The following is a 72,089-nucleotide window of genomic DNA, read 5'->3' on the forward strand; positions in this document are numbered from 1 at the left end:
TAGCCAGAAGAAAGAATTCACACGGTAGGAAAACGGAGACAACCCAACAGAAAAATTGGCCAAAGTCTTGAGACACTTCTTGAAAGAGAATATCCACATGGCACTAAACGTAAGAAAAGGGCTCAGCCTCCTTAGTCCTCAGGAAAATGCAAATTAAAATTATAATGAGATACTACTCTAGTTCTATTCAAATGGCTAAGACAGAAAAGTCAGATGATGCCTAGGGTTGGTGAGGATTTGGGACTGAAACACTCATAAGATGCTAAAGGATGTGTATACGGGCACTGCCCACCAAAGCTGATCATACACCGCCCCTCGACCTGGGATAGGGGCTGCAACTGGTGACTCATGCAGATCACTTTATAGGCCAGGATACCCATCTCCCACCTTCTCCGTCTGTTGACTGATGAAGGCTCACACCTTTTCCAGAGAATGACTTTTTGATGGGAGCCATCTCATCTGCAAATGCCCACAGTGTGATGACCACCCCTTGGGGAAGGTCCACAACCAATGCCTGGCTGATCACAAGTTATAAAAGTCCTCTAGGGGTGACTTGGCGGCGCCATTCATCCTCCAGAGCTCCCCATGGAGTCAGACTGAGGTGGACTCCAATCAAATCTGCAGGTTGGCTTGGCTCCTTCCCCTGGCCCTGCTCCTCCCTCACTCCCTCACAGGCTCCTCCAGAACAATCTTTCCATAAATCACCTGCACAGCAACCCCCTCTCAGGCTCTGTTCCTGGGCACTGTGACCTAAAACAATCAGCAAGTGCACTCCTCAGTGGAATCCACTCGACAGAAGTGTGTGCACAGGTGCACCACAGACACATAAGCAAGTTCATGGCAGTGCTCATCAGAATAGGCATGCCGGCTGCCCATCAACACCACAATGGATACATCACAGTTTCTTCTCACAGTGCAGCACCCACGACAACCACACAGAACATGACCGCCTCCCAAAAACATAATGATGAGTAAAAGGAGTCGGGCACAAAAGAAAGCATCCTCCTTGATTACACTTACATAAAGCTCAAAACAATCCGAAAGAACCCTAATGATAGAACTTCTGAGAGTGGTTGCCATTTGAGGTAGTAATGGGGGGAGGGGGGCATGGGAGAGGCGTTTTCAAGTGCTTTGGGAAGGTTCACGAAACTCTACAAGTATCATTCATAGACATCTATGGATGCATGTTATATTGTAATAAAATGCATTTTTATTTTTTTTAAAGTAACTGTCTTTTCTTTTTTTTTTTAATGATTTTATTTATTTGACAGAGAGAGAGCAAGCACAAGCAGGGGGAGCAGCAGACGGAGAGGGAGAGGGAGAAGCAGGCTCCCCACTGAGCAGAGAGTCCAATGTGGGGCTTGATCTCAGGACCCTGGAATCATGACCTGAGCCGAAGGCAGATGCTTAATGCACTAAGCCACCCAGGCACCCCTAAAATTCATTTTTAAAAAGAGATCTTATTCTTCTACTTTCGGTAATAACTTATACAAAAGTACTACATGCAGCAAGTTTACTGATAATTCTTTATAGGATTTGTTTCCGGTATTTTGTCAGCCCTCTGGCCTCTTTCCACTGAAAAGGGTAATTGGGTCTCAGACATGTTTTCTCCACTGAAGTTGGCTACCAGCCATTCCAGAAGGACCTGTATCCAGGTTATTCCTAAAACCCCAGAATTCCTGATTGAGTCAGCCCTGGGGCTTTTCCCGTGGACTCATTCATCCAGCAGGTATTCACTAAACACCTGCTATGCACGAGGCAGTGTTGTGGGCTCTGGGGATGCGGCAGTGAATAAGACAGGCCTGGCTCCTGCTCTTGAGGAGCTTACAACCCAGACAGGGATCACAGCCTGGAAACTAGCATTCACCGGTCACCCGGGAGGCCTGCGGGGACACAGTGGGAAATGTTCACACAAAATCACTTGTGAAAGCACACTCCTTGGTGGTTACAGTTTGTGAAAGAACACACAACAGGAGCTGTTGGAAACCTGTGCCTTTCTGGTTTTGTTTTTGGACTAATATCAGTCCAAATTTGTATTTGGACTGATACCAATTTTCCCAAACTGATGTATGGGTTAGAGATTCTATCCAGTCTCATCAAAATCCCAGATTTTTTTTTTTTTGGAAACTGACAAGTTGGTTCAAAAATGTACGTGGAATGAGAGTATCAGCAAATGAGCCCACGGACCAAAGAGAAAGGGTTGCCTCTGATTTCACCTAAACCTCCACAAGTTTTGTGCCCCAAGAGTAAAGGGGTCCCAAACTGTGATCGGATTTCCCTCGAGCCCACCAGAACATTGCCTCAGACTCATTTAATTGTTTAAAGAAAATTTTAAAAGATGACATTTCTCGTGGGCCTGCGTTTGTGCACACAAGTCCCGTGTACAGCACAGCGGACAGCACCAGCGACAGTAAGCGCAGACACACACAGGGGTGCCACCACCCCGCCAGCTGACACACAGGAGACACAGCGAGGGACGCTGGCAACAACCATGGGCACATCACACTCCCACAGAGTATTAGTTTAATCTGATGAAAGTGCTGGTCCAACCCTGTGTCTGACGTACAAACCCACCTACAAATGATGGCTTCAGAGGGTTCTATCTGATATCACTCAGCACGTTCTCTTAGTGGTCAGCAGAGAGCTCAGCGGGATCTCCTTAGCCAACCACTTTTGCCACATCAATCCTTTGGAGACTTCCTGTTGGAAACACCTCAACTACCTGCACAAACACCTCTCCAGGGCCACTGGGATTGAGACGGGCCCAGTCTCCTCCCTGTATTCCCTACAGGCATATCTTGACACATGAGTGGAGTGACCTTCCCAATAGTCAAAGGCTGCCCAAAGATAATGAACTAAGTCGAGAGAAATGTCTCATTTCATTACAGACAAGGCTCTGATCGCATCTGAAAAGCCTCTAGGTGCAACTCCACCCAGAACACGAACAATCCCAATGCCCCTGCCATGATGTGCTTTTATGCCTGGCTTACCATGAGAAGGTGTTTTTATCCTGGAGTAGAAAATGCAACAATTTCTACCTCCCTCTTCATGATTATAAAATCGCGTTTGCCCGTCTGTGTACGCATGAAGAGATTAGCATGGGAATCAGTAGGCCGAGTAAAGAAGATGCCTTAGCCAGTGCAGGCAGGCATCATCCACTCTACTGAGAGGCAGAATAGAACAAAAAGGCAGAAGAAGGGTAAATTCAGTCTGTCTACTTGAAGTGAGACATCCATCTTCTCCTGCCTTTGGACATTGGTGCTCCTGGTTCTCAGGCCTTCAGACTTGGACCGAACTGCACCGCTTCCCTGGTTCTCCACCTTGCTGATGGCAGATTGTGGGACTTTTTAATCACATGAGTGAATTCCTACAGTGACTCTTTGTGCACACAGATATGTGACCATATGCATACATACATATATACATCTGTATCTCCTACGGGTTCTTTTTCTCTGGAGAAACAGAAGAGCCCTGTAATGGCCCTGACTAATATACTAGGCTATTAATTACGAAGATCTAAATAAATCCTCTGCCCTACTTCCCTCCTAGTAGAAAAGCCAAAATGTATATTCATTAGAATTAGGTTCTCAGAGTGTCCCCTGCTGTGTTGATGTCTAGGGGATTTATCTATACTTCCTGATGCGTGAATAAAATCATTCTAACCACGGGTTTTGCATATCGCTCTCAAGGAAGACCTTAATGCTCATGCAATTCAAATCGCCATTCAGCTGTCTGTAATTTCAGTGACAACTGTCCCCTTCACACATATGTACACCACTAATCAAAGAGCTAAAGGGTAGGAAGATGATCCTCCAGTGGCAAATTCAGGGATTCTCTACAGCAATAGACTTCAAACTGAATACAAGAGGATCTTGTTAGCTGAGTATACATTAACCCAGTCCCCAGTTACAAGGTTGTGTCGGGGAGAGTTAGCGTAACATAAAGACATTCGCCTACAAGCACCTGGGAGAATATTAGCCCCTTTCAAGGAACCCAGCCCACTTACTTTCAGCGCCTGCCCTTGTCCACCGCACCAAGTCTTTCTCAGCCAGTTGCTTCCTTAAGAGGCAGATGTTGGCAGCATCTAAAAGGATAAGACAAATTGGTTTTGAAGGAAACGTGAAAATCTTGCAAATGAAGCAGGATTTTATACAGAAGACAACTGTGATTTTGGAAAACACAGAATTTCATCTGGAAGCATTCACACACGAAAGACACGGTGGAGTCAAGAACTGAAAAGAATACGTACAAGAACAATGAAAACGCACACACCTTAAAAGAAAAATTATTTGAGGGGCGCCTGGGTGGCTCAGTCGGTTAAGCGTCTGCCTTCGGCTCAGGTCATGGTCCCGGGGTCCTGGGATCGAGCCCCGCATCGGGCTCCCTGCTCCACGGGAGGCCTGCTTCTCCCTCTCCCACTCCCCCTGCTTGTGTTCCTGCTCTCGCTGTCTCTGTCAAATAAATAAATAAAATCTTAAAAAAAAGAAATTAAATTAAAAAAAGAAAAATTCTTTGAATTAAGAACTGTTCTTGGCAGACTGGTCATAGCAACTTTATTTTTTTTTGTTGTTTTATTTTCTGTATTTATTAAACATTTAACTACCAAACAAAACACATGAATCCCAAGCACCCACGGGCCAGTACAGGCAAGAGATTAGGCCCTAGTCATGAAGTGGCAACCACTGCAGGCATCAGTGCCCTAGCGAGGTGCCTAGAACGGGACAGGCAGTTGGGTTTAGCCCCCTTTATCCTGCTGCGGCTTAGCAAAAAAGGGAGGCACAACGCGCTGCATGGTCCGAATCACCCGGGAAACCTGGTCAAGACAGGAGGTGATGGACATTTGGAGTTGGCCAGGGTCCTCAGCAGTCAATCGGACAGTCAGGACGGTGACGTTCACATCGAGCTCCTGCCGAACTGGCCCTCGGAGTTCAGCATGTGAAGTCAGGAACCAGTGGGCAATCTCCGCCCTCCACGGTGAGGGCGATCTAGAGCGGTTGGCCCCCAGGACCTCCAGCCGCCGGTGCCGCAGCTCCATCAGGCCCTGGCGCGCGGGGGGCCTGCTCCATCGGGGGCACGCCGGCAGAAGCGGCGCCCGCCTCTCCCTCAGTGCCGGGACTTCCGGGATTGCCCAGGCCTTTGGGGTCGCTGGGGTCACCAGGGTCACGGGGTTCACCAGGACCACCCGGCGCCCCCACCACAACGCCCACAGCACCTGTGCCTTCGTGTACCGCCCTCACGGCTCGCCCACCACCCGCCCCAGACCCCGTCTTGGATCCTCCCACCCTCCTCACGAGGCACAGAAGGACCTCATAGCAACTTTAATAATGGGCAGATAAAACAAACGTCTGAAAGAGGAGGATGGGTAACCAAAACAAAGCTCAAAAGTAAACCTGACGGTAGGCTACAAATGCTCGCTGGAGCCGCGGGGGACCCCAAGTTTCATCTGTGGCCTAGTCCCCCACCCGCAGTCCTGGGGGAGGTCACTGAGAGGCGTCGCCCACCGGCTGACCCCATGCTCGCTCAGGGAATCTGAGGCTCCTCCCCCCGCCCCTGTCCCTGGGAAGCGGCTCTACCCACCCTTCCCACCCTGGGAGCCTTTCCAAGGACTCAGACGTGACAGAGCGTGTGGCCTGGAGACCATGTGGGCCCTGTAGTGCCCGAGCTCAGTTGAACCTCTGTAAAGTCGAGGTTCCACAGGCAGGGTTAGTACCTCCTCATCTCCCGGCTGCCCACGCTGGGCCTCAGAAGGAAGTCCCTTTGCTTACTTACCCTGCCACCTACCCAGGCTACTGGCCTCCGTATCGGGGTCTCCCAGCCCTCCCGGTGCTCCCGTCTGCAACTTCCCGCGACAACTCCTGACGTCGCGTGCCCACAAGCTCCGCCCCAGATCCCCGGATGGAGCGCGGATGAGCCAATGAGCTCAGCCCATTTCTGGACACGTGACACAGCCTGCCCAAGTGACTCTCTGCACCTGCGCGACGGCACTGCCGTCCGCGCTGGCTGGCCGGCGGTCGGGGTGTGAGGCGCTGTGCCTTCAGAGTCCCTGATGCGAGAGCGGAAGGCTCTGGAAACCCCGAGCTGGCTGTGGCCTGGCAGGGTGCCTCAGGCCTCGCCCCCACTCCCGGCACCGCGGCCTGGCGCCCGCCCCCGAACCTCCCGGTGCAGTCCTGAGGCCCGCGGACCCAGAGCAGGTGCGCCGCGGCGGAGACACTCTCTGGATTCCCAAGACCAATCAACGGTAAGCTGTCTCCTTAAATTCTGTTTATACTGATGACATGTGGAAGTGGTAATATTTTGGACGTATGGGGTTAAAACATCGTGTCAGTACTTACGTTGGCCTTTTCGCTTTTAAGTTTTGACGGGGCTGCTAGACACGCGTGAGCTGCGCAGGTGGCCCCGCTCTCGGTGGACGGCGAGGACGCGGGGTGGCCGGGTGACGTGTCTGTCCAGCCAGGGCAGTCCGGACAGCTCGCGGGGCTCCCTGGCTTTCCAGGAGCAACACGCGTCAGCCAGAGGGTCCGCCGCCCTCCGGGAAAATGTAACCCAAGGAAAAGACTACTCTCGGAATCTCAGCTGCCGTTCGAGGGAGGCGTGCCTAGGAAAAAGGGGTGCCTGTTTGCCGGCTGGCTCCGGATGGGTCAGCTGCGGGGTCTCGGGGGGTGGGGGGAGCTGTGCAGAGAAGGCAGGTGTTCCAGGGCTGGGGAATTCCAGGACAAATCTGAGGACGGGGCAAGAAATACTGAGAGTGTCTGGGGAACCCCCCAGTGACCAGTGGCGTGGTCAGTGGGTATTCCAAGAGCAATGACCGTCTGTCTAGGCCCCTGGAAGTTATTTTTAATTATTCTATGATGCAGAGGGCTTCCGCATTCTCCCCACTCTCTAGTTTAAAAAAAAAAAATTTAAAAACAAAAGTAGTTTGCTGTATTCACATATGCTGTATGTGAATAGGATCAGTTTATGGAACTGGTAAAGAAGTTTTTTTCCGTCTGGATCAACATGGAGCAGAACAGCCCACATTCACTAAAACTGCTAGCTAGGCGGCAAAGGCACCGGATAAACACCCCCAACCCCCACCGCTGACCCACCCATTCACCACTCTCTCCAGCTGCTGGGCAACAGGAGGGTTTTTTTCCTTTTGCAGAGTATGCGATTGGGGCCAGCACTGACCTTGCCCACATCTCAGAGGACTAGGAGGTCCCAGCTAACATCAGGGATATAATAGTAAAAGCCTAGTAATAATGGCAAAATAATACTCTGAAAATTATTTAGTAGTTTCCAACTACAATAGCTCTTCCTTCAGAAATGCTTAAGATTGGCGTCTATTTTGCTCTAGAGAGAACATTCCTTATTAGGGCAAAGTGAAAAGGAAAGCAACAATAGCCAAAAAGAGGCAGAAAATGAAAAGCCACAAGCTTCTACCGGCGTAGGGAATGCAATTTCTCTTTGCTCGTTCAAGAACAACTAGAATATACCGAGTACTCCATAAACAGCCGCTGTGGACTCACATGCTTTATCCCCCTCATTACAACATCAGTGTGTGATGCTGAAAATGGCCAATTCTATAGCAAAGAATCATTCCCCAGGGCAGCATCTGGGCCTCTGCTGTAGAAAATGCTTTGGAAACAGCATTGGGTTTCCTTCCAGATTCCTTAGGCCTCTGCCCAAGATGTGACCTGAGCTGATTCTCCAGAATCCATATAAAGAACGTTTTTACTTAATCTAGTCCAAATTCATACTGCTTTATTCAAAAGTTGTGTCCCTGAGGAGTTAAATATGCTACGTTTCTTCCTATCAACTCACCTGGTAATCCACTGTTTAAAGCTAACTAGGCCATCAAGCTCGGTAACAACATCCAGGGAACCCATGTTGTATTTCAGGCTGTGCTGTGCAGCTTACAAGCAGCTTTTCATTTTATCTTGGTAACACCATGAGGTAGGTATTTTTTATTATCCTCATTTTACACATGAGGAATGAAGAAACAGAAGTTAGGTAACTACCTTTTCAAAACAGAAGAGCAGACAAGAAAAAAGCCAGGTCTACTAACTACATGCTCATGAGGCACACGAGCCCACTTGCTGATACTCATCCCTTATGTTAATCACCTATAAACCCATTAGGAATAGTCGTTTGTTAACCTAACCTGGATTAGGTGCTTCCAGCTTCCAAGGATAACAAAGATAAAGTCAGGCCCCTTATGTCAAAAAAAATTCACCATCTGGCGGAGAATTATTTTGAAATGCAGGGGCTCAAACCCTCATTTATTTGTCTTCTGAATTTGAAATACTTTCTGTTCTCGGTTTGCCCATGTTAGGTTTTTGGTTGTTTTTGTTTTCTCTGAGCTTGGAGGCAGAAAGACCTGCAATCACAGACTGTAACTTTTTCATTGTTTCATCTTCTATTATATTTTGGATTCAGGACCACCTTTTCTGCCGACTGTTCCATTTGCACGTGTCTGCTGCACACATGCAAGTCCCAGTCAATGGGAAAGTAAAAGTTTTGTCAAACGAGTTTCATGACATTGCTGTATTTTACTGATTTCTAACTTTTGTGTTAGCTAGTGTGTGTAGACCAGTCTAAAGAGGCAGTCCAGGCTAACATGAGCTTTATTTCGCTTGTACAGTGTTTTACCGTTAATTCAATGTTTTAAAATTAGAGTTTATATAAAAATCCATACTTCTGGTTTCTTCTGAAAACTTGGAAGTTCTAGTAACAAAACACTGAGCCCACATGCCCACATGGCAACAAGGCCAGAGCTGAAAAGTAACCATCCCTTTTAGTAGGGTATGCCTACTCCAATTCCCCAGTCCCCACCATTCCCTAGAGTGTTCCTGTCACTGAGACTGTGCATGCACTTGTCATTAAGCATCCCACCTACCCTGTTTTCTTATGGTATGAGAGTATTTCTGTATCTGTGTCTTTATCCAAAGATGAAAAAAAAACTCAAGCTTTGTGATTATTTTTGTATCCAGTCTGCCTTGCTCATTTGCTTTGCCTGATCCCTGCAAATAGGCTCTAACCTGTAAGGTGGATAAATAAATTGTATTCCAAATCAGACTAGCAGGAGCATGTGTAATCAAGTCCTCCCGTGGAGCAAAAAAAGCGTGTGACTGAAAACTCTGTATTTCCCATGTGGATCACTTATCTATTGCTGTGTAACAAAACCTTCCCAAAACTCAGTAGCTTAAAACATCCACCTGTTTGGCTCTTCATTCTTTGGGTCAGCAGTTTGGGTTGGACTCAGCTACATAGCTCTTATATTGGTTACACCTGCTGGACTCATTCATGCATCTGTGGTCAATTGGTGGTCAGTGGCCTAACTCACATGCCTGCAGATTTGCTGGCTACAGGTTTAGGCAATGAAAGTCACTAGCTTTTGTGTCTTTCTTTGTCCAGAAGACTAGCCCTGGCTTGTTCCCGTCATGACTGTTAGGGGGTTCCTGAATTAGTCCCCTCCGTTGGCTATAACAAAATACCACAAACTGTGTGACTTCAATAACAGAAACATTCTCTCATGTTCTGAAGGCTAGAAGTCCAAGATCAAGGTTCTGGCAAGGTTGCTTTCTGGTGAGACCACGAGTCCTGGCTTGCAGACAGCTGCCTTCTTACTGTGTCCTCCTGCACATAGAGAATGTACTCGCTCTGGCATCTCCTCTTCTTCTTAACACACCAGCCCTATTGGATCAGGACCCTACCCCTATAACCCCATTTAACCTTAAGTACCTTCTTAAAGGCCCCATCCCCAAATAGAGTCACACTGGGGCTCAGGGCTTCAGCCTATGAATTTGGGGAGGACAAAGTTTAGTCTGCCACATGTCCCAAGAGCAACCAGAAGCCAAGCCCCTTAGGTAGCATTCACTGTTTTCTCATTGATCGAAACGAGTCCTGTAGCCAAGCTCTGAGTTGGTGTGGGACGGGACTACCCACGTGCATGGATACAGGGAGGCATGAGCAACTGGGGAACCATGATGGGAACAACCCACCAGACGCCAGGCCAATTCTCTTGAACTACTATATATTCAAACCATTTTACTGTTTTTTTTTAAAGATTTTATTTATTCATTTATTTGAGAGAGAGCGCGCATACAGAGTGGGGGAGGGCAGAGGGAAAGAATCTCAAGCAGACACTGCACTGAGTGCAGAACCCAAAATGGGGCTCCATCTCACCACCCTGAAATCATGACCTGAGTGGAAATCAACAGCTGGCCACTTGACCGACTGAGACACCCAGGGGCTCCTAAATCGTTTTATTTTAAACCAATGCAGTGGTAGTACTGACACTTACTATCTAACATTCAGTTGTGGTCTGCTGATTGTTGTAAGCAGATCATGGACACACCTTCTGCTTCCAACGGCTGGTTGAGGGGTGGGCATGGACCCAGTGCAGGACAAAATGGGAATGTTTGCTGGGGGTATTTGTAGGAAATACAATAAATACAGTACAATAGGGTGGCGCAAGATGGCGGAGGAGTAGGAAACCTGGATTTCATCTGGTCTCAGTGATTCAGCTGGATAGTGATCAAACCATTCTGAACACCTACAGACTCAACAGGAGATCGAAGAAAAGAATGGCAACAACTCTGAACAGAAAAGCAACCACTTTCTGGAAGGTGGGACGTGCGGAGAAGTGAATCCAAGGCGATATTCGGGAGGATAGAGGGCGGGGGAGGGGGCCTCCGTCGGCCGCTTCTGCTGCAGAGCACAAAATCGAAACATTTAGAAGTCAGCTCCGCTGAGTGACGTCACTCCAGTGGCTAAGCGGGAGGTGGAACCCTCACGGGACAGAGTGGTCTCGGGATCCTCGGGTCACAGAAAGACCGGGCGTGCCCGAGTGTGGCAGAGCTCCCAGGTATTGGAGCGAGGAAGCCGGCTGCAAAGACGGAGCCAAGGCGTTGGCTCTCAGCTGGGGGTTCCCATAAACCGTGATCCGCTGCACAGTCGGGCCACTGCTCCTCCAGCAGGGACCCAACGAGCGGCAGATCTGGGGAGACTCTCCTTCCTCCCCGGGGAGGAGCGGCGCGGGAGTGCACCGCAGGGATCTGCTGGGTTTGGAAACTCCACACGGGGTCGGGTGCCAGAGATAGAAACGCTCCGTCACAGGCTGGGTGAGCACGGAGCGCGGCCGGAGACCAGGGAGACGGGAGTGACTGACTGCTTTTCTCTGGGGGCGCACTGAGGAGCGGCCCCGAGTTCTCAGCTCCTCCGGGGCAGAGATTGGGAGGCTGCCATTTTCACTCTCATCCAACAAAGCTGTACGGAAAGCATGCAAGAAACAAAAGCTCCCCAAGAGTAAACCCGAGCAGATTACTTAGCCCTGATCAGAAAAGGGTGGGGCGATTCCGCCTCAGACAAAGACATTTGGGAACCATGGCAACAGGTCCCTCCCCCAGAAGATCAGCAAAAACAGCCAGCCAAGACCAAGTTTACCGATCAATGAGAATGGCAGAACTCCAGCACTAGGGGAATACTGCACATAGAATTCATGGTTTTTTTTACCATGATTCTGTAGTCTTTCAGTGTTAATTTTTTTAACTGTCTTTTTTTTTTAATTTTACTTTTTCCCTTTTCCAACCAACATCTTATCAATCCCTTTTTAAAAAAAAATTCTTTTTAATTTCTAGAGTCATAATCTATCCATTCATAGTAGTTACCCTTATTTTTGGCATATATATATGTTCTCTCCTTAAAATTTTGAGATACAGTTTCTTCTAACAGATCAAAATATACCCTAAATATCTACTGTATGCCTTTGTTCTAGGCTCCTGCCTGATCACATTCTCTCCCCCTTTTTTCTTTCTTTTTTTAAATCCTCTTCTTTTTTCAAACAGCTTCTTATCAATTCCTTTTAAAATTTTTTTTATATTTTCATTACAGTCATATTCCATCCCTTCATCATATCAACCTTTGTACATATTTAAGTCCTTCTTTCTTTAAAATTTTGGAAGGCACATTCTTCTAATGGAACAAAATACACCCAAAATCTAGTGTGTGGCACTGATCTATGCACCAGCCTGATCATATTTGATCATATTGTGTTTTGTTTTGTTCTCTTTTTGTTTTTATCTTTTTTGTTTTTTTTTTTTCACTGTTTCTTTTTTCTTTCTTCGCCTTTCTTTTCCCCTGGTTTCAGGTCTTCTCTGATTTGTTTTGAGTATACTTTCTGGGGACATTGTTACCCTGTTAGCAATTTGTTCTCTCAATCATCTGTTCTCCTCTGGACAAAATGACAAGATGGAAAAAAATCAACAACAACAACAACAACAAAAGAGGTAGTACCGTCTGCCAGGGACCTACTCAGTACAGACATTAGTAAGATGTTGGACCTAGAGTTCACAATCATGATTTTTAAGATACTAGCTGGGCTTGAAAAAAGCATGGAAGGTATTAGAGAAACCCTTTCTGGAGAAATGAAAGAACTACAATCTAACCAAGTCGAAATCAAAAAGGCTATTAAGGAGGTGCAATAAAAAATGGGGGCACTAACTGCTAGGATAAATGAGGCAGAAGAGAGAATCAGCGATACAGAAGACCAAATGATGGAAAATAAAGAAGCTGAGAAAAAGAGAGATAAACAACTACTGGATCACGAGGGCAGATTCGAGATATAAGCGATACAATAAGACGAAACAACATTAGAATAATTGGGATCCCAGAAGAAGAAGAAAGAGAGAGAGGGGCAGAAGGTATGTTGGAGCAAATTATACCAGAGAACTTCCCTAATGTGGGGAAGGAAACAGGCATCAAAATCCGAGAGGCACAGAGAACCCCTCTCAAAATCAATAAAAATAGGTCAACACCCCGACATGTAATAGTAAAATTTATGAGTCTCAGAGACAAAGAGAAAATCCTGAGAGCAGCTCGGGAGAAGAAGTATAGGTATAGGTATATAACCTGTAATGAAGAAACATTAAATTGGCAACAGACCTATCCACAGAGACGTGGCAGGCCACAAAGGACTGGCATGATATATTCAGAGCACTAAACAAGAAAAATATGCAGCCAAGGATACTATATCCATCTAGTCTGTCATTGAAAATAGAAGGAGAGATAAAAAGCTTCCAGGACAAACAAAAACTAAAGGAATTTGCAAACACAAAACCAACCCTACAAGAAATATTGAAAGGGGTCCTCTAAGCAAAGAGAGCACCTAAAACCAGCATGGACCAGAAAGGATCATAGACAATATACAGCTAACAGTCAACTTACAGGCAATATAGTGGCACTAAGTTCATAACTTTCAGTAGTTACCCTGAATGTAAATGGGTAAATGCTCCAATCAAAAGACACAGGCTATCAGATTAGATTAAAAAACAAGACTTGTCGATACGCTGTCTGCAAGAGACTCATTTTAGACCCAAAGACACCCCCAAATTGAAAGGGAGTGGAAAAACATTTACCATGCTAATGGACACCAAACGAAAGCTGGGGTGGCAATCTTTATATCAGAGAAATTAGATTTTAAACCAAAGACTGTAATAAGAGACAAGGAAAGACACTGTATCCTACTTAAAGGGTCTATCCAACAAGAAGATCTAACAGTTGTAAATATCTATGCCACTAACATGGAGCAGCCAATTATATAAGGCAATTAATAACAAAAGCAAAGAAACACATTGACAACAATACAATAATAGTGGGGGACGTTAACACCCCCCTGACTGAAATGGACAGATCATCTAAGCAAAAGATGAACAAGGAAATAAAGACTTTAAATGACACACTGGACCAAATGGACTTCACAGACATATTCAGAACATTCCATCCCAAAGCAACGGAATACACATTCTTCTCTAGTGCCCATGGAACATTCTCCAGGCTTGATCACATCCTAGGTCACAAATCAGGTCTCCACCAGTACCAAAAGATTGGGATTATTCCCTGCATATTTTCAGACCACAGTGCTTTGAAACTAGAACTCCATCACACGAGGAAAGTCGGAAAGAATTGAAATACATGGAGGCTAAAGAGCATCCTACTAAAGAATGAATGGGTCAACCAGGAAATTAAAGAAGAATTAAAAAAATTCATGGAAACAAAAGAAAATGAAAATACAACTTTTCAAAATCTTTGGGATGCAGCTAAGGCAGTCCTGAGAGGAAAGTATAGAGCAATACAAGCCTTTCTCAAGAAACAAAAAGGTCTCAAATACACAACCTAACCCTACACCTAAAGGAGCTAGAGAAAAAAACAGCAAATAAAGCCTAAACCCAACAGGAGAAGAGAAATAATAAAGATCAGAGCCGAAATCAATGAAATAGAGATCAAAAGAACAGTAGAACACATCAACGGAACTAGGAGCTGGTTCTTTGAAAGAATGAACAAGATTGATAAACCCCTGGCCAGACTTATCCAAAAGAAAAGAGAAATGACCCAAATCAACAAAATCATGAACGAAAGAGGAGCGATCACAACTAACGCCAAAGAAATACAATTATAAGAACATATTATGAGCAACTCTGTACCAGCAAATTAGATAACCTGGAAGAAATGGATGCATTTCTAGAGATGTATCAACTACCAAAATGGAACCAGGAAGGAGTAGAAAACTTGAAGAGACCTATAACCACTAAGGAAATTGAAGCAGTCATCAGAAATCTCCCAACAAACAAAAGCCCAGGGCCAGGTGGCTTCCCAGGGGAATTCTACCAAACATTTAATGAGAAATTAATATTTATTCTCCTGAAACTGTTCCAAAAAATAGAAATGGAAGGAAAACTTCCAAACTCGTTTTATGAGGCCACCATTACCTTGATCCCCAAACCAGAAAAAGACCCCATCAAAAAGGAGAATTAGACTAATATCCTTGATGAACATGGACGCAAAAATTCTCACCAAAATACTAGCCAGTAGGATCCAACACTACATTAAAAGGATCATTCACCACGATCAAGTGGGATATATCCCTGGGCTGCAAGGTTGGTTCAACATCCGCAAATCAATCAACGTGCTACAATACATTAACAAAAGAAAGAACAGGAACCATATGATCCTCTCAATAGATGCAGAAAAGGCATTTGACAAAGTACAGCATCCTTTCTTGATCAAAAGGCTTCAGAGTATAGGGATAGAGGGTACCTACCTCAATATCCTAGAAGCCATCTATGAAAAACCTACAGCGAATATCATTCTCAATGGGGAAAGGCTGAGAACTTTGCCCCTAAGGTCAGGAATGCGGCAGGGATGTCCACTCTCACCAGTGCTATTCAACATAGTATTAGAAGTCCTAGCCACCGCAATCAGACAACAAGAAGAAATCAAAGGCATCCAAATCGGCCAAGAAGAAGTCAAACTCTCACTCGTTGTAGATGATATGATACTTTATGTGGAAAATCCAAAAGACTCCACCCCAAAACTGCTAGAACTCATTCAGGATTCAGTAAAGTGGCAGGATATAAGATCAATGTACAGAAATCAGTAGCATTCCTATACACCAACAACAAGACTGAAGAGAGAGAAATGAAGGAGTCGATCCCATTTAAAACTGCACCCAAACCATAAGATACCTAGGAATAAATCTAACCAAAGAGGCAAAGGATCTGTACTCAGAAAACTATAAAAGACTCATGAAAGAAATTGAGGAAGACGGAAATGGAAAAACGTTCCATGCTCATGGAGTAGAAGGACAAATATTGGGAAGGTGTCAATGCTACCTAGAGCAATCTACATATTCAGTGCAATCCCCATCAAAACACCATCCACTTTGTTCAAAGAAGTGGAACAAATAATCCTAAAATTTGTATGGAACCAGAAGAGAGCCCGAATAGTCAGAGGAATGTTGAAAAAGAAAAGCAAAGCTGGCAGCATCACAATTCCGGACTTCCAGCTCTATTACAAAGCTGTCATCATCAAGACAGTATGGTACTGGCACAAAAACAGACACATAGATCAACGGAGCAGAATAGAGAGCCCAGAAATGGACCCTCAATTACATGGTCTACTAATCTTTGACAAAGCAGGAAAGAATGTCCAATGGAAAAAAAGACAGTCTCTTCAACAAATGGTGTTGGGAGAATTGGACAGCCACATGCAGAAGAATGAAACTGGACCATTTCCTTACACCACATGCAAAAATAGACTCCAAATGGTTGAAAGACCTCAATGTGAGACAGGAGTCCATCAAAATCCTAAAGGAGAACACAGGCAGCAACCTCTTCGACCTCAGCCGCAGCAAATTCTTCCTAGAAACATCGCCAAAGGCAAGGGAAGCAAGGGCAAAAAAGGACTATTGGGATTTCATCCAGATAAAAAGCTTTTGCACAGCAAAAGAAACAGTCAACAAAACTAAAAGACAACCGACGGTATGGGAGAAGATATTTGCAAATGACGTATCAGATAAAGGGCTAGTATCCAAAATCTATAAAGAACTTATCAAACTCAACACCCAAAGAACAAATAATCCAGTCAAAAAATGGGCAGAAGATATGAGCAGACATTTTTCCAAAGAAGACATCCAAATGGCCAACAGACACATGAAAAAGTGCTCAACATCGCTCGGCATCAGGGAAATCCAAAACAAAACCTCAATGAGATACCACCTCACACCAGTCAGAATGGCTAAAATTAACAAGTCAGGAAACGACAGATGTTGGTGAGGATGCAGACAAGGGGGATCCCTCCTACACTGTTGGTGGGAATGCAAGCTGGTGCAACCACTCTGGAAAACAGTATGGAGTTTCCTCAAACAGTTGAAAATAGAGCTACCATACGATCCAGCAATTGCACTATTGGGTATTTACCCCAAAGATACTAATGTAGGGATCCGAAGGGGTACATGCACCCCAATGTTTATAGCAGCAATGTCCACAATAGCCAAACTGTGGAAAGAGACAAGATGTCCGTTGACAGATGAATGGATAAAGGACAAGTGGTATATATACACAATGGAATATTATGCAGCCATCAAAAGAATGAGATCTTGCCATTTGCAACCACATGGATGGAACTGGAGGGTGTTATGCTGAGTGAAATAAGTCAATCAGAGAAAGACATGTATCATATGACCTCACTGATATGAGGAATTCTTAATCTCAGGAAACAAACTGAGGGTTGCTGGAGTGGTGGGGGGTGGGAGGGATGGGGTGGCTGGGTGATAGACATTGGGGAGGGTATGTGCTATCGTGAGCACTGTGAATTGTTCAAGACTGTTGAATCACAGATCTGTACCTCTGAAACAAATAATACAATATATGTTAAGGAAAAAAAAGCAGGAGGGGAAGAATGAAGGGTGGGAAATCGTAGGGGGAGATGAACCATGGGAGATGATGGACTCTGAAAAACAAACTGAGGGTTCTAGAGGGGAGGGAGTGGGGCGATGGGTCAGCCTGGTGATGAGTATTAAAGAGGGCACGTTCTGTATGGAGCACTGGGTGTTATACACAAACAATGAATCATGGAACACTACATTAAAAACTAATGATGTAATATATGGTGATTAACATAAAAATTTTTTAAAAATACACTACAATAATACCACAATATAAATAATAAATAATATAAAATAATATATATAAAATAATCCCTAAACCCCCAAGAAAAGGGGGAAGAAACGGTCCCTCTTTTTTCAGACATTGTTGTGTCTGTGTGTGATGCCTAAGAAGCTATAGCCATGCCACTGTCCAGTCGAGGATGAAGCCTATACCCAGAAGGGAAGGGAGCCCAGAGAAATGCAGATAAAAGCTCCTGATGTCCATGCCCAGATCCCATTTGCCTCTGGATTTCTGTTGCGCAGCCTCATAAATGTCCTTCTGTAGATTGGCCTGAGTCCCTGTGTTCTTTTACTTATGCATGGATACTAATTGGATTGGTCAACCAATGAGGAACCATAGAGGGCATACAGCCTTCCTGGGAAGCCTGGGACCTTATTCACACACTGGCCCAGGGCAGGTTCTTGTCTCAGCTTCCTTCTCTGAAAAAGCAGGAAATGCCTCTTCTATACGCCCTAAGCAAGGCTTTATGATCAGGTGAAATAATGCATGTGGAAACATTTCAAGCTGTATAAATTGTCAAATCAATGTAAAGAAGAGAGAAGACAGCCTATTTAAAGATGAAAGGATTGACAGTTAATAGCTAGAATTATGTCATATCAGCAATCCATCCCTTTAGTCAAGTCAGTAAGAGGACTTGTCAAATGTGTTTACAGTTACAGAGAACAAAACAACCACATACTATACAACAGACCTCCAGCTATAATTAATTTCTCAATTAAATAAAGATAGTCTTAGTATTGTGTGTGAGCTGAGTAGGAAAGGTAGGGGCAGTAGGTGGACCAGGTCTGTATCAGTGAGGAGAATTTCAGCTGCAAGCCAACACCCAGCTTGCCCTGACTTAGAAAATAAAGGAATCGTTTGGCTCAACTATATAGAGTCGGCAGCATGGCATCTACCAGATTTCTGGGGAGGTGTGACTCAGTGATTCAATTAGGGACTCAAGCACCCAGCTCTCTCTCTGTGCTTCTGCTTCTCATGGTATCAGCCTCACATTCACAAATGTCCAGCCAGTAATTGCTAGATGCATCATCAAGGAAGGTCATGTATAGTCATTGCACGTTGCTTGGAAAGAAAAGCATTGTTCAATGCAAATATTTAAAATATATTCCAATTTTTATAATATTGAATCAAGGTTCCTTTATTTTTCAATATTTTGGGAGCCTCGAGAACTGGATAAGACTCCAGACTTCCTTGATCACAGAGTTGTCCTGTGGTACTGATGCAACCAATGATTAGTCCTGAAACCATTTGCTTGAAAACTTTCTTCCTGGAGTGCAGTTTGTCTTAGTTTTGGTAAACACAAATTTGGAAATCTGCATTAGTCAAACAGGGCTTAAATGCCCCTGCATCAGATCCCCACCTCCACCCCACACATAAAAGAAATCTGTGTACCTGATGTGATAGCAACAGGGACCAATTCTAAAATCTCCCACTGAGATTTAAGGAAGTAAATAAAAAGAAGGAAGACCATGTTTACATTAATTTATCATCCACAGTAGTTAGAATGCTTATTAGAATGGCATTTCTAAAGAATTTTAAATTGGCACAGGTCTTCTGATCCATTACATGCGTGATTTCCCTGCACCAGGCATAGATGTTAAGACAATGGTCTTTACCATTTATCCAAAGAAGACATCCAAATGGTCAACAGACACATGAAAAAGTGCTCCACATCGCTCAGCATCAGGGAAATCCAAATCAAAACCTCAATGAGATACCACCTCACACCAGTCAGAATGGCTAAAATTAACAAGTCAGGATACGACAGATGTTGGCGGGGATGTGGAGAAAGGAGAAGCCTCCTACCCTGTTGGTGGGAATGCAAGCTGGTGCAGCCACACTGGATAAGAGTATGCAGGTTCCTCAAACAGTTGAAAATAGAGCTACCCTACGATCCAGCAATTGCACTACTGGGTATTTACCACAAAGATACAAATGTAGGGATCCGAAGGGGTACGTGCACCCCAATGTTTATAGCAGCAATGTCCACAATAGCCAAACTGTGGAAAGAGCCAAGATGTCCGTCGACAGATGAATGGATAAAGAAGACATACAATGGAATATTATGCAGCCATCAAAAGGAATGAGATCTTGTCATTTGCAACGACGTGGATGGAACTGGAGGGTATTATGCTGAGTGAAATAAGTCAAGTCAGAGAAAGACATGTATCATATGACCTCACTGATATGAGGAATTCTTAATCTCAGGAAACAAACTGAGGGTTGCTGGAGTGGGGATGGGGTGGGAGGGATGGGGTGGCTGGGTGATAGACATTGGGGAAGGTATGTGCCATGGTGAGCGCTATGAATTGTGCAAGACTGTTGAATCACAGATCTGTACCTCTGAAACAAATAATGCAATATATGTTAAGAAAAAAAAGAGGATAGCAGGAGGGGAAGAATGAAGGGGGGTAAATTGGAGGGGGAGACGATCCATGAGAGACGATGGACTTTGAAAAACAAACTGAGGGTTCTAGAGGGGAGGGGTGTGGGGGGATGGGTTAACCTGGTGATGGGTATTAAAGAGGGCACGTTCTGCGTGGAGCACTGGGTGTTACGCACAAACAATCATGGAACACTACATCAAAAGCTAATGATGTAATGTATGGTGATTAACATGACAATAAAACATTTGAAGAAAAAAAAGACAATGGTCTTGACACTCACGTAAATATTTTCCTGCTGACTTCTATGTCGAAGGTTGACAGTGAGCTTGGCGTATAAGAACCCGAGATAGCTGGGTGCTAACAAACATAAGCCACATCCCCAGGGTTTTTGAACCACCATGGTCTGGTCTTTCTCAACCCAATTAAATAATGTATTTCTGTACATAAGCAAGCCAAATACCAAATGGAAATCATTTTAGATATTCAGAAGCATCAGCAAACCTTGGTCTCTAGTCAAACAGAAAGAAACAGCCATCAAGGGGGCGCCTGAGTGGCTCAGTCGTTAAGCATCTGCCTTCGGCTCAGGTCATGATCCTGGGGTCCTGGGACTGAGCCCCGCATCGGGCTCCCTGCTCCGTGGGAAGCCTGCTTCTCCCTCTCCCACTCACCCCACTCCCCCTGCTTGTGTTCCCTTTCTTGCTGTGTCTCTCTCTGTCAAATAAATAACATCTTTAAAAAAAAAGCCATCAATTAAAGACTATCCTGATGCTACATAACATCAGACGAAATAAACTACCCTTTTCAGAGATTTATACCTGTGCTTCTCGAACTAAGGTGCTTTAGGACAAAAGTCTTAAAATCAAATATTTTTAACCTTTTCACTCTATCAGTAGATCTAGGAATAAAACTCTGTTTAAACACGAAAAGTTCCCCTTTGACTTATTCTGATGAGTCACCTGTTATAAGCAGGCCGAATCTATTAACACCAGGAGCCATATATTTGTACCCCAATTCTGAGACCAATAACCAGTGTCTGTGTTGGGGGGTTTCCCCCTAAAACACCCCTAAGCAATTCTCCAGGACACCAGCTGGGTGGTGTCCTATCATTGAACTCAATTCTGGCAGTGTCTACTGGGAGACAGCATCATATTCCCCATGTGAAGGGCTCAGTCCTGTGTGACACCCTTCCCTCCTCCACTTCAGATGCCAGTCACAAGCCCAAGTTGTTAAACTTGACCAACCTGGGTGGACTACAAACTGGAGGTTCCAACAACACCCTCCTTGTGCTCAAATGATTTGCTATAGCAGCTCACAGAGCTCAGAAACATTTTACTTACTAAATGACCGGTTTAGGGGCACCTGGGTGGCTCAGTTGTTAAGCGCCTGCCTTCAGCTCAGGTCATGATCCCAGGGTCCTGGGATCGAGCCCCGCATCGGGCTCCCTGCTCTGCTGGAAGTCTGCTTCTCCCTCTCCCACTCTCCCCACTCCCCCTGCTTGTCTTCCCTCTCTCACTGTGTCTCTCTCTGTCAAATAAAATCTTTAAAATAAATAACTTGTTTATTGCCAAAGATATTAGAGGATATGCATGAACAGCCAGACTGATGAGCTGCATAGGGTGAGGTATATGGGAAGGGGCATGGAGCTTCCATGCTGTCAATGAGCACACCACTCTCCCCAGCTCCACGTGTTCACCAACCAAAAGAACTCCAAGCCTGTCCTTTGGGTTTTTATGGAGGCTTCATTACATAGGCCTGATTAGTTAACTCTCTGGCCAATGGTGATTGATTCGACTTCCACTCTCTCCCCTCTCCTGAGATTAAAGGGTGGGACTGAACATTCCAACCCTTGAATCACAATGTTGGTTCCCCTGGCAGCCAGCCCCTCCCTTCTTAGGTGCAAAAGCTATCTCATTAACATAACAAAAGACACTTAGGAAATTCCAAGGGTTTTAGGAACTCTGGGCCTGAAAAACCAAATATATATTTATAATTATAAATCATTGTATCGCACCAGTGCACGTTCATAATATTTCTATTTGTATCCCCAATGCATAGCAAATCATTTAGCATATAGTCAGTACTCAATACATGTGAGCTAAAGTTTTACTAGACTTAAAACTACCCACCTGTAGGACACTTCACTGAACATCTTATCTTCAAACATCACTTAGATACCACCTTTCCCAGGTGGCTGACCATATCTTTATGGATGTGTCACAGGCATTGTTTGACCAAGTAGAAAGTCATAGTGCAGCATTTTTCATGTTCTCCAGTAAGTCATTCCATCAGGTAGCCTTTGACAGTGCCAAAGCAAGAATGAATAAGCAATTGTCAAATGCTCCCCCTCAGGGAAGATATCTAGTGGGGATTTGCTTTAACATTGCTAAAATCTCAAAGAACAAAAAGCTTCTTTTTTATAAGCCTTTAGAAAAACTAAAGATCTGCCAGAAAAGGCACATCTGACAGACTGCCTTTGCATCCTCCAAGGAAGAAACAAACCAGATCAAGAGTTTGGCACCTGTGCTCTCATCAAACCCCTCCTCCTCTTACCTCTAAATACAGAGCAGCAAAGCTTCCATAAGCTTCCAAAGTCAGGCCTGCTACCATTCCCTTAACCTGCAAGTGACCAGGTTAGGCCATATTAATGTTGGAAAAGACATGAGGATTCAAAGCCAACAGCTAAGAAAGAATTCTTGAGACGTCTTTGGTGCAAAAAGGTGGTGTTACTAAAGCATGGGGACAGGACCCGTGGGCAGGAAGAGCGGCCCTGGGGTCATGAGGAGGGGCCCAGTATATACTTTGAAGTTGGGAGGGGGTTAGTCTTTCCTTAGGTCTCTAAGGAGACTTAGAGTCTCCTTAAGTCTCTAAGGAATTTTGGAAGCACGGTTTCCAGGACCTTGAGGGAGCTAGCTATTGTTGGGAAAAGGTCATTTATTCCCATCTAAAAAAAACCTTTGTTTGAGAACCTTCAGATGTGTATATGCTTGGGGAGTGATTGCCAACACATATCTTGGGGGGTTTAGAGATAAAAGGAAATTTCTCAAGGAATTTTTACATGTTAAAGAAGACTTACAGGATCCTGGGGGTCAGGCCAAGGTTGCCTTTTGCCCTTAGCAAAGTGTTAATATCCAGGCAGTTAAGTCCCTAGAGGAATGTCACTCTGCCTATTTCAAGGACTTGTCAGTGACCTGTAAGTAGTAAGGAAATTTAATAATTTTTCCTCTCCCTTTGTTTCCCACATCAATACCCTGTAGTGATTTGTATATATAAAATGACTTCACCTTCTGCAATAGATGTCCAATGTGGCATTTGCCTGCCTGGCGTGCATTTCCCCTTTCTAAGTAGCAAGGTATGAGGTTCCATCAAAGAACCACCCTCCACTGTTTATGGGTTGAACCCATAATATGATTCCAGAGCTATATGGAGGACCCAAACTTGACAAAGGGACAACATGCTCCTGGCTAAGTGATGTATTTAGGGATACAAATGTGACAGAAGTAAGGCAAACAAAAAGTTAGGGCCTTTTCAGTTGGGTAAGATGTGGCTGAAGCTACTGGTGACCTCCTGTGCCACTAGGGTAGAAAGAGTCTGCCAGGGAATGAAGTTGACACAGAAAACAGCAGAGCCAAGAGACTAGAGGAACAGATTCCTGAAGACATCCCTGTGCATCTGGTCAACCCTGCCTAAGAAGCTGGCCTCTGCTTATTCCATTCACTGAGGAAATATATTCCCTTTTAAAAGGAAAAATGAACCTATTTTTTGGACTGGATTTCAGTAACAGCTACCTGGAAGACTTTTAAGAACAACAGTATCTGTAGGGAAGTTCACAGAAAGACCTTTTAGGGAAAATAAATCAATTAAGCTTTGTAAACAAGTTAATTAGATCAGGAATATGGTTTGGGCTGTTTCAGTGCAATCCTTTTTAACAAATTCAATTTATCTGTCTTACAGTTATAGACACTGTGGAGGTATTTATCTGTAGTGTTCTGAAACCACCATCTTTACTCTAAAATTAGCCTGGTCCTATCTCATACATTTAGGTACACATGGGGAGTTGTGTCTTCATTAACCAACAGTTCTCTCAAATTCCTGTTCTAAAGCATTCCATTAGTATTTCCCAACAATGACAGATGTAAGTGTTGAGAGCATTACAGCACAATTAGTAGTTGACCCAAGAAAATAGAATTATTTGCTGCCTTTGTGTAATGGATTCAAATGCTTAATATTATTCCTAGTGATTCTGAAGCTCCTTGCTCAGGCTGCTTCTCTATAGCATAAAATATAACTTTTCTTTTTCATGTTTGAAGAGTCTTTTCCATTACAGAATTACGTAGCTGATGTACAATCTAGTTGCTGGCATATCCCATATCAGATAGAGTTGCTTTGGATCAACGTCACTTAATCCAAAGTAATAAAATTATCCTGGAATGATGAATTTAGAGAAGAAAAGAGAAACAGACTCAGGCTAGGTTACCTTATATACCCAAGGGAATTACAGAATTCAGAACCGGAATAAATGAAGATGTGGCAAGGATCAGTAAAATAATAGACCATTTCTGAACATTAAAAATATAAGTCTGGGGCACCTGGGTGGCTCATTCGAAGGCGTCTGCCTTTGGCTGGGATGGAGCCCAGCATCCCTGCTCAGCGGGAAGCCTGCTTCTCCCTCTCCCACTCCTCCTACTTGTGTTCCTGCTCTTGCTCTCGCTCGCTCTCTGTCAAATAAATAAATAAGATCTTAAAAAAAAAAGATATAAGTCTCATGTTGAGTCTTCAAAATGAAAAGATCCCAAGGACCTAAAAAAAATTAGTGAACATGCAGAAGAGCCTGCATCTGTTATGCGTTCCAGTGAGCTTATTCTTTCCAGAAATAATTTAGCATATATCTCCAAAAGATAAACATTTTTAAAAATAGTCACAATACCATCATTACATATAACACGTAACAATAACTTCTTAATATCTTTAAATATCCAGTGAGTATTAAAATTTCCCAGATGGCCTCTTTTTCTTTCTTTGTACCTTGCCTTATTCTTATTCTCAAATTAGGATCCAAACAAACCCATCCCTTGCTGTTAGCTAATACCTCTTAAATCTCTTTGTCTATAGGTTCTCAATCATCTCTTTAATTTCTTTGCTATTTCTTAGTTGATGATGTCAGAGTTTCCTATATTTTAAATATTGCTAATCACATCCCTGTGGTGCCATATAATGTGTATCTCTATAGGTTCAGTATTTTGGCTAGAAAACTCCACAAGTGGTGTCATCTATTTCCATCAAGAGGTGTAAGATGTCTGGTAGTTTCTCTTTTTGTGATGCCAGTAGTCATTGCGGGTGACTGCATGGTTCGGTGATTGCATTGGAGGGTGAAAAATTGGGACACTCTGATTCTATCATCCTGTCATCATTATTGAGTGGGAATACTTCCATTTAAAGAGAAATCTCAAGTAAACCATTTGGTTACTCTGAGGTACAGTATAAAATAAAGGCAGGAAAATGCTGGATTCTTTCCCTTTATTTGCTGGTTTTCAGAATAGTGAGCGGGTTCCCCTCCATTCTTCAGAAGAAACCAGTTGCTGTTGTTACATCTTCTGTGCATGGTTTTAACAGAGCTGATGTCTTTCAATCCACTGTTGAGCCCTCTCTGGCTAGGGAGTCTCTTTAAGCAGGCCATCAAGCCCTCTGACATGACCCAGGAGCCTTTTTTTTCTCATTTCCTTTGGAAAGATAAGATGATCCAGTACCTTCTTGTACATTTCCTGCCCCAGTTCTGGAATCAGCCATTTCTCTATGGAGCTCTGGCTTGTTTCAGTAGAAAATCTTGTTTAGTGATCACAGTACAGATGCTAGGAGCACCCGTATTGCTAGACTGCTCCTGGTTTCTGGGATTGTTCAGTGGACAGAGGTAGGAAATGTGTGTTTTAAGAGAACATGCATCAGGGGCACCTGGCTGGCTCCGTTGGTTAACCTTCTGCCTTCGGCTCAGGTTATGATTCCAGGGTCCTGGGATCGAGTCCTGCGTTAGGCTCCCTGCTAAGCAGGGAGCCTGCTTCTTTGCCTCCTCCTTGCTCGTGCTCTCTGTCTCTCTCTCAAATGGCTATCTCTATCCCTGTCTCTGTCTCAAATAAATAAAATCTTTTAAAAAGAGGGAACATGCATCGGGAGACTATACTGATATTTCCAATTCAAATTTAGGGTTGCTGGTTTTTATTTAAATTCTTTTCTATTTTTCACTTGTTCTGTTAAGCTGAGTATCTTATTTACTGATGACATAAACATAATTCCTCGTGTCTTCATATAATTTACTTAACTAGCTTCCAAATAGAAATACCAATATAATAATTAACAATATAATTACTAAAAAGGAAATACATTTTATTTGATGTTCTTTTTGTCCTTAACGTACATCCCACTAAGATATACAGCCAAATGACTATTTTTTTATATTCACTTAAATTAATTCCTCTCTGCATGGCTTAAACCAGTGACTTAGTGCATAGGTTCATTTCATTTTGCTTTCGATTTTGAGGAAAGGTTACATTAAAAGCAAAATCTTACCACACCACAGGTAATAATTTCTTTAACATTTTAACATGCATGATTCTTGTCATTTCTGTACATGAATGTTATTACAAAAATAGAATCATGGTTACATAAGGCTTTGTATTTGCTTGATTCCCTCTGGAGTAGATCGTAAACCTCTTCCCATGTCATGAAAACATTTCTAAATTAATGTTTTAGCACCTTCATAGTATCCCATCATTTATGTAAATTGTAGCTCTCTCAGCTAATCCTCTGTTGTTGACCATTTAAGGGGCTAACAATTTTGCACAATTTAAACAACACTGTGATGAATATCTTTGGAACCAAATGTGTTCACATATTCCCAAATTACTGTTTTAGCATAAATTCCCATGAATGTATTCCCCAAGCCAAAAAATAAAATAATCATTTGAAGACTTTGCTTCATTCTGTGGAATCATTTTCCTAAGTGTTTGAGAGTTCTCATGTCCCTAAATTCTCGCCAACACTAGGGGTTGTAATTCACTTTTTAATTTGTCTAATTTGAAAAGTAATATAGCATATGATTGTTGATTATATAGACATTTCTTTAAATGGATGACTATAGGTATTCATTTGTTCACTTTTCAACAAAAATGTAATTCAGCTTTTACTATCTGCCATGCCTTGGACCGGGCACTGTCCAACACAGACACATTCCTCCCCTCCTCTGGCCCAGAGTCCGGAGGAGAAGAAAGACATTTGAATAAGTAGGGCTGGAAGGAGAAGTGCAAGGCATCATGAGAGTGCATGGTGGGAGACCAAGCTAGACAGGGAGGTGGGGGTCAGGAAGGATATGGAAATTTACACTGAGGCCAAAACAATGAGTAAGCTGTAACTAGGGACAAGCAGGTGATGTGAAGGAAGCACCACCGAAAGAGAGAGCACAGCATGTGCAAAGATCCTGAGGTGTGTTTCATATCTTTTCTTCATATGCAAAGACCTCATCATGAGAGAGAATCTAAGCCTGCAGGATCCAATTTGTATGACACAGAGATGCCCCTATAAAGAGTAAAAAAGAAGTAGGAGCAGCTTGAGCACCTTGTCTCAGACGCCCCTCCTGAGCCTGTGCTCCCAGGTCTCTATCCTCTTTGCCTACAAAAGCAACAAGTGCCTCTTCATCACCCCTAATATCTCCCAGCCAAACCACGGGATCGAGGTGATTTACAGCACCTGTGCATCCTGAGCAGATTAGATTTTTATATATTTAGTATTTAAATATTTAGTATTTATATATAATATAATATAAATATAATATATTTATATTATGCAAATTGCATAAACTTTATTTTCTTGTTGCCGCAAGCAGTGTATCCCAGGGCAGCCATTCACTAAGTTGAAACAGATAAAGTTTTAATAATAAATACTGATGATGAATAAGTCACAAAGTTTGTGCAATGCTAATGTACTCACTCACCGTAGGGTAGTTTATTAGATAAACAAGTAACATTTCCTGATTTGCTTTTGCTCAAGCGGCGTCGTTTTCCTGGAAATGTTTGCGCAATAAATTATTTCAACCCATTAGGTGTTAACGGACAAATCATAGTCACTTGCAATCTGTTGTGAATTGCTGAGAATTGAGATTTAAACACTGAAATTATACATTAATTTTGCTTTACAAAAACAAAGCTGGTTAAGGAAATTAAACTTGGTTGAAATGGGAACAAAACAGTATGTTTGATGCTGAATATTTTAAGCCTGCAAAGGAGGCTGTGAATGGTTTCATTAATATTCAGAACACTTGGGCATTCATGACAAGGAGAAAAGGCAAATAACAGCACCCTGCTTTGGGAATACCCATTAGCAGCAATGCAACTGTGCGGGCGGTGTTTGCCCACAGGATGCCTGTGCGGCTTCAGGATGGGTCAGGGCCCTACCCACCTGTGCAGTAGTCTGAAACAGGGCATCCTGCCTCTTGGTATCTCCAGGGCAGAATTGATTCTGTGCTCACGACAGCCTGCTTCCGTTTGGAAGGGTGATTAGAAAATGTCTTGGAAAATAGCATCCAGCAGCAAATAGCCGGAAACCACCTCACTGTGCATCAGAGGGGCAGTGGCGAGAGGGAAGTACAGTACAGGTCTCCACAGCTAGGAAAGAGAAGGAAGTAAACCCATGTGGTCTGAATTCAATTTCTAAGATAATGTGCTTTTTAAAATTTCTGGTATGAATTTCATTTAAGAAAATCATACTTACAGAAATGTGCACAAAACCATAAGTGATGATGAATTTTCTCAAAGTGCACACACACGGTTACCCAACACCCACATCGAGTGTTAGAACACTGCAATCCCCTAGAGCCCCTTCCTGCTCTCTCTGTCTCCCTCACACCCAGGGGGACGACCATCCTAACTTGTGACATCAGAGGTTAGTGCTGGAACCATCTACCCTTTCATGTCTGGATTCTTTCCATCAGGGGAATGTCTATCAGATTTGTCCACATCGTTACTTAGAGCTGTGGTTTGTGGATGCTCATTAATGGAACATATTCCGTTGTATAAATACACCACAATTTATTTACTCATTCTCCTGCTGATGGATATCTGGGTTCTTTCCAATTTTTTGCTATTACAAATAGTGCTGCTTTAAATATTCTTGAACACATCTCTGGTGAATGTGAAAATATGTGTTTTTAAAGTAAACATAGCCAGGTACAGAGCAGAGTGTTAATGGTACATTCACATCAGTATGGGGGATGTGGGCAAAAGGGACTGGGTATAGGCTCACGCACACCACGTACATTCACTGGTGTTGTGCAGAGGCCCTTTGGAAGTTGATAAAATGATGACCATGCCTGCCTTTGGGAAGAACGTGTAAGGAGGAGCCAGGGCAGCCTTACTTTTCACTGTTGATATGTATGTGCTATTCTGAATTTTTCAAAGGGACTTGATTAAGCTTTCAGTGTAAAATTACTTAATCCAAGTTGGAGGGATATAATGAATACAGAGTCATTTGGTGCCTACCTGAACATGTGGTCATTATTACAACATTAAAATTTACTTTCCTTCAGCTGTGTGTCTCCGTGCTTTTCCAAAGTGTATTTCATGCATTTCTCACTATAGGAGTGAAGAAAGCATTTGTGACCATTTCTGTAGACCGTGCATGTACCCTGATTTCATCAAATCATCAGAATCAACCCGTGAAATACGATTTATGAAATAACCCACTTCACTAATGAGGTGACTGGAGATCAAGGAGGTGGGGTGATAGCCTAGGGTCACATGGATTTTGTCATGCGCTCTTTTCAGTCATAAATGTCCAAAAGATCCTGGAACACACTGGCATCAAAATGAGAAGGAGCAAAAGAAGATGAGGGAAAGAGAAACTTTGAGGTTAATCCGGAGGGTTTAGAGGGGCCATCCTGGAATAACCATAGGTCCTTCTGTCCCCTCTCATCCCCCAGTGCAGGTCATATCCTTAGTGACCCCTATTTGTCAATGTTTTCTGCCTTAGGTGCTCTAGACCAGGGTCAGCCAACATTTCTGTAAAGGGCCAGACAGTAAATATTTTATGCTTGGTGGACCATGTGGTGTCAAACTTCTCAACTCTGCCTCATTGGAGCATAAAGTAGCCACAGACAATATAGAAAAGGATGGGCATGGTTGTCTTCCAATAGAACGTTATTTAGGACGCTGAAATCTGAATTTCATACAATTTTCACATCATGAAGTATCCTTTTTACTTTTCAACCATTTCAAAATGCAGTAACCATTCTTACTCTTAGCTCCTGGGCTGGACAAAAACGGTGATCCAATTTGGCACATTGGTTTCAGTTTGCCAACTGTTGCTTTAAACAGATGCAAAAAATAGGTTAACACAGTCACTGAACAGAAGCTTATCAGTTTTAGTCAGAATTCTTTCAGTTGTTAAATGGGAACCAGACTGAAACTAGAAAAATCAAAGTAGGGAATTCATGAACTTATAACTGGGAAGCCCGAGGGGTTGGTATTCAGACATGGCTGGTTTAGGGGTTTGGATAACAAGCTGCTCTCTCTGCCTCCATCCCTTCATCTTCGTCCTCCCTCTTCTCCTCTCCTTCCTCCTCTTCTCTCCTCCTCCCCCCATCCCCCTTCTTGTCTTCTCTTGGGCTTACTTAGTCTCCCTAAGACTGTATGGTCTTTATCGCTTGTAATCTCAGCAACATCCAAGTCCTCAGTGAAGGCAAAAACTCTTCCTCTTTACCAGCACGCAAAATCCTGTCCCAAATTATCCTAAAACAAACTCTGTTCAGACATCACCACCTGTTTCTTCCATTTGACACTTATCCTCAGCCATCTATTGAGCTTCCGGCTCTGTGTCCGATGAGAATAAAAAATGAATAAATGCAGACCCACCATCAGGAACTTGAGTCTCATGGGAGAGACAGCAAAGGGAACAGAATGTGACAATGACACACACTATACCTCGATTTGTCTCACATCCTTTGAGGTCCTTGTAATATTCTTGTCCATCTCCCCTATGATACAGGGGGCAGGGGGTGGACAGAAGTGTGAGGACTCATTCTAGTATTCCTGGTGCCTAGCATTCATTGATAAATTAATTCTTCCTTCATATGTTTTTTGGGTGTCTACAGTGTGCCAGACATTATATTAGGCATGGGATACAGAGAGGTAAAATGGAACAAATGCCGTCTTTGCTCACATGAAATGCATGGTCTACTACATAGCATTTCTTCATAAATTAGAATTATTCTAAATTTGGCCTAGAGTCAAACCCTAGCTGCATGCTACTAGCTTTGTAAACTCCAGAAAGTTACTTACCCTGTACAAGTCTCTAAGTATATAAAGCAGGCATAAGGGCAGCCCCTATCTCGTGGGGTTGTGGTGAAGATCCATTGAGATAATGCACATACAACATTTAGCAGACTTCCTGAGGAAACCACTGGTGTTCCATAAACACGATCTAATATTAATTTGTTCTAACCCATAGTCTGAAATGGAATAGATGCTCAGTAAATGCCTTTTGAATGGATTTTGCCCCTTAGATACTCTTACAAAAAGCCTAATTCTTATAGCCACCTCTATTACCCTCCCAGTCTGTTGTCCCATACCCCTGAAATGCATATGACCTGCATGTGGCTCTGGCTTCCTATTTAATCCCCACAATCCAGGAGCTCCCATCAGTCCCTTGCTGTGCCCTCATTCAAGCCCCAGCCTCTTTTCTCCAGAGCCTGGGCTCACTAAAGTCTCATTGGATTGTTTTTGGATCTTACCGTGTGACTCACAGCTGGCGTCAGACTACTCAGGTTGAGAGCAGAGTGATAGATATGGATTCCTTTTGTTGAGTGTAAATTTTTAAGTAGATACGGAAACCAACAGGCATCCAACAGTGCCTGCCATAAATTGTTACCTTGTTCAGTAAGAAACAATCAGCACCATATTCCACACAGCCCACAGGCTCCAAGCCCCATCCCAATTTTCCTGGAGACATGCAGCCTATCCATGCATTTATGTTATAGCTTAATTCCTTAACATTGATGAAAAACACTGTTGTGATTGATAACAATGTCACTATAATATAACAAAGATAATAGAAATCTACTGGCATACATACGTAGAAAGTCGCAAGAGACAGTCGATACCATGGTGATGAGCCATCATGATACCATGATGAGAGCAAGATAGATGTGCCACCGTGTCACAGTTCTTAAAGGTCCATGACAGAGGTGAGAGCAAATGAAACCTAACTGAGCGAATGTCCCTAATGAGATGAATGCTCTCAAAGACACAGCCCAGACCCACCACATATTAGACCACCCTACCCACACACCAGCATCCTGACAAAGATATTTCAGGGACAGATGCTGTTTATTCAGTGTCTCCTATTCTTTTATGTACAATAGCTGGAGCATAACTAAAAACTATGAGACCTAGAAAAAGGAGGAAAAGGTGTCCCATTAACAAAAGAAAGCAGTCATTAGAACAAAGCCATAGATGGCCCACTATTGCATAGCAGATATGGACCTTAATACAGCTCTGACAAATGTGCTCAAAAATCCGGCTTAAAATGGGGGTGCCTGGCTAGCTCAGTTGGTAGTGTTGTGTGGGACTCTTGATTTTGGGGTCGTGAGTTTGAGCCCCACCTTGGGCACAGAGGTTACTTAATAAAAAATTTTAATCTAGCATCAAATGGACAACATGTGTGAATAGATAGGAAATTTTTGCAAAAAATCGAAAACCTTAAAATAGTTAGAAATGCAATAACTGGAAAACACCATACAAGATATTAATCGTTGATTCAACAGGCTTAAAAAGACAACACAGCAGAAGAAAGGATCAGTGTAGAGAGGATATAATAAACCATTCACACCGAAGCCCAAAGTGGAAAAAAAAGCAATTTTTAAAACTGGAGGAGAATGTTCTAGAAAGATGAGTGAATACCAAACAGTCTAATAGAAAAGTTTTTGAAATCATAGTTGGCAATTACTAAAAGCGATGAAGGACATCAACCTGGAGATCCAAAGATCTCTGCTAATCCTGAGCAGTGTGAACAGCAAGAGAACTATATCCGGGCACATCATAATCCGACTGCCGAAATCAAATATAGAAAGTCTTAAAAGTATCCATGGGGAGAAGATATATACAGTGAAACACTGAAAAGAGTGGAAGTTGACATCTCAACAGAAGCTATGGAGGGCCACATTTCAAAATTAAGAAATACAAGGGGTGCCTGGGTGGCTTAGGCAGTGAGGCATCTGCCTTCAGCTCGGGTCTTGATCCCAGGGTCCCGGGATCAAGCCCTGCATTGGGCTCCCTGCTCAGCAGGGAGTTTGCTTCTCCCTCTTTCTCCGCCCCTCCCTCTCCCCCTGCTCATGCTCTCTCTTGCTATCTCTCTCTCTCAAATGAAATCTTTTTAAAAAATTAAGACATATGGAAGATATTTGTGGGTAAAAGCTGAAATACTGCATATCCAGCAGATACGCACTACCAAAAGTAGGCTAGAAGACATTGTTTAGGGTTATGGGAAATGATACCAGACTCTTGACTGTTCAAAGCACAAATAACACAGTACTGAAAGGTTGGTAACATATGCAGAAGTAAAATATATGACAATAAAAGCACAGAGTGTTATGGGGAATAGATGGTTATATTATATGGTTATATTTACATGGTTTGTGAAGAGGTAAAATATTATTTGAAACTGTCTGTAATGATTTAAAGATGAATGTTGTGACATCTAGAGCAACCACTAAAACAAATACAAAAATAAAACTAACAAGGGTTGGGGAGGAATACTATCAAAATACTCAGTTAACCCAACAATAGGAGGAGAACAACAAAGAAAACATGAAACAAATAGAAAAAAAATGATAAAATGGTAGGCTTAAATCCAGCTATGTTGACAACTACATGAAAAGTTAGAAGACAGAATATTGCATTGGAAGAGAGAGATTGTCAAATTTAAGCAGGGAAAAATCAAGACCCAACTGTATGTTTGTTACTAGAAATCTGAATGTAGACATACAGATTGAAAGTAAATGGGTGGCAAAGATGTGTCAGGCAAAAAATAAGCATAAGAAATTACATTAATATCAGAAAAAAAACTTTAAGACAAGTAGCATTACGAGAGACAAAGAGGGCTATTTCATAATTATTCAAGAACAGTCCTGAATGTTATGCAAATAACAAGAGATTGAGAAAATGTAAGTAAAAATTGGCAAAGAGATGAGAGAAACAGACGAATCCACAGTCTTAGTTGGAGATTTTAACATTTCTCTCTTAGTAATTACTAGAACAACTAAAACACAAATGTATAAGGATGTAAAACCTTTGCCCAACACTACCAATAAACTTGAGTATTCAAATCCACATTCAACATTCACCAAGATAGAGTAAAATGATGGGTCGTAAAAACAAGTCTCTGTAAATATCAAAAGACTCGAAATATACAGAACATGCCTCTGACCAAAATAGTGTGAATAAAACAATGACATCTAAAAAAAAATCTCAAAATATTTGGAAATTAAGCAAAATACAGCAAAATGATGTGTGTGTCAAAGAATATATCACAAGGAAAAATAGAAAGTAGATCAACTGAATAATAAGGAAAACAAATATTAAGATTATATGAATAGAACACACATCAAAGGAGCAGAATGAAAGGTCCAGAAATAGACCACTGTATTGATTGTTGAGAAAGGCACCAAGTCAATCCACGTGGAAAGAAAAATGTGTTCAATAAGTGTGAAGCAACTGTATACCTGTATGGGGGGGGAAGAATGAATTTTTGACGCCCCACTGTTCCATACCAGATAATTATCATGATGGATTCTGGGAAGCTAGACCATAAACCTTCTAGAAGAAAACAAAATATTTTCACAACCTTCAGGTGGGCCACGATTTTTTAGACAAAACAAAATGTATAAAAAGCAAAAAAGGAAAATAAAGATTAAATGGGATTCATAAAAAAAAAAATGTGCTCTTTTAAAAGACACCATTAGGGAAATAAATACACAACCATAGAAAGGGAGAAAATTTTCACAACACTTTTATCTAACAAAGGACTTGGATCCAGAGTGTTTAAATAGCTCCAACAACTCAATAATAAAAAGACAAATACCCAATTAAAACAGTGGGGAAAAGATTTGAACAGACACTTCACAAGAGGATAAATAAATGGCTAATGAGCACGTGAAAAGGCATTGAAAACCATCACTTTGGAAGTAAATACCACTTCACATGCATTGGTATGACTGAAATCAGAGTCCTGACAGTGCTCAGTGCTGGCGAAGATGTGGAACAGCTGGAACTCTCACACACTTCTGGGTAGCTGTGTAGAATAATACTTTAGATAACTGCTTGGCAGTTTTGTATAAAGTTAAATAACCAACTGCTCTAGAACCCGGCAATTCCACCCCTAGGAATTTACCCAAGAAAAATGAAAATATGTGTCCACAAAAAGACTTGTACAAGAAGGTTCATAATGATGTTCGTTATAATAGCCCAGAACTGGAAACAATCCAGATGTCTATCAACAGGTGAATGGATGAATAAATTCAGGTATGTTCATAAAATGAAATGCTACCTGTCAATAAAAAGGAGTGCACGATTGTTAAAACACAATAACCCTTGACTAGATTATAAAAAAAATACAAAAGAATGTGTTCTATATGATTCCATTGATATGAGATCTACGAAGAAAACTATAATGACAAATCAAAAAGCACTTGCCTTTTCAAGGGAATCAAGCTGGAAAGAGGACTAGGGAAGTATTATGGGGTGATATAGTGTTCCCCATCTTGTTTTGGATGATGATTACATGAGTATGTACAATGGACAAAACTCATTGAACTAAATGTTTAAGCCTTGTGCATGTTGTTGTTTGTTAAGTAATCCTTGATTATTAAAATTTTAAATATCTATTCTCTACACGCTGAACAGATAACAATTTAAGAGAGAGGTGGCAGAATTGATGGATTAAGATGAGGTAGGAGACTATGCAGCAGTCCAGTTCATTCAACAAAATCTCTAGGACATCTGGCTTTTACAACTCCTAACTCTTTGGGATGAACCCCGCCTCCTCAATGGAATCAAAGGAAAGGAAGTCAATGCCTGCTGGAAAAGCCACTCTTCCAAAAAAACGAGGTCTACCACTTCTCAGCTCCTTCCCATGCCACAGTGCTGTGAGTGTGGTCACACCCTGCTCTTCATTCTGTTGCCATTACACTGTTTCCTTGGCTCATCTCACTCATTCTGCAATCCCCTCCTCATCAGTTTCTCCTTTTCCAGTGTCTTCCTTGAATTTAACAACGTATCATTGTCTTTCTACTCAACATATTATATTTATTTCCCACCTCCACTTCAAAGTCAGGGGCAGGAATGGTGAGGTTCCTGTCTCTGGGGGGTTTTAAGCAGAGTGGACAATGATATGTACAAGGAATGAAAATCAGGAGAGCGAGGCACTTAATGGCGGGACTGGAGCAGCCAACAGGGTCCTCATGGCACATACCTTCTTCCATTTTATGGCAAGTGCTCCATATGTTCGTACAGCCTACTAAATCAAAACTATGGGTTAATTCATACTTAATTTAATTAGCTAAATTTAATTCTATCCTCTATGCATTTTGTTAGACTAGAGGATAGAATTTCATGCGTATTCATTCTGGCAAGAAATTCTGAAATTTTCTTTGATCATCTGCTAATTTTGCTGCTGTAACAATTAGCCGTTGTCAGCTGCCCTAGCTTCCAGGCAGAACCTGATGCTGATTTTAATTACTTAACCTAAGACCAAGGCAAAGTGAAATACCCACTGAGTCCTATTGCAATTGCACTTCATTTAATGTAAAATCTATCGCTTGTAGGCTTGGACATTGCTCTCTGAATTAAGCATCACATGTTGCGGGGCGCTTAGATATTAGTTTCCTCACTTCTTCAGTTCTTTCCTCATGACCTTTCATGGTCATCGTTATTAATTAGCCCAACAGTCACTGCATTGCCTCTGTTGCTGTGGTCCCAGTGACCCTCCCCCGTGGTCCTCTCTGGTGAGCCATACCACCTCTAGTGTGGGTTTCTAAGGATAGTTCCTTTCAACCCTCACAACAAAGACATCCAGGGCTTTTGGCTCTACCTAGTCAAGACATCCTTGTGATGGTTCTTGTCTTAAATCTTTCACCTTAGGTCTGCTTCTACCACCACTGAAAGGATTGTTTTTAGTCTTATCAGGTCATTTAAGATTAATGTGGGTGGAAGAAGGAGTAACCAGACTTTATTTCACTTTTCATGCTACCCACAGCCAGACCTAATGACCAAAGTGATGGTCCTGACTGGAGTTCAGTACTAATCTGGCTTAATGGATTTCTTGCATTCACTTCACTTTTAATTCAAACCCTAGTTTAAAAAACAAAAATAAAGTTTAAATGTCTTGATGCCACTGAGTTGGGGCATCTTTCCAATCCCATCAGCAAACAGGGTCTGTTTATGCTGGAAGGGTTTTCCTTCCCACTGTCCATGCCCACATTATGTCAAGTGGAAGCCAATCATCAGACTCATTTCCTGAGCAAACTGTGGCAGAGAATAGGCAGCACAGAAAATTTGCAGAGATACTCTGTTTTTGGATAACTTGCAAATATGCCTAAAGAAAGAGAAATCAAATTCTCTTCATTTTTTAAAGCAAAAAGAAGTGGGAACACACATGGGTGATCTCATAAGAAGTACTTATGTTGCCTGGTTTGCATCAGACACGCCCCGTCCGTGACGTCAAGGGCTTCGCCTCAGTCCCCAACCCCACCCCGTCTCCCTGCCCCCCAGCTCCCCTCCCAACTTGGATTTCAGTACTGGTGTTCCTCCTTCCCCTCCTCCAGTCCCCCTTCCCCCTCTGCCCTTCCCCTCTTCTCCCTGGCTTCCTTCCTCACCTGCCCAGTCTCCTCTGTCTCCTGAATTGGTTACCACTCCTCTTCCTCTCCCTGCAGCTATGGCCCCCCAAACCCTACACAACCCCCCCCCCCCGACCCAGCCCAGGGAAGGCTGTGCCAGCCAGAGAGAAACATGAGGGAGGACTTTCCAACAGCCCGCGAAGAGCAGATACAACGCTGTCTCTTGCTCTCTCTAGCTCTCTCTCTCTTTCTCTTCGGACCCTGGTTGGAGGACACCGAGTGCCATGGCTGCACCTGTACAGTTCAAACCAGTCCCCACAGCCTCCCCCAGGCCTGGACACTGCGGGGGGGAGGGGAGGACCAAAAGTCCGCAACCCCTGGGCCCTCGGGCTGACACCAGCGCACAACACCTCACACGCTGAACACATCCCAGGGCCTGCTTCTTCCCCAGGCGGGCTCCTAGGACAGGGCGGCGCGCCCCCTCGTGGCCGCGCGGGGAGGCGCCCAAGGATCCCGCTGTTGAGGGCAGGGCCAAAGGGGACCACTGCTTCTGCTCCCTTAGACCAGGCTCACAGTTCTCAGCAGGGGGTTAGTGGGGTCCCAGGCTCCCCACTCTGCCACCGCCTGCCCTCCCTCCACCACTTGGCGCTTCCCCCTGGAGGCGATTTCTGCAGTCAGGTCGGCCTTTGGAGGGAAAATAGCCAGGTCTGGAAAACTAAACAGACTACTTTGAAGAGATTTGGGCAATTGTATGGTCATGGATGGAGCGCCCTAGGGTTCTGATTTGCCTTGTCTTGCTTGCGCCTTGAGGTAGTGGTTTACTTTTCCCGGAATGTTTAAATTAGAAAAGATTGGAGGGTGGAGAGGGGGCGTCCAACTTTAGTTGTCACCTGAGATCAATAGTGTGCTGCTGGGTAGAATAATGCCCCCTCCCTAGGAGCTGCCCAGGCTAATGCCAGGAACCTGTGCACATGTTCCATCCTGCAGCAAAAGGGACCCTGCACAGGTGCTTATGTTAAGGACCTTGAGATGGGGAGATGATCCTGGATTATCCAGGCGACGCCCTGCAATGACAAGGGGGTCTTAAAACACAAAGAGGCAGAGAAGAGGTCAGAAGGAGGCTGTGTGAGGAGGACTCTGCCTGCTGGGACTGGGGCTAGGGCTGAGCATGGAGGAGGGGCCTCTAGGAGCTGGAACAGGCAAAGAGACACACTGCCTGCTTAACCTAAAAAATAGAAAGCGCCAGGTATTTTACCATCCAAATTGGGATTCCTGGGGAATAAAAGGGAAAGGTGATGTGGGACAAACCAGCTGGTCTGAGGAAAGTCACCTAACCGGAGCTGTGCAGGGTCCCTGGTGTGGCTTGCAGTGAGGTCCTGCTCAGGGCCTCCATGGGAGGAAAGGCCAGCAAGTCAGGGGGCAATCATTTGAAAGCAGTAGAGGGAACAGGGCCTGGAGCTCTTCCAGGCAAAATGACCCCTAATCAGGAGCCAGATCCGTCATCGGAAAATAATCCAGAGCTGACACATGTGAGAACCGCCAGAGAAGGATATGAAAGCTTTTAGTATAAGTTTTCCATCAGTTGTAAATGTTAAACCGAGAAATAGAAAATATAAACAACACCCTCTCTATCTTTAAGAGATGAAAACTACAACGTCTGAAAGGAAATATACTACAAGGTATTGACAGAATTTAGAAAATGCAGAAGAAAAATTTTTGATAGAATTGTATTGACTCTGTAGATCTATTTGCGTAGTATTGCCATATGAACTATATTAAATCTTCCAATGCATGCATACAGTTGTTTTTTTTCCCCCATTTGGTCTTTCATCTCTCGTAGAACCATTGCTTCTTATGCTTTTCAGTGAACAAGTCTTGCTCTCCTTGAATGAATTTACACCTGACACATTTACTGTGTTGTGTGCCATTGTAAATGGAATTGCTTTCTAAATTTCCTTCTCAGATTGTTCATTGATAGTGCATAGGAACACAACTGATTTTGTATATATGGTACCCTGCAACTTTACGGAATGAGTCTATGGACTCTAATATTTTTGTGTGTGGATGATTTGAGGTTTTTCTATCTTTAGGAACATGTCCTCTGTAAATAGAGATACAGGTTGACCCTTGACCAATGCGGAGTAAGGATGGTGACTCTCAAGATCAAAAACCTGTGTATAGAGGTGCCGTGAGGGGCGGTAGTGGCGGCGGTGGCGGTGATAGCGGCGGCAGCTGTGAGGGGGTTCCAGGAAGATGGTGCTGATTAAGGAATTCCGTGTGGCTTTGCCATGTTCTGTTCAGGAGCAAAGTTCCTGCATTCATCAGGATGATTGCTCCAGAGGGCTCCTTGGTGTTTCACGAGAAAGCCTGGAACGCATAACCTTACAGTAGAACAAACCATTATGCCTCAGTTGTAACGAATGTATATATGAAAGATGATTTCTTCATTAAAATTGAAACATGGCACAAACCAGACTTGGGAACATTAGAAAATGTACACGGTTTAGATCCGAACACATGGAAAACTGTTGAAATTGTCCGCATAGATATTGCAGATCGAAGTCAAGTTGAACCAGCAGACTACAAAGCTGATGAAGACCCAGCATTATTCCAGTCAGTCAAGACCAAGAGAGGCCCTTTGGGACCCAACTGGAAGAAGGAGCTGGCAAACAACTCTGACTGTCCTCAGATGTGTGCCTACAAGCTGGTGACCATCAATTTCAAGTGGTGGGGACTGCAAAGCAAAGTAGAAAACTTCATTCAGAAGCAAGAGAAAAGGATATTTACAAACTTCATCGCCAGCTTTTTTGTTGGATTGACAAGTGGAATGATCTGACAATGGAAGACATTAGGAGAATGGAGGATGAAACTCAGAAAGAACTAGAAACAATGCGTAAGAAGGGTTCCGTTCGAGGCACGTCGGCTGCTGATTTCTAGATGAGTCCCGTGTAGGGTCAGAGACAATATCAAACTGTTTACGTAATCAAGGTCAAGTGAGGGGAACAAGTGCAGCCAGTGATGAGTGAAGAAGGATCTGACCAGTATCTGGCAGTGCTGACGTTTCCCAGATGTGTGCTTGTGATGACATACTCACAGGTTCCCAACCACCTGTGTGTGTGTGTGTGTGTGTGTGTGTCTGTGGCTGCATATAAAACGCATGTAGAGCTACAGATCAAGATACACACACTTGTGTATATATGTACATACAAACATACTGAAAGGATTAGTACAATTTCTCCAAAGTACTGTACCTATCTTCAAGAATGCAAAAGAAAATATTTTCAATATATATACCTGGAACAGATTTTAATAATTATCAGAGTAATACCATTGATGGACAAATTGACTGCAATTTAATACTAGCTGGTATGTTTCATAAATGTCAAATTGTGGACCAATATATTTAGCCTTTTATTACTTTTCTGTTCTTTTAAATCTTCCTGTTCTTTTAAATCTTACAAATTCTTATTTTAGTCCCATAAGCAACAGACTCCCACAGAAAAATTTATTCAAAATCTTTTGGTATTCCAGTGAATCTGGAATGTGAACTCTGAATGTATTTATAATGATTTATTTCTGGATGGTTATTATCTTAAATTCAAATTGGACACTGTCTATTAGTAAGGAGTATAGTTACCAGCCAAGTTTTACCTGTTTTCCCTGAGAGAAAAAATCCTTTAAAAAAAATTCTGGTTTTTATTGGATTTTTGTATTTTAAATTTCAATATTTTTCTACATCAAACCTAGCAAAAATGGAGATGATGGTTTGTGATTTATAATAAGCACTATACAATTTTCAGGCTACTCGTAGGCAAACAAAGAAATTGATGAAGAAATGAATAGCATCGTAGGCTGTAGGAAAACTTTCGGAAGTCGAGCACTTCCATGGAGTCTTGTTTCTGAAATGACTGTTTTCTGAAATTAGAGCTTGGAAACTATGCAAATGACCTAGATTCCTCAGAGCTGACAGGCTAGAATACAGATAGTGGTGATGGTTTTGTTTTTGTTTTTGTTTTGTGCTTTTCATATTGAAATACACCCCAAGGGGGAGAAGCTGCCTTTGAGATAGTGGAATTTCAGAGGCAGCACAGGCTGATCTCCTTGCCTGGGAGGCCCTGCTGAGGGGCCAGTGCTCCACCGCCCATGGGGAGGACACCATTGGAACCTGTCACGAGTGAGCATCACGAACGTGCTGTTAGCAGCTGCTGCCACCTTGTCCTCCTCCTCCTCCTCCTTTAAGAAAGGCACCATAGCTAGGTAAGATTTTTATCAGCTCTCTCTGTCCAAATCCAGGTTTTCTCCTGTCAGTCCTGGAAGCTTGACTAGAATGATATTGTTGGAGCCTTCCGGTCACAAACTATCTTCTTTAATCTCGTCCTTCCTGCAACACGCTGGCTCCTGTAGTCCTATCACGTTTGTAATCTGACTTGCTGACAGTCCTGCCCACCCTGCTCCTCGTTTTCCCACATGCCATGTCCCCACTGAGGTGGTGGCAGTGAGTCAGACGAGGGTGTTGAGGATCACTGCCGCACCGCGATGCCCTCTTAGCCTTGGCTCCGAACCCCACGTCGAATATGTCCTCCGTGTACTCAGGATCAAGACTGATGTTTACTCTCTGGGCAGTGTTATAAGACAGGTGTTGTCAAAGCATAATCATTGTCTGCAAAGTGTTTGGTGCAAGGAAGATTATTGCTAATTTTGTGAAATAAAGAGTCTCACTCTCTCCTTTTAATGGACTAAACTCTCACTGGCATCTGTAGCTTCGTTGGGAGCTTGGGCGCACATGGAAATCCATGCCCAGCGCACGGATTCTAATGTTTTCCTAACAACTGTGGAGATTTGAGGGAATGCGTGGTGAATGTAAAATACCTAGTTTACTTGGCAGTCTCTTGTGTAAATTACAGTAAAACAAAGTAAATGAAATTGAAACAAAAAATAAATTTGATCACAAAATGCCAAAAAAAAAAAAAAAAAAACCTGTGTATAACTTTTGACTCCCCGAAAACTTAACTACTAATAGCCACTTCTTGACTGGAAGCCTGACTGATAAGATAAAGATGACTAACCCATACTTTGCAAGTTATATGTATTCTACACTGTATACTTCTAATAAAGTAAGCTAGATAAATGAAAATGTTATTAAGAAAATCATTCGGAAGAGAACATATATTTAGAGTAGTATACTGTGTTTATAGAAAAATGCACGTAGAAGTGTACATGTGCTGTTCCAACCTGTGTTGTACAAGGTCAACCCTAGTTTTATTTCTTCCTTCCCCCACTCTTTTTCTCACTTTCAGTTTTTAATAGTATTTTGGCCGAGGATCGAATTCCATACCTAGAGACGGATTCTTGAGTCTCCTCTTGATTAGAACGAACTTTTCAAGTTCATCCCTGACATTAAATCTAAATTAGACCTGCTTTGGGGCTTGGAAATGGAGGGAAAAATCACCCTCCTTTCTTCTCACTGCATTTTAGACTTCCTCCTCAAAATGAATGTCAGGGGGCACCTGGGTGGCTCAGTCGTTAAGCTTCTGCTTTCCGCTCAGGTCGTGATACTGGGGTCCTGGGATGGAGCCCTGCGTCAGCAGAAAGCCTGCTACTCCCTCTCCCACACCCTCTGTTTGTGTTCCCTCTCTCATCGTGTCTCTCTCTGTCAAATAAAAAAATAAAATCTTAAAAAATAAAAAAAGTTCTTGCAAATAGTGCTGAGGACTCAGACTGGCCATTGCTTTGCTCGTGCCTCTCAATATTACCCTCAAAAATATGAGCAAGACTTCATACTAGGTAAGACTTAGGACCTTGGTGGGCTAAATATTCAGCAGCCTTTATACCAAACATGTTCCTACCCTACCTTTGATAACATGTGGAGAGGACTGAACAAGAAAATATGAAGTGCAACAGAGTCATCTTACCTTGAAAAAACATGGCCATTTTGAATACTCACGGTAGCATATGCAGAAATCTAGCCTGGGCTGCCCTGGAGCCTTGTAAGCTTTACACTACACATTCAGTGTTTCTAGAACGCGCACGTGCACGTGCACACACAGACGCACACACACACACTCACACACACACTCCTCCAGTCCATCTCCGTAGGACTTGTGATCAAATCAGGAGCCAGTCCTCGAGTAGTAGGGCCCAGAGCGCGTGAGCAACAGATGCCTAAACAGGAGCCACTATCCCTGCTTTTTCTACAGAAGACACGCCTGTTGCGCGGGGCCCTTCCTTGTCACGTGCCCTCTGATCCACGCCCCGCCATGTCTTTCCCTACCCACCCTACCCTCCTGGCCAATGGCCAGCCTGTGACCAGACAGGAAGTGATGTCCACGCCCCCTGGGTTTAGGCCTCCTGTGGGTTCTCAGGCCTGGTTGGGAGAGCAGTGTAGCAAAATAGCTCTTGAAAATGAAAACTAACATCGTAGGACTAAGAACAACAATAAATAGATTCGCAGAATCATGCGAAGGATCTGTACTGGAAATCAGAGCCAAAACTGTAAGAGAACAAAAGGAGAAGCTAGACCCAAAAGGTGTGTCTGGTAAGGCCAGATGTGCGGAACAGGATTTCGAGCGGAGCAAGAGATGTTAGGCGAGTGTCCCGCTCAGCAGCGGGAAGGCGTGGGGATCAACACCCCACAGGGTCGTGGGAAGAGCGAGGGAGGGCAGGGCCAGGCACCGATGTGAAAGGAGACCTGACAGAGCCGGCCAAGTCCTGGATGCATTTGGCGGAGACTGCCGGGCACCAAAACTGGGAGCTCGTCCTTTGCCACAGATTCCAAAGAAATACATTCCCAAAGGCTAACATTTAAGTGTGTGTGTGTTTGGGGGGGGTGATGACATGTTCCATGACAAGAAATGTAGCATTTCCTTCTGAATGTGGCATGCGAGACTCCTGTCATTTTGTCGGCAACACAAGATTCCGATTCAGTGACACCACATCGTTGTGGATACCGTGACATGATTTTCGGGCTCAATGTGTTCTGAGCCGATGCAGTTAGACAAGGCCGAAGAGTCCAGAGTGGCAGCTTAGGGCTAGAGAGCCCCCAGAGAGGACCCGCGCTCGCCTCTGGCTGGGTAATCAGAGAGCTCGCTCCCCTGTGAACTGAAGGTTGGAGGTTCCAGCCCAGCTGGGAATACTGGGTTATAAGTGATCCGAGGCCTTACTAAGCTATACTGTGCGAAACATTCTTTTTTAGCTAGCTTCTTCGCTGACTTATCCTCAGTATCTATTTTATTTTTGTTTTTTAAGCTTTAAAAGTTTTCTTTCTTTCTTTCTTCCTTCCTTCCTTCCTTCCTTCCTTCCTTCCTTCCTTCCTTCCTTCCTTCCTTCCTTCTTTCTTTCTTTCTTTCCTTTCGAGAGAGCACGCCCCTGCAAGCCTATAAACGGTGTGGAGGGGCAGAGGGGGAGGCAAAGGGGGAGAATCTGAAGAGGACTCTGCACTGAGCCTGGGGTTCAATTTCAGGACCCTGAGATCATGACCTGAGCCAAAACCAAGAGTTGAAGGCTTCACCAACTGAGCCACCCAGGTGCCCCATATGTTTTAAATGTTTCAGGGATTTTATTTTTAAGGAATCTCTACATGCAATGTGAGGCTCGAACTCACAATCCCGAGATCAAGAGCAATATCTAGTTTATTTTTGTTTATTTTTTTAAATATTTTATTTAATTATTTGAGAGAGAGTGAGAGAGCAAGCAGGAGAGCATGGTGGGAGACACAGGGAGAAGGAGACTCCTCGCTGAGCAGGGAGCCCGATGTGGGGCTCGATTCCCGGACTTTGGAATCATGACCTGAGCCAAAGCAGACGCTCAACCGGCTGAGCCTCCCAGGTGCCCCAGCAATCCCTAGTTTAAATCAGAGGTGGGAAGATCCTGCCTGAAAACCTAAAGTTCATGTTAGTTACTAAGGGGGTTGGTAGAAAGAGTCTTTTCTTTTTCTTTCTTTTTTTAGGATAAAAACAAGTTCTGGAGTTTCAGAGCCTAGGTATCTCATAGACAATATGACCTTTCTTCCTGAGAATGGGTTTTTACACCTGTTCGTTCCTGGAAAGTTGGTGTCAATTCCTCTAAGCCAGTTTAAAGGAATTGGCTTTTTTATTCCTCACAGCCAAAAAGAACACACGCCAAGGTCTCAGTGAGAGGATCGCTTATAGGATACGGGCTTTAGTTGTGAGATGTGGGAAAGGATGGGAAGAGGCAGGGTTTGTTCTATATTGAACACTGGCAGCACTGACAATTCTGTGATTGTGGTAAAGAAGTCATAGGCGTTTCCTTAGGGAGGGAGGTCGATGTTTGAATGTCGGTCTGAACAGTATTGTGAGTAGCCTTGTTTTGTCTCATTTCATCAAGGTCTCAAAGCAATCTTGTCTGAGGTTGATATTCTACATGTAAGATTATTTATTTCAATCATGGAAACAAAACAGTCCGGCTGGGAGTGCCAGAGCAGTTCAGGGCATCGGAGGCTGGGATTGTTCTTTGTCCCTGGAAATCCCTAAAACAGAGAACAAGGAAAGAGAGCCCTCTGGTCTCCCAAGCTGTAGCTGCAAACCTGAGTGGGAAACTGAGACTTGGACTAAGTATCTTGAATTTCCTGTGGCTCCATTTCCCATTTCAAAATGGGTCAAAAGGAATTGTTCCTGCATGGGTTGTCCCAGGTGTTAAATTGGTAGAGTAGGCAGCTAGATCTGAGCTGGAGGCAAGGAGGGTGGTACACAGTGCTTTTGTGGTTTCCCACCTGCTGGACTGTCAGATCCAGACCAGCAGGGACAGAGCATGTGCTCTCCTTTCCAGCGTGTGTCCTACAATAACGTATGGCTTCTTTATAATATATTTACATTGCGGTTTCCATCCCCCAGTAGGGGAAGATGGCCTTGACAGTTCCAGGAAGACCTTTGTTAGGGCCCAAATCTCCCCCTATCAACCAGTAGGCTGAGTCCCTTAGATGATTGGAAACATCTTCAGTTGGAGACCACCCTGGCTGTGACCCATAATCTATGAGACATAAAAAGAAAAGACACCCCTAACCCCGGTGCAGCTCCACCCCGGGGCCTGTCTGCTCTCCCATCTTGAGAGTGGACTGAAGTTCAACCAGGAGTGTAAACCAACTGAGTATACAAGTGGGACTGTACAATTGTGAACAAGAGTATTCCCAGGAAAAGTCCTTCTGGACATTGTTGTTTGAACAGTGGGAATACGGATTGACCACTGTCCCCTGACATTCAGATGTGGGTTCCCGGAGGATATGTTAGGATCCTCGACAGGGAAGCTCGCAGCCAAGGCCTGTGTGGCGGCCGTACTGCCATCAACTGTTGAAGGAGTTTGGGAAAATCTCTTCTTCTCTCTGGGCCTCACTTTCCTCATGTGTAAGATAAGGTTGTTATTCAAATCCTCCACGGTCCCTTCCTGCTCAGTTTCTGTGAGTGCATGTGGGTCTGCGGTGCCTTTTAAGCAGCCCTAGGGACTGCAGCTGAGACCTGACTTGGTCCCTTCACTGTGTGTCCTTTTCAGGAGCCTGATCTGAGACCACACTGAAAACAGAGAACAGAGGGAGCATTTGGGAGACAGAAAATCAGCAGATTTGGAGGATGAGCATAACCCAAGGAAGGACAAGGCAATGGTGGAGCAGGTGATTGCCAAAGGAGGTAAGATTAAGGACAAGTTGAGTCCAGAAAACTCAGGGGAACCTGAGGAATGCATACAGCAGCATCCAACTCTGCAAGGAGCAGCCTGAGCTGAGCAAGGAGAACTAGGAGAGTAAGTTTTCCCCTCACCTTCAGGTCTTTTAAACATTGATTCATAACGGATTCCCGTGTGGCATCAGTTTCACCTGGCAACACAGGGATTGGACGACTCTATAAATTATGTTAGGCTGACTACTAGTGTAGCTACCCTCTGTCACCACGCAGAGCTGTTACTGCACCACCGACTACATAATATGAGATCTGTCCTCTAACATTTTTTTAAAATCTTCACTGTGGACGATGTTTTGACAGAGTGTAGGTTTCTATGCCCTCCCCTCCCCCCACCACTACCATGGGCCTTCTTTGGACTTTCCCAGAGAGGAGCAGTGACATATAGGAGGTTCCCTATTTTAGGTCACTGCAGCCCCTGATCTTGGACCAGGATGCTCAGCCAGGGCCAGGGAAATATGGATTAGCAGGAACCCTTCTTTGCAAGCCCAGCTCCAATGTGAAGGACCAGAGTGCCTCTTCTAGGCCCCCGCAGGAATGGTTCAGCACCCAGGAGCTGGCCCTACATAGAGGGCCAGAAAAGGGCAGATTCCCCTAAACCCAGCCCAAAGTGTTCCATTTAGACTCAGAAGAAGGTGAATAGCAGCACAGGCTCTTTTCCCTATGCTGAGCGGGGGGACTGGGGGGAGCCTCAGTGCCAGTGCAGGAGGGAGCATCAAAGGGAACCTTTGGATGTTAACCTAAAGGTTCGTGGCTAGAGCCCACCCAGGGGACCAAACCTACTTAAGATCCATCCAGATCTTGCCAGCGGCTTCCGTGGGTCCTGCAGCCCTGACTTCCTCTAGGTATCTCCAGCCAGCTACTGCCCCTGTCTTTGCCTGCTTCCCCCTGGTGTCCTTGGGCAACCTGAAGGTCTGTTCCCTTAAGTAGTCTGCCACCTGGGGGATTCCAGGGGAACTGCCGGGGCCTGAGGCTGAAGGCACAGGCACTGAATCCCTGAGTCCAGCTGGGAGGTCAGAAACCAGGCTCTGAGCCACCACCTGCTGAGACTCCAGGATGTGGCCCCTCACCAGGCAGTGTTTGCCTGGGGGTCCCAGGACCCACTGATGTGCGAAGGTCACCTTCAATAACGCTGCCTGGAACATTTCTGAGCAAGACTTGAGCAGACATATGCTTTTACTTCTCTCAGATAGATTCCTAGTTGTGGAATGGCTGGGTCCTATGGCAAGCTTGTGCTGAACTCTTAAGAACTCTCAAAGTGGCTTCCGCAGGGGCTCTTATATTTTACGTTGCCACCAGCAATATAGGAGGGTCCAGTTTCTCCACATCCTCAGCAACACTTGGTATCGTCTTTGGAACAGAAGCGCACTAGTTGATGTAAAATGGTACGTGGTTGTCCTTGCATTTCCTTGAGCACTAATAACATATTACTAATAACCTTGATTACCTTTTTATGTGTCTCCTTTGGTACATGTGTATTCAACTCTTATACTGGCTTAAACGAGTGTGTTGCTTCGGCCCATTGAGTGAGTTCAAAGTCCTCTTGTCTCTCGTGAATGTGAGTCCTCACTGGGTATTTAATCCACAAATATTTCCTCCTAATCAGTGGCTTCTCTGTTCCTTTTCTCAGTGGCAAAGTTTGATGCAAAAAACTTCTCCATCTTCAATTTTCTCTTACGTATCGTGCTCTTGCCGTAGTGACTTAGAACTCTTTGCTTACTGTGAATTCCTGACCATTTTCTCCCATGTAGTCCTCTTGCACAATAGTTTTGGCTCTTATACTTAGATCTGTGACCATTTTGAGTTCATTGCTGTGTAAGGTGTGATTTCCTGCAACGGCAGTGGGGGAGCTTTGTCCTGACAGGTACAGGAGAGCCTGGGGGACACCTTTGTTTCAGAGTTAGTCTCCCCTGGGCCAGGAATGGAGATTTGACCCTGCTGCACCTGTTAGTGAAAGGCTGAGTGCCTTTGGGGAGGGGAGATACATGGGGCTGGAGTCATATATGGCTTGTACTCCCCGTTCTCTGGGAAGGGGTAAAAAGTAGCTCCTGGAGCCCCAGGGCAGTCCTGCTCACAGGTGTCTTTAGAAGCACAAACACACTGAGAGCAGGAGAGGCTAACACAGAAAGGACCCCAGGGATCCCAGGGGATCTGGGTTGGGATCCGAGAGGGTCTTCTGTGGGTGGGTGGGAAAGAGGACTCCCACACAATTGGAACTCAGGAAACATACCCAGAAGGAGTGGAGCAGATTGAAGACATTTCCCAGAGTTTGCCCTATTTTTTCCAACATGAAAATCATGGTGTGTGCCTGCATCAAAGGTGCTCGGGGGACCCATGCTGCCTCAGTTGGTAGAGCGTGCAACTCTTCATCTCAAGGTCATGCGTTAGAGCTCCACGTTGGTCATGGAGCCTAGCTGAAATTAAAAAAAATAATAATAATAAATAAAAAATATACAGGTGCATGCGTCAGGAATCTGGAATTACTCCCCCTAAGGAAAGGATGGGGCAGCTCCCTTAGTAGTACTTGCAGGTCAAGAGCCATTCTGCGCCTTAGAGAATCCTAAAAGTTGCTTGATATTTCCTCAGATCAACCCAGAGATTCTATACTTTTAGTATTTGTTGGGTTTCCCGTGTTTGGCCAGAGGTCCACTGGCAGACAAAAGTTGATACACGGAGTACAGAGTAGACCAAAACACAGAATAGTACCTGGATGCACCACATTAGTCTCTGTCCTCACTGCGGCCTCACTGAAAATGAGAATGGGCAATCGAAATACCTGGTATTCAACACACATTAGGAAAAAATGGAAAGTTTGGGTTAACAGTTTAAATTATTGTGTCCCCAGATTGAATCTGATGGCAAGTGGAGACTCTGTTGAACGTCTTCTAGGTTCTGCAGGTGGAAATGAGGGGCTGAGGGACAAAGCAATTTACAACTGAGAGTAACTTTGGTAACTTAGTACCTTCACACTTGACACAGTTTTCTTTCATTTTGTCTGATGCCCTGCTGTCATGTTTGATTCTAACCATATTTGTACAAGGAAGTTGATATCAATAGCAAACCTAAAATCCATACCACTAAATATCACAGTGCTTATTCCTAATGGTACTTTAGGCTCGTTTCTAACTGCCTGTAGTTTCGTTATGACTGACTCTGAAGGCAGCCCATTCTAGCCATGTGTGCACTTCTCTTTGGCCCCACCTCCAGGTTAAGCAGTGCACCTGAGAGGGCTCTATCACTGGGGGAAGGACGTAGGTCAGACAGGTAATAAAGAGAAATGGGGGGACTGGGAGTCAGCAAAAAGAAAGCATAATTATCAGTGCATTGATTCCAGAGAGGACCATTATATTGCTTTTTAAAAACTATTTTCTTTACTTCTTTGAGAGAGAGCGATTGGGAGAGCAGAGTGGTGGAGGGAGGGGGAGAGAGAGAGAGAAGCCGACTCACCCCTGAGCAGGGAGCTGGACATGGGGCTTATCCCAGGACCCTGGGATCCTGACCTGAGCCAAAGACTGACACTTAACCAATTGAGCCACCCAGGTGACCCTTAAAATAATTTTAAAAAATTTCTGGAATACTTAACATACAGCGTTACATTAGTTTCAGGTAAGATCATGGTATTTATTTTTTATTTTTTTTTAAAGATTTTATTTATTTATTTATTTATTTATTTATTTATTTATTTAGAGCAGGGATTACGGGCAGAGGGAGAGGGAGAAAGAATCCCAAGGAGATTCTGCATTGAGCATAGAGCCCAAACGTGGGGTTCCCACGACCCTGAGATCATGACCTGAGCCAAAATCAAGAGTCAGATGCTTATCCGACGTAGCCACCTGGATGCCCCTTGGTATTTCTAAGAATAATATGTTTAGTTTTCTCTCTGAAAGAGGTACTGAGTAATGAGCAAGGCTAAGAGAAACCATGGTACCCATAGGGGCCAAGGTCAGATTGCCCAATATGTACCACAATGGCATATTGATTATTTTGAATTGTAGCTATTTGAATAGCAACTGGTGCAAGGACCTCAAACCCTCCTCTGTCTCCCTGAAAGCAGGAAACCCATCTCCCCTATGAAAAAGGCACCCCCTGTACTAAGAAGTAAAAAGACATCCTTCTCACCAAGGCCTTTAAAGCAGAGGGTCTGAATTCTGCATAGGACTCACTCCAAATTAGAGCTCCCAAACGTCCCTCGGAAATGTATTGTCTCCTTGTCTAAAATGTATAAAAAATGTCTGCCTTAATACTTTCTATTTCTTTAAAGTTCTGAATTTCAATATCAGTTCTTCATGCATATTCAATATCTCAGGTAAACTTAATTCTTAGTTAAGCTGGAAGACCTTGAAGGGTAATGGAGGAACTTGTCCTTCCCTGCATATATTTTCCTAGGGAAATTATTGGATTCTTGCTGATTTACAAGCTCCACCTAAACAATGTGTGGAAAAGAAGGGAAACTGTGTTCTTTCATTTGGTCATTTCCCTTCAGTGGATCTGGCCTGGAAATAAGAAAGAAAGAAAGAAGAAAGGAAGGAAAAAAAAAGAAGGAAAGAAGGAAAAGAAAGAAAGGAAGGAAGAAGAAAGAAAGAAAAGAAAGAAGGAAGGAAGGAAGGAAAGGAAGGAAGGAAGGAAGGAAGGAAAGAAAGAAAGAAAAAGAAAGAAAGAAAAGAAAGAAGGAAGGAAGGAAGGAAAGAAAGAAAGAAAGAAAGAAAAGAAAGAACGTAAAGAAAGAGAGAGAAAGAAAGAAAAAGAAAGACAGACAAAAAAGAAAGGGGGAAGGAGGGAGGGAAGAAAGTGTCCTGGTCAATTTTCCTTGTAAACATCTCGTGAGGAATCTGTTGGTGAACACCCAAATGGTGGTGAATGTTGGGAAGGCCCGTCCCTGGCATGCTTTCAGGAGGGTGATTTGGTGTGTATAGAACTATTTAGGGAAACAAACTAAGAATCTGTGGATTAATATGGCCTTATTCGCTAGAAAAAGTCACATCAGCTATGTAAGCATAGCCATGGGAAATCAACCCAAAGAGTTCCACTTTGTGTGGTAACCTCACACAACATTTAGAGACCATGTATGTTTTGCCTGGGTCAGAGCATGTCCTCATGTGGGAATTCGGTTCTTGCAGTTAGTGTTAGTGGTCTCAGTTGCTTTGCTGGTACCTCACAATTTCCCTTTGAAAATGTGAGTAAAACTTGATCCTGGGTAAGACTTATGATTAGTGGGGCCTGATTTGGCAATGCAACCTTTTACATCATCCCCATATTTGTTGGATGTGCTCTTATGCAATTATCTGGTCTTTCTTGAAATAGTTGCCATTCGCCAAAATTAAACCTGGATAACCTGTGTACAGAGTGACTGGTGGATGATGGATTTTGTGGCCATTATGGCCAAAATTGTTGCTAAGGTATCTCCCAAAACCATGTATTGTTCTTTGACACATGCCCATTTGCAACTCCAAAAGCCCAAAGCCATTTTTCCCTGCTACCCTGGGGTCCTTGTCATCAATTCCCCAGAAGTTCAGGATTATAACAGCTCTCATTATCTTTTTTAAGATTTTACTTACTTATTTGACAGAGACACAGAGAGAGAACACAAGCAGGGGGAGCAGCAGAGGGTGGGGAAGAAGCAGGCTTCCTACCGAGCAGGGAACCCAATGTGGGGCTGGATCCCAGGACTCTGGGATCATGACCTGAGCTGAAGGAAGATGCTTAACCGACTAAGGCACCCAGGTGCCCCAACAGCTCTTCTTAAATCCCAAACCCTGTCTATCTTGTTTTTGTTTTATACACTATTGTTTTGTGTATGTTGTGTATATTGTTTTATATCACTATTTTGTTTTATACAATTTCCCATAGTTAGGAAGACAGCAGGGATAAGAAAAGATGAAGTACAGGGGGCAATCTTACCTTGAAAAAGTACGTCATTTTTGGGAAATCCGCCACCACACATGAGTGAAAAATTGAACCCTGAGACCTAGCATAACCTTAGCTGACGGTAATTCCCTTAAGCTAAATCAATAGGAACACACCTCCCATGAAGTAAGTTGGGGTTTTTTTTCCTTGCGGCCAGAAAGAACACACCTCATGGTCTCAGGAAGAGGGTGTTAGAAAGAACCTATTGTAGATAGGAAATGCCCTTCACGGCATCCTTCATGTGACAAGGGCTAACAAACATCACGTGAAGGTGAGGAACAGAGGTTTACTGTGGTTATTGGGTTTTTGTGTTTTTTTTTTCTACATCCAACATCACCAAATAATTTATTTGGAATCAGAATTCAAAAGAACATTTGACAGTTGAGAACTGTTTATTCTGATCCAGTTGTACAACTAATCTAGGTGAAATTTCCAAATAAATTTTACATGGGTTTTCCAGGACTGGGGCTTCTCGATGACTTCAAATTTAGGATTTTCAAATGTGAATTCTGGGAACGTATTCATGTCTGTTTTACCATATGTGTATTTAAGCTTCAGAAGCTCCCTCCCTAGGTCTTGCTGGTGCTCTGGGCCAGTATCAATGGGTCCTGCAGATGCCTGTAGCTTAGTTCTGTATTCTCTAATCTTGTCCATGATGAGTTTCTGTACAGGACCAAGTTCTTTATTAAATGCCACCGCGGTAACACCAGTGTTGCTCCTCAAATGAACTGAGACTGCAGACTGAATGAGAGAGGAGAAACTGAAGAGCCTCTGAAGCATCAGGGTAATTCTGACTTGCTCTCAGTCCTGAGCTGCCAGAGCTTCCACTGCCTCCACTATTCTACTTCTGGACGTGGCTCCGCCCCCACCCGCCTACCCGCCCTCCCAGTGCAGTCTCAAAATTTTTTCCTTGGTAGAGATTAGCATACATGTTTCTAAACATTAAAAACCCGGGGAAGTAGAGATAAGCATCTGAACTAGTTCTCTATTGATGCATATTAACAATTAGAAAAGCAGTGGTTTAAAGCAACCAACATGTGTTATCTTGCAGTCCTTTGGCTCAGGAGTTTGGAATGACGAGGGTGGGTTCTCTGCTCACGGAATGGGTCAGTAAGTCGTCCCCCACCTGAACAGGTCTGATAGTGACCTTGTAGTGGTTCTCTCTCCGAAGAGGGCCTGCCCTCAGCATCTCACTCCTCTGGGAATCTCTTCTCTGACCTCATTTCGATCTGTCATGATGCTTTCAGCTCAGCCAGGTGGCTTAGGAGGAATGCTAGAACTGTGGAACCCCAGACCTGATCTCCGCTGTCCCTTGTCCAGGAGGAGAATAAATGACAGAGGTCTTCATAAAGAAATGACCCCCATGAGGGCTGACATTCCCCAGCAATTAGAGCAGAGGAGGAAACCTACAGGCAAACGGAGGGCCTAAAAACCGAAATCACGGAAGCAGGACACAGATCAAGTAGGATCCCTTCCCAGAAATGTCCCCATTCTCCACTGAAAGCCAGTTTGGGTGAAGGGTGTGAGCACTGGGTCTTTCAGAGTCTCCATCCTCGGCTCTTTGTTTAAAACGGGCTTTTTCCATACATGAGAATCTCCTTGGAGCTTTTGTCAGAAATGCAGATTTGGGGGCCTTATCCCCAGGGCATTCTAAGAGGCACACAGTGACTCTGATGGAGGTGTTCTTTAGCTCTGCAGCTGGTGCCCAGGGACGGGACCCCTGTCTGCTGCATGATACCCCATTTCCCGTCTAACATTCCAGTGGTCCATGCTGCCTTCTCGAAGTTATATTCTACATTCTCTATCATACACGAGATAAATATGCTCAAAGAGATAATTAAATGATCCACAAAAGCATATGGGACATGTGGTGAAGCTGCTATTGGCATCTTGGACTGCTTTTCTGAAGGCTGTGCTTCTATTGCTTCAGCCCAGAACCGGGATTGGGTTTGAATGGAAAGATGGTTGGGACTGGAGATCAGTAAAATCTCGTTATTGCTGGTAACTGTTATCTATCTGCTTGACAAGTATTTACTGAATGTTTCACCTGGCAGGCTCTCGGAGGCACGGGGGACATGGGGTGAGCAGGCAGACCCAGTGCCAGCTCTCAGGAAAAAGAACTTTAGCACAGGAGTCAGATATTTTATAGATAATCATTGAAGTGCCTTTTATTTGTGACTATGGTAAGTATTATTTAACACTTTTGTGTTCTGTGATCCTAATCCCTGAGCCAGTGATGGAAAAGCTAATATAACTAACAGAATTATATAATTGGGAGAAAAGATTGGTCCCCAGAAAGGCCTTTTTTTTTTAACATTTTATTTATTTATTTGACCAAGAGAGACACAGCGAGAGAGGAAACACAAGCAGGGGGAGTGGGAGAGGGAGAAACAGGCTTCCTGCCAAGCAGGAGCCCGATCCAGGACTCGATCCCAGGACCCTGCGGATCCTGACCTGAACCAAAGGCAGAGGCTTTATGACTGAGTCACCCAGGCACCCCAGAAAGGCCTTGTTTTTAACAGTGGAGATACCAACATTTGATCCAAAGTCTCCTGAAAATGAATTTTTTATTTTTAAGCTGAACTTTTAATTTTAGTGTTCCCTGAATTTCAAATGTGGGGTTCTCGAGGGTGTGTTCCGGAGCCTCCACAGGGAAGCTTGCAGCCAAGGCCTGTGTGGGGGCACCGTTGCCACTAGGTGTTGAAGGTGTTTGGGAAAATCTCTTCACGTCTCTGGGCCTCAGCTTCCTCTCCTGTATGGTGAGGTTGTTATTCAAATTCTCCAAAGTGCCTTCCTGCTCAGTTTCTGTGAGTGCAGGAGGGTCTGAGGTGCCTGTTAAGCAGCCCTGGGGACTGCAGCTGAGACCTGACTTGGTCCCTTCCCTGTGTGTCTCCTGCAGGATCCTGAGCTGAGCCCACACTGAAAACGGAGAACGGAGGGAGCAGATGGAAGATAGAAAATCAGCAGGTTTGGAGGATGAGAATAACCCTAGGAAGGACAAGACAATGGTGGAGCAGGTGGTTGCCAAAGGAGGTAAAAATAAGGACAAGTTGATTTCAGAAAAATCCAGGGAAACTGAGGAATGTATACAGCAGCATCCAACTCTGCAAGGAGCAGCCTGAGCTAGGCAAAGAGGTTGGAAGAGTAACTTCGTCCATGGTGAACCTGTGCATCTGCCGAGGAGCCCCAGAAGATGGATTGTGGTGGTTTATGCTGCTGGGAAGCACCGGTTCCAAGAGGAGGAGGATGTGACCATGAGCCCAGACACCTAGCTCCGACTTGGAGCTACCCACACTGTAGGTGTCCTCCAAGAAAGTGTGTACTGAGAGGGATCAGTGATGTTTGGATAAGGGTTGGAGTTGTCCATTCTTACTGCAGATAGTTGTGCCCTAAGGTCAGGAAGGGCCAGGGTAGGGGACCCTTGCATCTGAAGCCACATGATTTTAATAATAATCTTAATAATGCTGCCTGGGTGGGCCTTGAATAAAAAGAGTAACGATCTACTCAGAAAGTGAAGTTTTAGGGAATATTATACATGAGTGGGGTCAAGTGTAGTGTAGTGGGAGGAAAGTTACTGCATTTAATAGCACCTAATGACTTCTGGGGAGACAAACTTCACCCTAATCATGGCTCTAGATGCCAAATAACGAAGCAAACCACTTACTTCCATTGGTAACAGAAACGGGAGACCCTTAATGCCCATAACAAGCTGGAAAGTTGCTCTGCCTGTTGGGTCATGCAAGAAAACTGATCACTTGAAATGTGGTTCAAGAAGGGGCTGGGTTGAGTTTGTGACAGTATGCCCTAGGTCTTGGAGAAAAAGGTTTGGGGCTTTGGAAGTTGCCGGTGAGCTGGCTCATAGTAACTTTACACAATCTTGGGAAAACATGTCTAGCAAAATTTTGGATTCATTGGACACTAAATAGTTAGTCCATGATCTGCAATCATTCTTCACAGATTACCCTCTATTTGCTTGAGCGAAAAATGACTTTTCTATTCTTAGAAACACCAAGGGTGCGTGAGTGGCTCGGGCACTTAAGGGTCTGACTCTTGGTTTTAGCTCGGGTCATGATGTCGTGGTAGTGGGGTCAAGACCCATATTCGGCTCCATGCTCAGCACAGGGTCTACTTAGTTTCTTTCTACCTTTCCCTCCTCTCTGTTCTCCCAGCTCACACTTACTATCTCCAAAATAAATAAAATCTTTCAAAAGGAATGATGCCCCCCCAAATGCAGATTTAAACACCTCCTATGATGACTTTGATGAATAACAAGGTAAAGCAGCCTTTTTTTTTTTTTTAAACAGAGAGCAGAATTGTAATTCAGGATGTCAGTGGAAGAAGCAAGTAACCTCCCATCATCTCAACATCTGAAAGTAAACAGGTAAAAGAAGGAATGTATAGAATTATATGTCATGTACACAATGATTGGTTCATTATAAACAAATTGGAATAAATCTATGTGTATATTGACTCGTGGGTCCTGTCAAAAAGGCAGAGCATTGGGAAAAACAAAAACAACAAACCGTCCTGAAAGTCATTTGGGTAATTGGACTTTAAAAAACCATTAGACAAACATATATCAAACACATTTCAAGCTGTTTGTGAGCCACATTTTTGCCCTTCAAGAGTGAACTTTAGGAGAGACACCTAATACTGAGTGGATGCTTTGGTTTCTTTGAGACATGTCACCTGAGCCACTGGGAATGTGACCTTGTGAGTCACACAGCTGTGCGAGCTTTACCTGACAGGATGTTAAGTTCAGTGCCTAAAGAGTTAACATAAATATGCTACACACACCAATCTTTACTTAAACCAAAGATCATTTCCTCTCTGTTGGGGGTATGAAGCTGACACAAAGGACTACAGATTCTGTTGCAGAATCAGGACCCGAGGCTTACAGTCTGATGGGAGTGGACACCTACTTCCGATTTGGAGTCGGAGCCATTGTCTCCTAAGGCAACTGAGTCAGACAACCAAACTCCCTCAGTCTGCCACTATTAGTTGTTTAAATGCTGTCGGTGTCACTTTATAATAGATCACATAGAAATAAGACGGATCAGACTGGGGCACAATTCATGGTATTCGATGGATATTTCATTGCACAGCGATCTAAATCTTCTGGCAGTACATCATGATGGGAATAGATGATTGAAGACTAAATTACATAACAAGAGAGAACATTGGCCTCTAAATTTTGCCACTGTGGTATTGCAGCTAAACACAAGCTAAACTGGCAGCCTTACCAACTGAATGGTGACTCTCAAGGAAAGTTTATTACTGAACATACACAACATTTCACATGCATTGTTCCATTAGACCCTGTACAATCTGCCCAGCCACAGGACTTGATATGGGTTGGGTTATTCCTTTTTCTTCGGCTGCTGAGAAATGTCCTTCTCACCCGGCAAATACCTAAATCTCCAAAGATATGGTCACTGCCAGATCTAGCTTGAATCTGAAATGCATTTGATTGTATCAAGATATAACACCAATATATAAAACTCAACTGTGCTTTATGTGATCGCAATCCCTAACTGAAATGTGAAAAGTGATATCATTTATAATAGCATGAAGCATGAAATACTGAGGGATAGATTTATTTATTTATTTGACAGAGAGAGAGCACAAGCAAGGGAGCTGCAGAGGGAGAGGGAGAGGCAGGGTCCCCGCTGAGCAAGGAGCCCGATGGTGGGCTAGATCCCAGGACTCTGGGATCCTGAACTGAATCGAGGGCAGACACTCAACAGAATGAGCCACCCAGGAGCCCTGGGACAATGATCTCTTAGATATGACACCAAAATTGTGATTGATGAAAGAACAAATGGATACATTGGACTTAGTTAAAATTTAAAACTTTTGTTCTTCACAAGACATTGGTGAGAGGATGAAAAGTCAAGTCACACATAGGGAGAAAATATTGATAAATTTCATATCTAATGAAGGTCTCCTAATAGAACACTGAAAGAACTCTCCAAAGACAATAGTAAGAAGGCAAACAATCCAATTTAAAAATGGGTAAAAGAAAAGTACCTGGGTGGCTCAGTTGGTGAAGCAGCTGCCTTTGGCTCAGGTCTTTATCTCAGGGACCTGGGATCTAGCCCTGCCCCCCTCTGTCAGTCTCCCCACTGACAGGGGAGTGTGTTTCTCCTCTCTCTGCCCTCCCCACCCCACCCCACACCCCCGCTCTTGCTCTCTCTCTCTCTCTTTCAAATAAGAAAATAAGAAAATAATTTGGGTAAAAGCTTTGTAGACGGTTCAGCCGAGAACATATATGGAAGGCATGTAAGAACATGACAAGATCTACACCATTAGTCATTAGCAAAATGCAAACTTAAAACACTATCTGCCAATTAAAATGGCAAAAATGAAAAGAATTTCCATTCCAAGTATTGGCAAAGATGTGTAGGAGCTGAAATTCTCATACACTGCTGAGAGGAATGTTAAGTTCTACAACTCCTCTAGGAAATAGTTTGGAAATCTTTTTTTTTCTATTCAAGATTGATTTCTTTGTGTGAGAGGGAGTGAAAGTGAGTGGGGTGAGGGGCAGAGGGAGGGGCAGAGGGAGAGAATCTCAAGGGGATTCCCCACTGAGCATGGAGCCCTATTTGGGGCTTCATCTCATCACCAAGGAGATCATGACCTGAGCCAAAATCAATGTCAGACACTTCACCGACTCAGCAACCCAAGCACCCCAACAGCGGCGACCTGCTTCAAAATATTAAACCTCTCTACCAAACCCCCTGGCATAGGCCACCACCATTCCATTCAAATGAAAAAAAAGAGTGATATATTCATAAAAATCTATTGATAGAAACTCTATTTTTAATTGCCATTCTAATCCATTCACAGGTAAATGACCAAAAGAAGTTGTGGCATATCCAGTCCAAGGAATACTACTTGGTTTAGCAGAGTAATCTCTTCACATACATAACAAAATTGGTAAAGATTTTATTTTTTGCTCAGATAATTTTTCTGAGCAAAAAAAACATCAAAGCAAAATAATGTCCATAGCATATGATTTCAAAATATAACACCTTAGGAAATGGAAATAATTCTATTGTAACTGAAAGCCAATCAGTGGTTTCCTGAGGTGGGAATGTGAGGGAGGACTTGGCCGGAGCACAAGGAAACTTTCTGGGGTGATAGATATATCCACTGTGTGGGTGATGCATATATATGTTCAAACGGACTAAACTTTAGACTTTAATTATATACACTTTCTTGCTTGGAAATTATATCTCAATATGCCCGTTGAAACAGTTTAAATTACAAAAACAAAAAATTTCATACCCTGACATTCAATAAATGATTTTATATTTTCCAAAAAGTTCAACCGTATGTTTTTGCAAGCTTAAAGTAGGCAATGAATTATTTCTTTGGATATGAAAATGAATTGATCTATCTTTATCTTTCTATATGTAACTCTCGAAGAAAGACAACCTTAAGAGAACATAAAGGGAAGCCACAGTATAGAAGTATGTTTATGTCCTACAAAGGACCATTCTCTAGAATTAGATATCATATAGTCTGATAAGATAATGAACACAATACAATAATTGGTCAAAAGATTTGAATAGAAACTTCAGGAAACAAGATATGGGAATGGTTCATTAGCACATGAAAAGATGCACAATGCATTGGTCATGAGGGTAAAAAGTCAGTACTGCAATGAGGTATCATTGCATATCTGTTGGTATGGCTAAAGTCAGAAAGTCTGAAATCTCACATAAAACACCTGGATGTCTCATATAGCTGTGGGAATGAAAAATAGTACAACCACTTTGAAAAGCTGACTTCCAGTTACTTATAAGATTAAACAAATACAAATCCTATGGATAGTCATTCCATTCCTAGGTATTTACACAATATGTCTACAGAATTATCAGCATATGAATGTGTGTAATAGCTTTATTATTATGCCCCAATTATGACTGCCCCAAACTGGAAGTGACACAAAAGTCCAGTGACAGATGAATGTATAAACAGAGACGAAACACTTGAAATCCTACCCAGCAATAAAAATGTCATGAAGTATTGGTGCATGTAGGAATATGGATGAATTTATTTTTTTCAAGATTTTATTTCTTTATTTGATAGAGTGAGAGAGCACAAGTGGGGGGGTGGCAGACAGAGGGGGGGAAGCAGGCTCCGTGGGGAGCAGAGAACCCCACACGGGGCTTGATCCCAAGACGCTGAGATTAAGACCTGAGCTGAAGGCAGACGCTTAACTGACAGAGCCACGCAGGTGCCCTGGAATATGGATAAATTTTAAAATCATTGCACTGCACTGTATGATAGAAAGCAGATATAAAAGAGGATATATATATGTATTTCCAGTTATATGAAGTTGTTAAAACTGCAATGATCTCTAGTATCGTTGGTTCCCTGGGTGTGAGGCTGGAGGCAGTGATGGACCGCAAAGGGGCACAAGGGAAGTTGTGAGGTAGTGGAAATGCCCTGTATCTTGACTGTAACAGAAGTTTCATATGACCTCACTGATATGAGGAATTCTTAATCTCAGGAAAAAAACTGAGGGTTGCTGGAGTGGTGGGGGGTGGGAGGCATTGGATGGCTGGGTGATAGACATTGGGGAGGGTATGTGCTATGGTGAGCGCTGTGAATTGTACAAGACTGATGAATCACGGATCTATACTTCTGAAAAAATTAATGCAATATATGTTAAGAAAAAAAAAAGAAGATAGCAGGAGGGGAAGAATGAAGGGGAGTAAGTTGGAGGGGGAGACGAACCATTAGAGAGGATGGACTCTGAAAAACAAACTGAGGGTTCTAGAGGGGAGAGGGTGGGGGATGGGTTAGCCTGGTGAAGGGTATTAAAGAGGACACATTCTGCATGGAGCACTGGGTGTTATGCACAAACAGTGAATCATGGAACACTACATCAAAAACTAATGATGTAATGTATGGTGATTAACATAACAATAAAAAATTATTTTAAAAAAATAACTGTATGCTTTAAAGCCATGCAGTCTATTGTACCCAAATTATACCTTAAGTAAGTTGATTTCACAATCTATTGTACCTCTCTGCAGGGACAATTAGTAGTGAGAAAATGAAATTCAGTAAAACGCAATAGAGATTAGCATCCAAAATTATTAAATGCTTATGAATATATAAAAATGAAGCAGACCCAAGACCCCTAAAAACTACTGCTGTGAGAAATTGAAGAAGACTAGTAAACAGAGAAATAGGTAGCATGTTCATTGATTGCAAGACTCAGTTCTGTTAGGATAACAAAGTAACATTATTTTGGTAAATATTGCTGTAGATATTTGTGAAGAAAATGACAAACCAATTTTAAAATGTATATGAAGGGACGCCTGGGTGGCTTAGTCGGTTAAGCGTCTGCTTTCAGCTCACGTCATGATCCTGGCATCCATTCTTTAAAATGCAAAGGCCATCTACAGCCCAGAAATGATTATTTTCAATGTATGTATGTGACTAAACACTCATCCAAAATATGTCAAGAACTCTTATAAATCACAAAGAAAATGAGAAACAACCTAGTGTATTAATGAGCAGAAATATTTTAAAAAGCCCATCCCAAAAGAAGATATCCAAATGATTAATAAGCATATGAAAACCCAATAGGATATCTGCGAGATTGGTTTCTTTCTTTTTCTTTTCTTTTTTTTTTTAGTGGACCCCGACACAGGGCTCCGATTCGCAACCCTAAGATGAAGACCTGAACTGAGATCAAGAGTTGGATGGTGCCCCCAGAAATGGTTTCTAATGCACCCTCCTCTCTTCACTAGATATGTGGCCTTGGGGAGGTTTGTAATCTTCTTGAGTTCTTGTTTTTTTTTTTTTTTCTTTTCTCATCAGGAAAATGATAGCATCTTAATAATAAGATAGTTCATTGGATTCTTTACGATCACCCGGAAGTTTACATGAACTGTACTTTTTGCTAAGAATGTATTGACCTTGAATTCTCCTTTATACATCTTTAAAAGCACAGACAGACAATTGGCAAGGAATAGACAAGTTGTTCTAAAATTTCACCTTTTCTAGAGAGAAATCATATATATAATAGAAAATTGGAGAGGAACGAATTTGTATTGAACAACTTTCCCAATACCCTGAAGCATGTCTACTTTCCATTAAGACCGGAGATGAAAGTCTTGACTAGGTCCAACTCCTGCAGTCTTCTTGGTCTGGAGGGGTCTGAGAAAGTCCATTCTAGACCTAGAAAGATCTGGACTCCTGGACAAGTGTTCCTCAGAAAGATAATCAACTACTTACCTCTAAAAGCCCTGAGCAATTTGTGAAACTGTGGGTGAGGTTCAGACCAGCTCAACTCTATAAGCAGGACTCTCCCCTGAATCAAAGCTGGAATATTGATAGATATCATTTCCAAAATCTCTGGTATAGGTCATGGCATGCTCCATAGGAGAGAAAACAGGCACATGAATATCAATTGAGAGAAATATCAATCAACACACAGAGCCATTATTAAATAATGTCCACCCCCACTACAACCCAGGAAAGTTCTCATTCAAAAGCCATGTTTTAAGGAATATGTAGTTAGAAATCTTCACGATTTGGGGCTAGAAGCCAGTTTCTTTAATGGACAAGCAACTCCAAGAATAAATAGATAAGCTGGATTTCATCAAAATTACAAGCTTTTTGTTTCAGAGGACACTATCAAGGAAGTGAAAAGACAATGCATGGAATGGGAGAAATTTGCAAATTGTATATCTGATGGAGGTCTGCTATCTAGAATAAATTAAAAAAAAAACGATACAACTAAGCAGTAAAAGACAGCCAATTAAAAAAATGGGAAGAAGAGTTTGAGTCGACTCTCTCTAAAGGATAAGACCAATCTAACAACAAATACTTGAAAAGGTGCTCAATAACATTAGTCATTAGGAAAATACAAATCTAAAGCACAGTGTGATCCCTCTTCCCCCCACTAGTATGACTTAAAAAAAAAAAAAAGATAATGTATGCGTTGGGAAGATTGTAGAGAAATGGAATTCTTACACCTTCCTGGTGGGAATGTCAAATGGTGTAGTTGCTTTCCTTTGAAAAAGAGTTTGGTAGTTTCTGAAAAAGTTAAATATAGGGTTACATATGATCTAGCAATTCCACTCCTAGGTATATAGCTAAGAAAATTGAAAATATATGTGAACATAAGGGGAAAAGAAGACTACATAACACATAGATGCAGGAAGAAGAATACTGAGAGAGTTAGAATAGAAAACAGTTTCATAATCAATTGCATAAATTAACTTTGGTTTTTCCCCTGTGTTTTGGGGTGTGTGTGTGTGTGTGTGTGTGTGTGTTTTGCTGTAAAGAAAGTTTCCTTTACTACATATTGTAAATGGAGGAAGATCCAAATAAATTTAAAAGCTTGTCAAATACAAAGGAAACAAAGATAACGAAAGTGCTAGCATGCTTCTCTTGTGTTTTTAACGCACAGAGGAAAAAATAAAACACTAAAAGACACAGGGAAGAACATCATGACAGTCTAAGACATTGGAATCTATCCCTTATTATAAAAGCCTTAAGATCTGTTTGCCCTTAAAGGCAAGTGGGATGAGTTCATGACAGCCCTAAGAAAACCCGTTGGGAGGGGTGCCTGAGCAGTTCAGTTGGTTGAGCATCTGACTCTTGGTTTAGGCTAGGGTCATGATCTCACGGATGGTCAGATTGAGCGCCTTGTCCCACTCTCTCCCTCTACCCACCCCCCATTCTCTCTCTCAAATAAATGAAGATGAACAAAACAGTAAACTACTTGGGAAACTATTTCTGCCTTGGTGATTTATACACACACAAGAATGAACAATCAGAACTATGCTGAGATAATTTTTTAGAAAGAGATGGGAACTGTGGTATCAGCACAAGGGTAGACAGCAACTGAGAGTGGCCAGTGAGGGGTGGTTCCCATCAGTGGGGACCTTCGGGGGGACCGGGCAGTCTTGTGTATCAGCACGGCCTTGGCAACTGGAAGGCAGCAGCTCCCCAGGTTCCATGTCATCTCGGACGTTCCAACTCTGTTATTTCAAGTGCAGACCGTTACCTGGCATTCTGAGTGCTCCCTCTGTCATTCCGTTTGGAGTGTGAGCTAGGGGCAGTGCCTTCAGCTCTCAGCTGTGGCATCTTGAACCTTGGTTTTGTGGTTCCTGAATCTCAGGTGCTGTGGGGTGTTGTTCAAATTGTTCCCAACAGTAAGTAAAGACTTCCTGTATCCTCACCCCTCAGTCCTGATGAAACCTACTTGATTTCACTGGTTTTTAACCATCCTGTGTTTGGGTTTCTTCTCCTCAGTCCCCAGCTCTACCTCCTCGGCCACACGTCACCATGGCAGCACCTCTTGGCCCTCTGTCTGATCCAGGGGCAGAAATCAGCCTCCTGGAAATCAACCAGGAGCTTCAATCCCAGCTGGAAAAAAGCAAGCAGGACTTCCGAGACCTCAAGGAGAAATTCCTTATATCCGAATGTACTGCCTACTCCCTGGCCAAGCAGCTGCAGAAATACAGTAAGTCCTACAAGATCATGGCCACCAAAGACATGTCTGTCTGTATTCCTTCTGAGAAACTAAAAACCTCTCCAGATGCTGTCTTCTCTCTTCCAATGTCACATAAATTTCATTCTGACCACAATCCGGGAAATGTAGAAGTGGGTATTTTATCCTCAGTTTGCTGAGGATGGGAAAACTGAAGACAAAGAGGTTAACAGTGACATGTCAGGTGGGGTTAGAGTTAACATCCCAGTTCCTGCTTCCTGGTGCGGACACAGAAACGCCTGGTCCTCTCAGGATGGTCTCTGTGCTGTATCAGATCCTGCATGCCTGCAGGCCTAAGTGTCAGGGACTAAGGAACTCTCTCAGGTCCCGCTTCTCTGAGGTCCCATTGGTAAAGCACCAAGTTAGTTACACTGGGGAAACATCCTGATGGCACACCCGGGGGCGAGAGGGAGGGTAGCAGGTGACACTACCTGCTTTCAAGGAGATGGAAGTAGTAAGTGGAAAGTGGAAAGAAGGTCTCCTTTCCCCCTAAAACTGTGGTATCTGTGAGTGACGCCATCCACACAGTGACTTCCCTTGTGAGAGGGAACCGGTGCAGAGCCTCTGCTTCCTGAGTCCACGGAGGCCATTTGATACCCACTGGCAAGGGTGAGGGTGTTTCAGGGAACATCACGGTCTCTCCCTGAGCTGGGGACCTTCAGACGTGCAGGATGGCCAGCAGGTCCAGGCCTGGGCCAGGAGACATGTGGCCTAGTGAGAAGGAGGGTGAGTGGGGGAGACCACAGCCCCGGGAACCAGCCAAGCCAGGGTGTGGGGCAGGCCTTCCCCCACAGTCAGCCTGAAATGGGGAGCTCAGCTGCCTGTTCATTAGGAGGGGCCTGCGCTGGCAGAAGGAGTCATGAGAACGGGGCACGTGCACAGCCGAGCGATAGGAAGGAATCCTGACAACTCTCAGCCCGCATTTTTGTCATTTTCTCACAATTTGCTTTCAATAGAACAAGGGGAGGTGTAATTAAAAACGAATGACGCAGAGAAAAAAAAAAACTGAGGCATGCTTTTTACGAAAGGGAAGAGATGATGAACTTTCAGGGAAGGACAAGCAGTTTTGTTTACAACTTTCCTGAAAATCATCACATAAGTGTGGGAAACCAGTTGTGAAGATGATGCAAACAGATATCACCTGAGGGCGTGGGGTGGCGGTAACACAGCACAGGGGAGAAAAGCATGGGTTGTAGGTCAGTCAGCCTGGGCTAAATCCATGGTGCCCAACGTCCTGTGCCTCAGTTTCCTCCTTGTTAACCTGTTAGTGTTGTGGGACCTACTTCTCTGAGTCAGAATGAATACTGAGTAATTTCTTGTAACGCTCTAAGAGCAGAACCTGGAACTGTGTAACTCTGTTCATCATTCTACTGCTTCTCATAACACAAACTGTATTAGGATTGGGCCATATTCCTCTCCGGTGCTTCTGGTTTTATGCATTGTGGTTTCCACAAGTGTAACCGGATGAATTTTTACCTTTGAGATACTTGCTCAGTATAGAAATCCCAGCTCAGGGGACCCATCAGTCCAGTAGCCCTGGGGGCCTTATGTCATGTCCCTGCTTAGTGTTTCACTTAGGAGTCTCCAAGGCTTGCTAGAGTGACCATGATCAGGGGAACCCAAATTCTGACTCTACCAAATACCAGTTCATCACCGTGTCCAGTTCCTCTCTGTGCCTTGGGGCTGTTCTTTCCTGGGCTCTGAAACAGGGAGTAATCGACTGCCCTGTAGTTGGGAGGCTGAAGAATGTGATGTGGAGCTCCCAGCGCAGAGCCAGGTGGCCGGGGTTCCAGTTGTCCTAGGATGGACCCTGCCTCGTCCCTTGAAGGCAGCGAGCACAGCAGCATGTCCAGCTTTCCCCTGAGGCAGGCGTCTCTGTTTCTCAGAGTGTGAAGAGTCCACCGACCTCATCGAATCCGTGCTGGGAGAGAAGGTGCAGTTTGAGAAGGGGAAGCAGGCAGACACGGTGGCTGAGAAGCTCAGGTAAGGAAGGCTCCATGTGGGAGGCTGCAGGGACGCTGTGGGCATCTTTGACTTGGGGCAGCAACAAGTCTGGGCCAGGAAAGGGCAGAAACGTCATGGCAGGCACGTGACCCAAATATTTCTAAAACAACTAAGACAACAGTGATTGGTAAATGATGGACTCCAATGACTCAAAGTCTCGCTCTCTCTCTGGAAAAAAATATCAAAGTCCCCAAGTTCAAGGGAACAATTCGTGGCTTTTAGCACATTCACAGTGTTGCGAGATCACCACCTCACTTACCTTTCACAGAGTCATGACCTGGCTGACCACAGCTTGAGCCTGCCATTCTCCTGAGCTCACCAGTTCACACCAGCTCTACTGGACATGCTTCTGCGTCTGGCGCTGTGTCCTTTCACTGCACGCCGCGCTGTGTGTAGTTTTCCAGGGAAACGGGTGTCCCCGAAGTTAGCAGCTGAAGGGACATCTCTCTGGCGTGTGCTTAGGAGAACCCCTGGCTCTGTTTACAGAAGGAAAAGGTGTAAGGGATGTGCAGGGTTCACGGCTCCTTTGGGGAAATTCTGCCAGAAATCATCACGAAAGATCTTATTGTCTGTTGTTCAACTCTTTGCATTTTAAAATTTTCTCTCTGCCCTGCCTTAGGCTATGTCATACCCTCATTAAAGACCAGGCTAAAGAGCTGACCCGTTTGTATCAGAAGTTACGGAAAGGGAAAGACGTTTCCCAACTGCTCAATAAGCTCCTCGAGGACCTCCTCACCCATGATGACCCTGAGCATTCCCAAGGGCAGGGCTTCCAAGAGCAACTGGCTGAGGGGCGCAGGCTGGCCAAGTGCCTTGCCCGAAAGCTCAGCCCAGGTAAGGCGGCCACCGGCCCTGATGCCCGGAGCTGCGCCAAGGCCCTGGGCTCACAAGAGACTCCCCGCCTGGCCTCACGCCGTGTGCAGCAGCCCTCCTGGATTCCCCATAGCAAGTGGGGCCATGAGAGAACCAGGAGTGGAAGGTGGTAACAGAGAGCAGAAATGCACAGTGTGGAGGTAATAGTGCTCCACGTGTCTGCTTCCTCCCTGAGGGAATGCAGCCTTTGGAGCGGGAGGCAGCCTCCACCAGTCTTTGAGCCAGAGAGCAAAATGTGACAGGAGGATGCTTGTTAGTGTGCAAGGATCCCTGCACTAAGTGGGAGGTTCCCAGAGTCAGCGTGGTCTGTATTAATTGTGGGTGAGAAAGTGAGTTTTACTTTCTCCATATCTGTCTCCTCATCTGGAAAGTATATCAAATAACCTGTTGATACTGTAGTGATCAGATAGGGAAAATTCATGAATGCATGTCAGGAAAAAATAATGCTCCTGACTGTGTGGAGTTGGATGAGGTCCTTGATGCAGTAGGACTTGGAGGTGGGAGTGCTGTTTAGACGGGACCGCTTTTCGTAGACGGATGTCCCCTTGATAACACTGAAGCCCACGTGGGGGCCCTTGAAGTCCCCGGTGGAGGGATGTGGGACAGGGTGGTTGTCCTGTCGTGAGGGCAAGGAGGCGGCTCTATGTGAGAGCTGTGAACCCACAGAGAGTCTGTGGCTATGGTGGGACCTGTGGCACTCTGCAAGACACGGTGCAGAAATGAAGCTGACAAGCATTCCCTGATATGGACAACAAGAGCCGGTAGAACGTGTTGCCCAGGTTCAGTGATGCTGATCCTCAGAATCAGAGACACACTGCCTGACGCATCAGAAATCCATGCCACAGCAGTTCTTAAAGACAGTGCCCTAAACTCAGTAGAATACCTAGTCATTCATAGACCCTTAGGTCTCCAGGGACATAGAAGCCGCTGTGTTTATAGTGGTGATGTGGGAAATAGCTGATGGGACATTTCTGAATTTATTTGCAGAAAATTATGAGGATGAGGAGGATGAAGAAGAACAAGGAACCCTCACTCCCAGGTGACAATGAAAATTCTGGAACCAATAATGTGTGGGTCAAAATGGACAGGGTCTCAGAAAGTAAAGTAAGTGAGGTCAAGAGAGTGACAGATGTCAGATGCAAGGTTAAGCAAAACTGCAGATGGTCCCCAAAGGATGGCCGTTTTGGCTTGGTTGCCTGTTGTCTCTGTGGTGTTGTAAGACCGAGATGAATTCACCAGCCTTAGGATTCCCCGTGGGGACAAAAATACCCATTCTTTCCTGTAAATGGACACCGGGAGGAGATGCATATCTACTTCCTACACAGTTCTCTAAGGTCCTTGGTAGGAAGGTAACTCACCAAGGAATTGGTAAACAGACAACTAGCAAAATTAAAACCAAGAGAAGTACCTAACCAAACTCCAAAAACTTGGGGTGTCATGTGACACTATTAATGACAAAGTGCCTAGAAGGCACACATTTCTGCAGTCTGCAGGTACTCCAGAGCTGTAAGTAATTGACCAATCTATGTAAAAATCATCCTGACTCAGGCCCGTGGTGGTTGCCCCTGGTCTGGTCTCCACTGTGCTTCTTGTTGTGACCGCATCCTGCTGGGAGGGTGGAGTCTCATTCCTAGTCAGTGCTTCTGTGGCCAGTGCTCTGAGGATCAGCTCCTGCTCTCCCAGCCCCGGGCAGCCACACTCTGCCTCTTATAGGTTGGTGTGCTTGTTCCCTCTCCAGCCGGTGCCCTGTGCCTCTTGTGACCACTCCATATAACTCCCATCCAACCAGCTAGGAAGCCACAGTGTCTGATCCTCCTGGTTTGATCTCTTGTCATTCCTGTCCTACCCGGCACAGCATGGAGCAGCAGCAAGTTGAAAAGAAGGAAGCCCTACAGGACACAGTGGATGAGTTTGTTTTGACTCCTTCAACTCTGCAAGAAGAGTGTGACAACGACCAGTCCTACAGTGCTGGCGAATTCCCATTAGATGAACAGGAATTCGGCTCTGCTCTGGATTTCGCCTGTGAATGCTCCCACACCCAAGGGGATGAAACGTCACGTGGTCCCCCAGGTAGTGTCCATGTTGTTTGTTCTGCACACCTTGTCTACACTGAGGAAGGTCATCTCTATACACGGGCGTTACAGACACACTTTGCTTTAAATCAGGACATAATGGATGTGGAGACACAGACATCAGGTGGGTCAGGGAGCCTTCAACCATCCTAGGCAGCGGCCATGCCTCTGTCAACCTGGCCCCCGTGTCAGGCCATTGAACCTATGTCATGGGTGACAAGCTCTACCCACCTCAGTAGGACATCCACAAAGTCTTGTCAGATACCCTACGTGGATCAACTGTCTTTTGTTCCATGCAATGACACTTTCTTTTTAGGATCAATATCTCTCGAGGGCCTAGACCTGTCCAATGTTTTTGGCTCACATACCTGCATATCAAGGAAAGGTGCTTTCCCTGGTTTCACTGCTCTCAGGCCCAGGCACAATCTTCTCTATGTGGGTTCAACTTAGCCAAGTGGTCATCTGAAAACAACTGTGTCATTACCTTGCCTGGATGTTCCTATGAAGCCAAGCTGGGCTCTGGCATCACTCAGACCAAATGGCTTTTGTGTCGGTAGAACACCAAAGATTCTTTTTGATTTGAGGTTTTCTACAGTTGATTCATTAGTCTAGTTTCAAGAATAAATTCCTGGGAAGCATCAAGAGCCATGGTATGTCATGGAATAACCCCATTTTGCAGCAACACTTCAAGAAAGTGCTTGGACTCCTCCGCAGGACCTCTGGGGAAAATATATTCGGAACTCTTTTTACAGACTCCCATCAGAGGAGGATATTGGGATAATTTGTGGGGGAGAAGAAAGTGAATTTCTGCAGCAGGTTAGGGAGCAGTCCTGTGCACTGCTCGTAAGACTTAACCTTGGCCATCCTGGAATATCCCTGCCAGAGCACTAGGGTCTTGCCCTGAGAATCTTAATGTCCTTGCAGTGTGGGTGGTCACTGTGTTGGTAATATGGGAAGTATGATTTCCTTAGTGTCACCTGCTGTCTTGGAACTGATTTTCAGAAAGTCAAGATGATCGAAGGGAAAGAAATGGACAACAGCCAATGTGCCCCAGGTAAGTGTGAAGACTGTGGACTACGAATTTTCCTGGTGACCTCTGGAGACCTCACATCGGGGATAGAGAGAAAGTGCTGCCTAGAAGTATTCCATCCATTCAGTCAATAGCAGAATATGGCCTTTAACCATGTCATCTATTTTCATGTGGTAGTTGTGTAGGTGTCACTTTCTTACTCCCTTTCATGTTGAATAACCTACAGAGAGTGGACACACATGAATTGACCAAAGCCAG

The 72,089-nt window shown here is 43.8% G+C and overlaps 1 protein-coding gene and 2 pseudogenes across 1 annotated transcript; 2 read left to right on the forward strand and 1 right to left on the reverse strand.

Moving 5' to 3' along the window:
• Window positions 1-5,358: 5,358 nt before the first annotated feature.
• Window positions 5,359-40,676, forward strand: LOC114204264 (phosphatidylinositol transfer protein beta isoform-like; annotated as a pseudogene).
• A 13,064-nt stretch (window positions 40,677-53,740) lies between these two features.
• LOC148161903 (ATP synthase peripheral stalk subunit F6, mitochondrial pseudogene) lies at window positions 53,741-54,109 on the reverse strand (annotated as a pseudogene).
• An 11,538-nt stretch (window positions 54,110-65,647) lies between these two features.
• On the forward strand, window positions 65,648-69,772 carry LOC148161904 (putative NBPF family member NBPF5). Its single transcript, XM_088020506.1, has 4 exons — window positions 65,648-65,825; window positions 67,739-67,835; window positions 68,476-68,690; window positions 69,717-69,772. The coding sequence occupies exons 1-4, from the start codon at window positions 65,648-65,650 to the stop codon at window positions 69,770-69,772; spliced, it is 546 nt and encodes a 181-aa protein (XP_087876632.1).
• Window positions 69,773-72,089: the final 2,317 nt, after the last annotated feature.

The sequence above is a fragment of the Eumetopias jubatus genome, unplaced genomic scaffold, assembly GCF_037043125.1.
Source record: "Eumetopias jubatus isolate StellerSeaLion01/CBP00866 unplaced genomic scaffold, mEumJub1_p1.0 scaffold_39, whole genome shotgun sequence".
Taxonomy (NCBI): Eukaryota; Metazoa; Chordata; class Mammalia; order Carnivora; family Otariidae; genus Eumetopias; species Eumetopias jubatus.

What these genes read in the sequence shown, in the direction of transcription:
- LOC148161904 (XM_088020506.1), top strand. Translation starts at nt 65,648, where the DNA reads ATGGCAGCACCTCTTGGCCCTCTGTCTGATCCAGGGGCAGAAATCAGC. An exon ending in ACGGTGGCTGAGAAGCTCAG is followed by an intron (nt 67,836 to 68,475) that starts GTAAGGAAGGCT and finishes GCCCTGCCTTAG; the next exon opens with GCTATGTCATACCCTCATTA. An exon ending in TGCCCGAAAGCTCAGCCCAG is followed by an intron (nt 68,691 to 69,716) that starts GTAAGGCGGCCA and finishes ATTTATTTGCAG; the next exon opens with AAAATTATGAGGATGAGGAG.